The sequence below is a fragment of the Mytilus galloprovincialis genome, chromosome 1 (genome assembly GCF_965363235.1).
Source record: "Mytilus galloprovincialis chromosome 1, xbMytGall1.hap1.1, whole genome shotgun sequence".
Classification (NCBI taxonomy): domain Eukaryota; kingdom Metazoa; phylum Mollusca; class Bivalvia; order Mytilida; family Mytilidae; genus Mytilus; species Mytilus galloprovincialis.
In genome coordinates this window covers 1,722,941-1,795,029 of record NC_134838.1, presented here as the reverse complement: position 1 = coordinate 1,795,029, position 72,089 = coordinate 1,722,941, and the positions used below count along the sequence as shown (strand labels likewise).

Here is a 72,089-nt window from a genome sequence, read left to right as displayed (position 1 = left end):
AGTAAATATGTAAATATTAGGCGTATTGACATGAATAAGTGCACACATATGGGTACATTTCCTTGTTTTCAATAATTAGAAGACATATATAAAATGACACTAAAGGGAACAACCAAAACCCGAAACTCGAAGAAATACAACACCGTCACCAAAAACAAAAAGTCTGAAAGAACTGAAAGAATCAACAAAACACTACACAGAAAATCAAAGACTAAGCAACACAAATCAAAAACCGACCGGAGATGTCTGGTGCTCGGAATGGCAAACATTTAAAATGGTGATATTATGTAATAAAAGAGAGGTACCAAAGGGATACTCAAAGTCATAAGTCAAAATCAATCTTAAAATTGTCCATTTGCCAATTACTGATTTGATTCTGTCATTACACACTTTTTAAACAAATTACTTCCCTTTGTCAATCGTCGACTGGTTCCATACCGGACACAATTGGTTGTTGCAAAGCATGATGAATTGAAATTCACATATAATCCGGCTGTCCACGTTATTACCGGTGACCTCAACATTGTTAATAACACTTCTCTACGAAATGTGTTATCGAAAGGTCCCAAATATCGTGAGCCTAAATTTTGAGGGATTCAGTCGAGGATTATGCCAGCATGGATTAAGGCAGTGAGGTCGTTGATACAAATGAGAATTAAGTAACTGAATGGGTCTATCAATGCCCATGCTACGTCAAGACCCAAATGTTACACTTATCCTACCTCCATGACAAATATGTTGTTGTCCCCGCAGATAAAGCCCCAAACAACATCGTTTTTGTGTGTAAAACTCATTACATTAACTGCTTGATAACGAATTAGGTATTGATAATTCACTTGGAAACTCAAAATATACCCTCACAACACTTACCAAAGAGGAAATTCGGGAAAATCATAGGTCTGTTCTATGTTCCTTTGGAATTTCAACCAAAGATGAAGAACTGGATCTTCCATCACTGTATTGGATACCTAAACTACATACGTGTCCTTACAAACAACGGTATATTGCTGGGTCTTCCAAATGCTCCACGAAACCTCTTTCTTACCAATTAACATCTATTTTATCTAAGACAAGCTTCCAAGTTATTGTGAAACTGTCTATTCTAGAGGTGGCGTGAATCAGATCTAGATACTTAAAAATTCCAAAGATCTTTTAGAGTACATACAATCTAACTCTCTGCCATCTTGTAACAGTATTAAAACATTTGACTTTTCTACTCTTTACACAAGTATTGCACATTCCAAACTAAAAGCCAAATTGAAAGAGTTGGTATTGCTTTGTTTCAACAGACTGTCGGCATTCCAATGGGAACAAATTGTGCCCCTCTACTTGCCTACTTGTTTCTTTATTATTATGAGGCTGAGTTTATGCAGGAACTTCTTAGGAAGAAAGATAAGAAGTTAGAAGATGTCCTTTAACTCTACTTTCCGCTATATAGATGATGTTCTTTCACTAAATAATTCAAAATTTGGTGACTATGTGGAACGCATCTATTCCATCGAAATAAAGATAAAGGATACTATAGATACAGTTAAGTCGGCCTCATATCTCGACTTACATCAAGAAATTGACAATGAGGGTCGGTTGAAAACAAAACTTTACGACAAAAGAAATGACTTCTGTTTTCCAATTGTGAACTTTCCATTTCTAAGTAGCAACATTCCAGCAGCACCTGCATACAGGGTATATATCTCCCAATTGATACGTTATCCACGTGCTTGCATTTCCTATCATGATTTTCTTGATAGAAGGCTGCTGCTCACAAGGAAGCCATTAAACCAAGAGTTCCAAATGGTGATGTTGGAATCATCCCTTCGTAAATTTTACTGACGCCATCACGAGTTGGTTGAACGTTATGGAATAACCGTTTCACAAATGATATCGGATATGTTCCTTACGTCGTAACTACAATCCCTTTCCCTTTCATGAATGTGACCTACCGAATTAGACTATTTACCGGATTTGTTATCACATAAGCAACACGAAGGGTGCCACATGTAGAGCAAGATCTGCTTACCCTTCAGGAGCACCTGATATCACCCCTAGGTTTTGGTGGGGTTCGTGTTGTTTATTCTTTAGTTTTGTATATTGTGTCATGTGTACTGTTGTTCGTCTGTTTGTCTTTTTCATTTTTAGCCATGGCGTTGTCAGTTTATTTTCGATTCATTAGTTTGATTGTCCATTTGGTATCTTGAAAGTGATGTATCATCGGTTTGACTAATTTTTCATTAAAAATAATTTCTGATGTCAAAAGTATTTAGCTGAACAACAAATTAATGTAATTGCAATATTTAAAGACCTTAAAGATTACGTACATTACGCACAGGTTAATAAAAGAAATAATTAAATTTCTCGAAACACTAAGGATTTTCTTATCCCAGACATAGATTACCTTAGCCGTTTTTGGCGCAATTTTTTTGAATTTTGGATCCTCAATGCTCTTCAACTTTGTACTTGTTTGGCTTTAGAAATATTTTGATATGAGCGTCACTGATGAGTCTTACGTAGACGAAACGCGCGTCTGGCGTACTAAATTATAATCTTGGTACCTTTGATAACTATTGCTCTTTCTGCTAGGTCTCTTTTGTAAATAAAAATTAATATCACCCATAAGGGAGACAACTAAAAAAACGGATCTCTAATTACAGGGTCAATTACGAGAATTGGCAACTAGCCTATTCTGTGGGGGGGGGGGGGGGGAGAAAAAAACGACAAAAATACAAACGACAGCAGCAGCACACACAACAGGGAGAACTGAAGAACAATACGAACCCAACCAAAAACCGGGAATGCTTATGTGCCTCAGAAAGGGCAAGTAGATCCTGCTCAACTTAACTCTGTTTCCATAGTTTTACTGTAATTTACCAGTATGTTTCTACAGTAAGTGTCCTTGCAGATTAGGTCGTACAAGGAAGTATTACATTTAATCGAAGATACGGATTGTGCTCAGTATTTCCAATGTTTAGTGGAAACTTCAACAGATTAACGAATATAACACCGAATAATTTGTAATTTGACTATTTTATCAAAGATGGAACTTTCTATGACGATCTTGTTAATAGTTTTACTTAATCTGTGGTACTAAAAATTTGATTTCAATCTGCATCGATACTTAATTATAACTTGAGATATCAACTGTAATGACCCATAACTAATGCATAGCTATACATTTACAGTAAAACTAATGACGCATGCCCAGTGTCGAGATCGTAACAATTATAAATCACTTATCGTGTACTCTTAACGCATCTTCAAAATTACTGATTTTACATTCAAAAATTTGAGGAGTTCTCTAAGACTAAAAATTATTTCTAATGAATTTTATTTTTGCTTCCTCTTAGCAAAACTATTTAAGGGCTAGACAATTAACTCAAAATCAGAAATGCGTCGTCATTGAAATAAACTTTAAATAATTCCTATATAAGTATAGCTACATTTTATAGTTAAAAGTATTTGCTGCTTCAGTTTTTATTAATTGACTTCATAGTATAAAGAGTGAATTTCATAACTTAGTTCCAACAGAAATTTATTATTTGAAGTGTTTTTTAATCTCTGCTTTAATCACTGATTGAGGATTTAAAAAACGTGCTATTGTATAAGGTTGTATTACATATCAATTTATAAATAAGGAGATGTGGTATGATTGCCAATGAGACAAATATCCATCTAAGTTCAAATAAAGTGGGTGTAAATACTTATACTACGGCATCATGTTATCAGTTCAACAAGTCTAATTCTCACGTTTTATGAAACCATACACATTTATATCATCGGCCTTTAAGTCTCTAGTAGATATAGTTTTCTCTTTTAGCTCGGCAATCATCTCCTTATTTTCAAATATTAAAAGCAGAAATTACTCAAGGATTTCTTTTTACCACTGAAAATAGAAAACTGCTCTGATCTTTTAAAATGTAGTCAAAAATATTTGAAAATTTTAATATAAAATCATTTAATATTCCCTCTTTAACTGAAGCAATAGAAATGTTGTAATCTACGTGTACTTTTTACTTTTCTTTGTTCAAAAGATTATTTTAAACGCGATGTTTTATGTGGAAAGATGGAATGTAAATGCAAAAGAGACAACAACCCGACCAAAGAACAGAAAACATCCTAAGGTTACCAATGGAGCGTCAACATAGTGAGAGACAGGTTTAACTGGCACCTTAACAAAACATATGTTCAGTGAAAATGAAGGTCACACTAAATGCACATTTGAATTACATATGGTTAAGCAATGACTGTAATATATTTTCTGTCTATGAAGAAATAAATTTTAAAATAAGATTACACTAAATAAACGGCGTAGCGTCATGTTATATTAAAGTGTGCACCTTATTCATTATGTTATTTCGAATTGACAGAAAAAATATTACAGTCATTCCTTATCCTTATCTTTTAATTCCATTTTAAGCCGTAGTAAATCGTTAAAAAAACGTTGATAACGTCACGGTCATATTATAACATTCTGTCTATGAGCTGATAAACAAAATACTGTCAGCCCATCAGAAAACGTGTAATATCAAAATTGAATGATTGTAAAATTTAGATGTATGTAATAACTGATAGACTGATCAGCTTGTGGGTGATATGTATTCAATTATATACTAGTAGTTTTTTTACGCTTTACTTGACGGAATCATACACGTGGTCATCTTACTTTCTGCCATGATTTCTCTTTGCCAACCATTCGCAAAGTTCAAATTAAGTTTAATATATCTAACTTAATCGAATATCTATTTTCTGATGTCTCGGTTTAACTAACTTTAAGCCTGATAAATTTCAATTTACATTCAATCTAGAATATTAATATTATTGGTGAGAACATTGATGTTAGGTCATAAAATATTGTAAAATAGTAAAAGCCAGTTGTTGCTAATCATGGGATAATCGTAAAACCTTCAGATGTTCACCTTCATAAAACAATATTAGTGGATTAATATCTCATTGAATATTTCACGACAAAATTTATAAATTTATAAAATTATAAACTTTACTTTCCTATGATCTGTCTACACGATATCAATCTTGTAAAACAAAACCTTAATATATATATATATATATATATATATATATATATATATATATATATATATATATATATATATAACATAAATTCATCTTCCTATTTCTTTTGATATTATGAACCTTTATCATGTTAACTTTAGAATATATAAATTAACAAAGAACTACTAGCAGTTCACATGCTAGCTCCAGACCTCAATTAAACTCATTGAAAGATTGTGTCTACATCATATCAAGTACAATCGTTAGGAGTTTAGCATTATATCAAGTACAATCGTTAGGAGTTTAGCATTATATCAAGATCATAGAATATATAAGAGAAACATAATCCACATCATAAATAAAAACAACCTTCTTAAGAATAAATGCGTTTATTTCCGACGCAAAGACCCTATGTGTTAATCAATATTGATACCAAAATATACATGTTAACTTCAGAAAATGGCAGAATGGTATTTTCCTCTGAACACTTGTATGTCTTACCAAAACGTCAGATCATTTTTTAACCATAACGAATTTCGTACGCCATTTAACCGTTACCCTGCAGAGACCGTTTAGAAGTACTGAAGGTGAATCATGATGTAAGAATAGACTTGATTGTTTTGTCAGGAGAGATCAATCTTATTAGCACAGGCTTTAAAAGAATTGTTTGCGTCTTCTTGTATATTTATTCGTTCACTGCATTTGTTAACGTCTATGATTAGTTTTATGATAAGTTCTATACTTTGTAATTCGCCATGAATGATACAATGTTGAGACAGTTAAATACCTAAATAACTTATTTAACCACCCCACAGTTTTACCAAGTGTTATCTCGCCATATGCTATTCGATTAACCTTGAATTTTATTAGTTCGGTTGTCTCTATCAAATTAATAAATTACTCTTCTAGACTTCAGGCTTTTAAGGGAATAAGTTTAAAGAAATTGTGAACGACAGTATCGGTAAATCAAAGAAATACAGACAATACCGCTGCAAAAGATATCTGGAAAATCATTATGCAGAAAACAAAAGCAGAATCATCTGTAGTCTGAAAAATAGGATTGAATTTGTCTACCCCGGAAATCTAAGTAGTTCCTGATTCATATGTGACATCCATTGTGTTACTATGGTAAAACAGAGAAAACCAGATGCGGAAGAAGACAACTTTCAATTTAAACTTGTAAAGAATGATTTTCAGATTTCAATGGAAATTAATCTGTGTCACATATAAAACTTAAATTCAGCACTTTCGAATTCTACAGTCGTCATAACACATTGTCTAATCGTTAAATAGTTACAACTTACTATCATGTCGTAACTGTGAATCCTTCCGGAGCACCGGAGAGCAATCCTGGATTTGGGTGGAGTTTGTGCTGCCCAATCTTTAGTAGTATGTAGTTTTTTGTATAATTGTTTGTCCTCACATGTCGTTTTTATTTCTTGCCATGGCGTTGTCAGTTTCTGATCAACTTATCAGTTTTGAACATCCCCTTGGAACCGTTAGTTCTCTTTCTCTATTTTTCAATAGACTATTTGATATCGATCGTATTGTAATTTATTTTTAATAGGATATACTTTCCACCATTTTCTACAAATTTTGTCATAAAAAAATCTACATTATTAATAATCATATCTCTTTTGATCCTCTAAAGTTTTAAGATCACTTCTGGGAATTTGTTTTCGCGTGATAAAAATGTTGATTTGTTTTATATCTTTTTTTTTGTTTGTTTGAACAAAATCTATAGTCTGATAAGTTGTAGCATGTGATGTGTTTTTCTTTGAAATGTAAATGTTCTTCAATCATTATACAGTGCTTAGAAATGAAACTATATCTTGGTTGTACAATAAAATTATTAGTCCATTACATAAAATTACTTCACACACATGGAGAAATTAAAACAAAAGAAAATAGCTTTCATTGCTGTTATAATAAGAAGATGTGGTATGCTTGTCAATGAGGGATCAAATGACAAAGTTTTTTTGTTTGTTTATCCAAAGATATTATAATAACTTAGGTTTCAACATTGACCAAAATGTTTCCCCTAACCTAAAGTTCAAAACAGCCGTGGTGAAAAGACTTCCTGTTAAACCCGGTATGACTGAATAATCAAAATATACAGCTGCTTATGGGGCTCAAATAAAAGTCTTGACAATTATAAATTAAATTTTGCAAAGGCATATGTGATTTTCAACGAGATTTTAAAACTTGTGGAAGTTTCTAGTCGTAAATGGCATATTTTCTTATTACATACTGAAAAAGAACCCGTATCAAGTTATTATATACAACATTTGTTGAAATAGTAGAATTAAAGAGTTTTCTTCCTTTATATATCTAGGAAAATTCAACGTTTACAAATGACGTATCTAAATGAAACAAGGTTAAAAATCAACAATGTTTAACCAACAAAAAATATATACTTCGATAACGTTAACGTGCTAAAAAGAAATTGAATTGCAATTATGATTCTACTACACTTCACCTGTTTGTTGTTGAAAACAAATAAGGAGGTGTGGTATGCCTTCCGATGAGACAATTATACACCAGTTGGGATAGATAGACCAAAGCGGTGCTGGTCCTTTGCCAAAGATATTTTACCACTGATACCTTATTCGGATTGTTGTCTCTTTCTTTATTGCTATTTTGAAATTTAATTGAGATACATAATGAGGAAAATATATAGATAGATGATGTTATCGGTTGCTTGTGTGAAAGTGAAAATTTCAGCCTGTCCAAAGACCACAATCAATTACCATATTTTTTATATGTTTGATATATTATGGAACTTATACTGCATATTACACTTACAAATACATGTGACCTTCAAAAAGATGTGATTTCGTTTTTAAATATGACTCAACCTTAGTATGAAGTTATAGAAAAATCAATTGGGGTCAATGGTCGTCGTTCTTTATAGAAGCTATGCTTGAAAAGTTATTGTTCTTCGAAGAAGAGTTACAAAACACGGGATACCAACTTTACGACTGGCGGCCAGCTAAAGCACGCCTTTAGGTGCGGGATTTTTCACTGTGTTAAGTACCCTTTGGGGAACTTCAGCGTTTTTTACTCTTTGGTTTGGTTGTTGTCTCTTTGGCGGATTCCCCATTTCTATTCTCAATTTTACTGTTCATTCAACGCTTTAAAAGTGTATCTTACCAAAAGACAGACCTATCGTTACAATATCTGTGATGTCTGATGAACTAAACATCGATCCATTGTTGCCTTCAATTGTTTTTATATTATCAGTTGTGTAGTTCATTCAGGTACATGTAGTACATTGTGAAAATTAATATTGTATATGGTGCTAAACGTTACGTTTTTATTTGAAATGAAAGGTAATTCTTCCTTGAAAGAAATTCTTTACATTGAAATTTGTTCCTACGAACAAAGCTTAGCATTTTTCTGAATAAATCAGAAAATTTATCCGAGTGTTAAAAGTACAATGATTGTCTCAAAAGTGAAATGATTGTGTCAAAAATGCAATGACAAATACTATACAGTTATTAGTAAGATATATATTGTATGCACATGTGAATCATGACTTGTTTTCAAGCTGATTTTATGTATAAAAAGGGGTAATAAAAAGATTTTTATTTTCCAGACCAAACATCGATCTTTGGAACAATCCTAAAATCACATTGATAAGACGAAACAATAATTTTCCTAATACGATATTTTATACTATAAATTTATACAACGGATACATATATTCACTTTTATTTCAGTAATGAATCTTTATTGTTAATATAATTGGTCTATAGAATTAATTATTTTCAATCATAAACATATAAAACTTAAAAGCAACAATATTAATCTTACATCATTTCCATTCTCAATTTTATCAATTGTCCATCCTCTTAACCATCACGTGTCAGACACGTGTCAGACAAGAATAGATTTTCTATGACTTTTGTGATGATGGACTATCTTGGACATTTGTACTCTACTCTATGATCTCTTTCTTATTTATTTTTGTGGAAGAAATAATAAAACATTCTTTCTGTTTCTTATCACAGATGATCAAATAAAGCGGATGTGAAGTTGTTATGTTCAGATGCTAATATAAGTTTATGATGCATTATCTGCAAACCTGCATCAAATCTTGATATAATTTTTTTTTTCAAATTTTTTTTTTCAAAATTTGTGTGTGGGAAAAGTGGCCGAGGTATGCAACACTCAATAATAAAACTAAATAAAGTCAATCTAGCAATATGTTTTTCCAAAGTCTGAAGCCTCTAACTCAGATGTTGTTATTGGTTGCTGTCCGTCATATTTGTTTTTCGATACTAGTAGTTGATAGCGTTTTTTTATCCATTGAATTACACTTTTTCATGTCTGTGTCAACTTCTATAAGGGGACGACCATTTGATATTCTGGGGGGAGGGGGGGGGGGGGGGGGGGCAGGAGGATTTGTTTTTGATCGGTTATTTATTTTTGCAAACTAAGAGGACAGATTATTCATTTTCTGCACTATTGAAGCAAGATTTTTCATTTTCATTAAAGCAAGGGACTGATTATTCATTTTCACAACTATATTTTTGATATTCGAAAACATACAATTTTTTAAATGTTTTGTTTATAAATAATAAATATAGTATAGTCAAGTCATTATGTAACATTTAATTAGATTAACCATCCCCCTCTACAGAAATGAATCTTTTAAATTCCCAACTGCATATACACATACTATTAAGTTTAGTTATAACTAGGCACTTTTAAATGTTTTGGCAAACCTACTACGCCGAGCGGAGCGAGGCAAACATTTTTTTGAAGGGTTTTGGAGCCACTGAAGGCCCAAGAAGCTATAGAACAAATGATGCAAAATCATGCTTTCTGGGTGTTCGGAAGACCCTTTCATAATCTGAAAATGAAGTTTTGTTTTAATAATTTTTTGACAATATTTTGGTCTCAAAGCAAAATGTATAAATTCAGTGTAAGACTGAAGTTTCTAGGGAAAACATCAAAAGACCAATGTGCATGATAAAGCAAAAATGGAATTCACATAGTTAAGCCTGTGGCTGCTGTTTTTTTTTTTTTAAACTCATGATCAAGTTCATAACAAAATTACTAGATTACAAAAGGAATGCAACACTAACAGAATACAGAAGGGCAATCAATGAACAAAAGACAAATAAATAAGAAACATTGATCCCGAAAAATCAGGGCTGTAAGTCTGAGGGAAAACAGAACTTTCTTCTTGCAAGGCCGTGAACACAATTTGATATGGAGACAAGCGTTTGGTTTTGAAATTTCCTACATGGAGTTACGGCCCTGTTAAAATAAAGGTGAGGTAAGGTTTCCTGAGACAATTTATTTCAAGTTAAATGAAACCAATTTTCAGACATTTCAACTATATTTAAATAATATTTATACTTTTGTTATTAAAAAATTTGGGAAGTGTTTCCCGATTTTTTTTGGGGAAAAAAGATGAATTTATGAAGAATCTGGTGCCATCTCATACTTTCGATTAGACCTGCTGAGTTATTTATTTTCTATGCATTGCAAGTCAGGTAATTTATTTTCAAACTACCACAGAACAAACCATTTATTTTTGTGATTATCAAGGCTGAGTTATCTATTTTCAAAATCCTCCTGCCACCCCCCCCCCCCCCCCCCAGAATATCAAATGGTCGTCCCCTAATAGCTTGCTTTACAATAAGGTTATTGAAGGCCGTACATTGACATATACTCGTCCCTGGATATATAATATCCTCATAAATGCGGTTGATTCTTGTCACATTGGATATCGAACCACATCTTTTATTCTTCATTCTTACAATTGATAGTTTAATTACTGTTCCAAGACAAAGAATCATATTACTCTTAGATGTATTGCTTAACCAACTTTTAAATAATTATTGGTTCATATGAAACTAAGACAAAAACAGAAAAAATATACTTATAAAAATGTCATGTAATACAACACAAAAACAAACCGAGTGAAACGAACTTACTATTATATAATTGACAAAAGACAAAGGTTGTTTATTGAAAATTGAGATTGAAATTGAAATTGATAGCTATATTTTTATATTGACCATAGCAATCAGATGAATAGATACGAAATAGTAAACAAAAACAATCCTTTTAACTTTTAATGTTATAATTTATAAAATGTCGCACACTAATTCTGATAGAAATAAATTCAAAAAGACTGACGAAGAAAGAGTTATAAAAAATGTAAAAGAGGATTATTTAATTTGCAGTATTTGTATAGATCAGTTTGTCGACCCACGTGTTTTACCGTGTGGACATAGTTTTTGCCTCTCGTGTTTAACAGAATATATTGATAAGTCTGCGAACGAGGATGAATTCGCCTGTCCCATCGATCGACAAAGCATGCTAAAACCTTTCGGAGTGAAAAACTCAAAGCGCTGGGCACAGTTCTACCCACCAGCAACTTTTTTACGAACACTTGTTAAAGCTGTTGAAATCCACGAAGGAACGGTACCAACTTGCAGACGACATCACGGGAGGCCACGTGAGTTTTACTGTGCAACTGATGACGTATTAGTATGTTCCGAATGTGCAGTAAATGAACATCGATCAGAAAACTGTGACTGCTCTACGCTTAATGATATCTACAATAGAAGAAAAGATGATATTCAAATACTTCATCGTGCACTCAGTGGTCAGGAATCCTGCGTCCATCAGTTAATAACCGATCAGTATAGATTACGGGAACTGTTCATGGAAAGTAAATCGAATGTCAAGTGTGAACTAGATATGGTCAGAGATCGACTGTCTGTGTTTTATGAAAGCACGTCAAGGGCATTAGATGAATTGTCCGAAGAAATTGACCAATCGGAATTTACTAGATACAATTTAGAAGCTCAGCTGGATTCGTTCTTTAAAGAAATTTCAGAAATGAAAGATGAACTAAAGGACCTTAAACCGAGTTTTGATTTTCTGGACATTTTACAGAGAATAGAATCAAAAGTAGATTATTATGGATCTGAACTTGACGATATTTCATCTTTCCTTAAGGAATGTGAGGAGTCAAAAAGTGTGCGTATAGAGTTTGTACCGAATACTTCATTCTTGGACTTGTTAGATGAATATTCTGTTGGGTCTATTGTCAACCATAGCGATAAGTAATGTTAGCACATCTCCCTTGTTTGTTATTTTCTCTCTGTTTACGATAATTCTGGGTACATGAATTTAATATCTTCATATTAAAGAAGGTTATTATATATCTGTACTTTATTATGTTGCACTGATAATTCATGTATAAATTGTGGCTACTCGTAAACATAAAAACACTACCCAAAACAGATCATACATGTTTACAATAAATTACAAATGTTACAAAGTGATACCAATCAAGCACAACGTAGTAGACTTGAAGGAATATACATTTATACGAGAACTATTTAAATAATTGAAAACAGGCACTGCGTAAAATTAAATGAATTCTGCTCAACTTAACAAAATGGAAAAAAGAACAATTCTATTGAAACTTTAAACCAACGTAATAACCTTAATACAATTGCAAAGTACTGAATATTAATATCTTTATAAATTATTGTTTTCGACCCACTTGTTATTCTGTTATGATCATGTCTATATTCATGTTCGCTGAACTAGTACATATTTTTGTTTAGGGGCAGGTCGAAGCCGCTTCCGGGTGCTGGATTTCCTCGCTGTTTTTAAAACTCATATTTGGTGGCCTTTGGCTGTTTTTTGCACTTTAGTCGGGTTGATGTCTCTTTGACACATTCTCCATGTCTAATCTCTATTTTATTTAGAGATTTAAAATTGATACCTTTATATTAAGCTTTTACATTCGGTCATGTTTAAATAGTTGATTGCTTATTCGATAAATGAGGTATGGTCCGATAAGAGTTCACAAAATAGCTACATTATGGTGTCTTAGTATCAACTGTGATTTAACACGGACAATTTAATGAGTGTCATAGTGGATCACGTGTCGTCACCTTTTGGTGTTGAATATGTTCCTGCTCAACCATCTTCAGCTTTCTATATTATACTGATGTATTGTTTTTTTTCTCTCTCTCAACCCATTCATTTTCTGACAACTTTGTTGTCTCTTTTTTCATACTAAGGTGTTTTTATTTCTGTATATAATGGAGAATATGCAATTACGCTTTCGATAGAAAATCATAGATATTATTTTCAATTTTAAGGAATAAAATATGTTTAAGGCTTATTTTTCACTATCAAAGTTTTCTTGGTCAAAGTTGTTGATAGATTTTTGATAGTGACAACCGTCAAAGTAAACTGTAGGAAATCTCATCCGACAGTCCAGTTGTTTTTTTCCTTGACCGAGTTTGTTTTTAATTGAAAACGTTGATATTGAAAACAGATGACTTGGATCAAAAACAACAAGTCAGGAATATAACATTTGTTATCTATTCGTTTGGTGTGGTTTGACCCCTGATTTTTCCATTTTCCCATTTTTCTTGGAGTTAAGTATTCCCTTTAGATTTTTTTGTCTTAGTTTACTTTGTGCTTTGTTTTCAGTTAAAATAAAAATTACAAAATAAGTTAACTGTGTGCCACCAAATGATAAATATATCAATGGAAACTAAATGATAAATATATCAATGGAAACTAATTTTCTTATTATTTACTACTATTTATCGTCTATGTCTAAATTTAAAAAAAAAAACAAACACTGGCAGGCACCTGGATGTTAAATCTAGATATTTCAATCGACATATTCTTTAAATAACTGGGTTTTTTTTCTAAGCATACTAATCATCTTTCTTTACCGGAAGATCAACGTTAAAGCGTCCGTTCTCCTTGATATTTGAAATAGTTACAGTAATCTTTCTGACAAACTGGACGACATTTCCTTTCAAATAGTAACTTCGTTTTCTGAATCGTGATGTTTAAACAGAAATTTTATAACGGTTGTCTTTATCATTATTTTTAAATTGGCAGCGCGGTCAGAAGCAGCGATGATAGTGTTTTTCTGTTCGTTAAACATAATGTCTATGATATACAGCCTCAACATAATAAGTCGAAGATTATTGAACCGTGACACAAAACAAACACTTTAAATGGAGTATGATTTTGAATATTTGTCTTAAGAGAATTATTATAAGGAATTAGTTCGTGGTCACAGCTAATCAGTAAAACATTCTAAACTGTTAAGGATAAAAAGTCGAATCGTAAATCCCAAATCGCATCTCAGCTTATCAAAATATCTCTAAATTAATCTCATATAATATATTGTTATGTTTAAATGAATAAATGTTTAAGAAAATAGTAGCTGATCGACTGTATATTATGTCGTATAAAAAAGAACAACTATTGTTTTCAGGCTTTTTAAGCATTTATTTCGTCATTTAATATTAAAATACATCTTTGGAGTGCGTTCTTATTCTTGTTAATTATTTAGTTGGATTTTGTTTGTTAGTTTTTTTGTGACGAAGCTTAATCACGAAAAGAACTCTTGTCCGGTATATTTTCTTATCTTACCTCCTATACATTTCTAGGAATATGATTGGTTAAAAGCGTCCTTGTGAAGACCATGTATATTTCATATTAGGTTAGTAGGGAGGCGGGGCTTATTTCATACACGGTTAGTAGTGGTTTTACGTCCCTTTATATTCCATATTAGGTAAGAAGGGAGGCGGGGTTAGTAGTGGTGCTACTTCCCTTTATAAAAACAAAACGGTACTGAGAAAAAAATCTTTAAGGTTTCAACAGATGAAAAAATTGATGATTGAGATGGAAATATCTTCATAAAACACATTTAAATCTAAAAAGTTGCTATTGTTTTTGCATCTGTTTTTGTAGGAACAATGGAAGTAGCTAGTTTCTTAAAGCCAACAGTATTAAAGACTTGCTCATTTTGATGGGTCACTAGTCTAAATTTCACACGTTTAGATAGTCGGTAAGATAAATTCGTTACATGGTGTGCTCCGCTTTCACCCCATACGGAATTTACTGACCCCATATATACCATAGTAGGTCACTAACACACTATGTAACTAATAATATTATTATCTGTATATCTAATAAAGAAAATGTTCATAAATAATTTAGGAAAAATATCGAACTTTAATTGAAATTCAAAAAGTTTGTATATTTCTTCACACATTGATATCGAGGTATTTTAAATGTTAATATTTTCTCAGTAGTTTGTATGTTTATTCATATAAACTAAACCTACACAAAAAAAAATAATTATATCTCATTTAATTCGTATTCTAAAGCAAGATGTCTGATAATAAAAAATTCTAAATGTCATAATGTGGAATCTTAAATCTAATGGGTCTTTTGTGTGTTTTAGAAAAGCTATTTGATCCGTAATCGATGATTTACGGGTAAAAATGGGCACGTGGGTTGCCAATACGTAATTGAAAGTACTTTTAGTAAAATAACATTTTTTTTCCTTGTGTAACTACACTTATTTTAGACGGATAATTGGAAATTAATATGTATCTTCCCGGAAAGAAAGAAAATTAGAGCAATAATCTTCGTTACGTACCATTAAATGTAGATATGATACAAAAAGAATTGTAAAAAATAACCAACGAGTGTATATAATTTCTCTCATGCACGATACTACTGCCACACATACGTTGCGACAAACGATCGCTTGGTAAACATGAATCATACTTATTACGTGTTTTTCAACTACCAATCGAACAACACATGGAAACTAATTGTGCTCCTCTTCTTTCAGAGTTGTTCCTTAATTTATATGAGGCTGACTTTATATAGGAACTTCTCAAATGGGAGAAGAAAAGAGGTTAGAAGTATCCTAATACTTTATTTTACGTTATACAGATGATGTCCCCTCATTATACAAATCAAACAGTCTGTTACTATGTTCAGCGCCTCTTTCCAATTGAACGTCTTGAGGTTAAATATGAAACCGTTACATTTAAATCTAGCTCAAATTTTGACTTCCATCTAGTAATTGACAAAGATGGTCTTTCCATATCACCACTAGTTTTTGATTGGGTTTTTGTTGTTCAGTCTTTCTATGCTGTGTATGGTATACTGTTGTTTGTCTGTTGGTCTTTCTATGCTGTGTATGGTATACTGTTGTTTGTCTGTTGGTCTTTCTAAGCTGTGTATGGTATACTGTTGTTTGTCTGTTGGTCTTTCTATGATGTGTATGGTATACTGTTGTTTGTCTGTTGGTCTTTCTATGCTGTGTATGGTATACTGTTGTTTGTCTGTTGGTCTTTCTATGCTGTGTATGGTATACTGTTGTTTGTCTGTTGGTCTTTCTATGCTGTGTATGGTATACTGTTGTTTGTCTGTTGGTCTTTCTATGATGTGTATGGTATACTGTTGTTTGTCTGTTGGTCTTTCTATGATGTGTATGGTATACTGTTGTTTGTCTGTTGGTCTTTCTATGATGTGTATGGTATACTGTTGTTTGTCTGTTGGTCTTTCTATGCTGTGTATGGTATACTGTTGTTTGTCTGTTGGTCTTTCTATGATGTGTATGGTATACTGTTGTTTGTCTGTTGGTCTTTCTATGATGTGTATGGTATACTGTTGTTTGTCTGTTGGTCTTTCTATGCTGTGTATGGTATACTGTTGTTTGTCTGTTGGTCTTTCTATGCTGTGTATGGTATACTGTTGTTTGTCTGTTGGTCTTTGTATGCTGTGTATGGTATACTGTTGTTTGTCTGTTGGTCTTTCTATGCTGTGTATGGTATACTGTTGTTTGTCTGTTGGTCTTTCTATGATGTGTATGGTATACTGTTGTTTGTCTGTTGGTCTTTCTATGATGTGTATGGTATACTGTTGTTTGTCTGTTGGTCTTTCTATGCTGTGTATGGTATACTGTTGTTTGTCTGTTGGTCTTTCTATGCTGTGTATGGTATAGTGGTATACTGTTGTTTGTCTGTTGGTCTTTCTAAGCTGTGTATGGTATACTGTTGTTTGTCTGTTGGTCTTTCTATGATGTGTATGGTATACTGTTGTTTGTCTGTTGGTCTTTCTATGATGTGTATGGTATACTGTTGTTTGTCTGTTGGTCTTTCTATGATGTGTATGGTATACTGTTGTTTGTCTGTTGGTCTTTCTATGATGTGTATGGTATACTGTTGTTTGTCTGTTGGTCTTTCTATGATGTGTATGGTATACTGTTGTTTGTCTGTTGGTCTTTCTATGATGTGTATGGTATACTGTTGTTTGTCTGTTGGTCTTTCTATGCTGTGTATGGTATACTGTTGTTTGTCTGTTGGTCTTTCTATGATGTGTATGGTATACTGTTGTTTGTCTGTTGGTCTTTCTATGATGTGTATGGTATACTGTTGTTTGTCTGTTGGTCTTTCTATGCTGTGTATGGTATACTGTTGTTTGTCTGTAGGTCTTACTATGCTGTGTATGGTATACTGTTGTTTGTCTGTTGGTCTTTTTATGCTGTGTATGGTATACTGTTGTTTGTCTGTTGGTCTTTCTATGCTGTGTATGGTATACTGTTGTTTGTCTGTTGGTCTTTCTATGCTGTGTATGGTATACTGTTGTTTGTTGGTCTTTCTATGATGTGTATGGTATACTGTTGTTTGTCTGTTGGTCTTTCTAAGCTGTGTATGGTATACTGTTGTTTGTCTGTTGGTCTTTCTATGATGTGTATGGTATACTGTTGTTTGTCTGTTGGTCTTTCTATGATGTGTATGGTATACTGTTGTTTGTTGGTCTTTCTATGCTGTGTATGGTATACTGTTGTTTGTCTGTTGGTCTTTCTATGATGTGTATGGTATACTGTTGTTTGTCTGTTGGTCTTTCTATGATGTGTATGGTATACTGTTGTTTGTCTGTTGGTCTTTCTATGCTGTGTATGGTATACTGTTGTTTGTCTGTTGGTCTTTTTCATATTTCAGCCATGGCGTTGTCAATTTGTTTTCGACTTATAAGTTTGAAAATACCTTTGATATGTTCGTCTCTCTCTTATAATAAAGAAGCTGTTTACCAAACGTTTACTTTTCTAAATACTAAAGATTGTGTACCCCAGAAATACATTACCGTAGCTGTTTTTAGCCAAACCTTTAGTGATTTTTGTGTACTTAGTGCTTTTCAACTTAGTACTTTATTTGGCCTTTTTAACTTTTCCAATTAAAGAGTTACTGACTCTTTTGACGACAAAACGCGCGTCTGGTGTGAAACTTGATAATCTTAATTCTGGTATTTTTTATCAGTTTATTGTTTTTTTATAAGAATACAATAATGTACCCATAAAAATGTCTTCCTGTTTGAAAAATAGAATTTAATTATCTGCTATATTTATTTATGTTTTCACTAGAGACTGCGGTTTAAGTATAACATACAACAAAGTGAGAAGATTTACGGAAGAAGCTCCAGAAAAGAAGTACTTTTGAAAATAATGTTTCAACGTTTAAAAAACACGACCAAACTCACCCGGTTTTATGTTTTTCGATCGATCTAAAATCAATTATCATCACTATTGATAAAATTTATGTCTATGGATTGATGCTTGTCATCCAGAATTTTATACATAACCCTCAAACTATTATTTAAGTACTTTCGTGACGTAATATCTAACTAAACGTGATTGACAAATCAAAGTACCGATAAAGTTTTAATTACTGTGTAATGTCATAGAAATATGTATGTGCTTTTCATCCGGAATTCTATACATATCCTTCAAATTATTACCAAATAGTTTCGTGATGTAATATCTCACTAAATGATAACTATTATCAGATGAATACTTACTGTAATGGCAAATCAAAGTATCAATAGACTTTTAATTGCTATGTAATGTCATAGAAATATTAATTTCATGAATGTCCAATATTTCTGAATGATTTTAACTAGTATCATTTTATTGTTACACGAAATAAGGAATAATTTATAACATTTTATATTTGTGATTAAATTTATTGTGAGAGGAATCTATTTTTTTATGCATGGTATTTTACGATATAAATAAGATAATTGGGAGTACAGAACTCTTTTTGCATAACAATAAACCAAATTGAACATTAAAAAAAAGTAAAATCACAAAAATACCGAACTCCGAGGAAAATCAAATCGGAATGTCCCTAATCACATGGCAACATCAAATGACAAAACACATCAAAAACACATGCTTATTTTTAAAAAAATGTCTGAAATACTAATGTTTTTTACCACCCAAAGAATAGATTACATATCTGTATTTGGCTATATCCTTTGATACTTCTGGACCTTAATGCTATTCATACTTTATTTAGCCTTTTTTACTTCTTTTATTTGAGCGTCACTGATGAGTCGATTTTATACTTAAAATTATCAATTAGCCTGGTTAGGTATCTTATGTCAGTATTAACATACTGCTTCACCGCGAACCTTTTCTTGTTAATACAGATGGAAACTAATTTTTGTACTTGTTTATTTTTAATCATATATTGCATAGTATGGATGATCTATTTGAATTTTATAAATCTGTAGTCGTGTAGAACTAAATTAGGGAAGTTTAAAAATATTTTGACAATCTGCGTATGCGTATGTCTGTGTATAACCTGGGGATGGGTATTTTACGAAATATTTTGTTTAGTTTCCTGCATCCAAATGCTAACTCAAACTGTTTCATGTGAAAATAAATGTAAAACAAGAGATATGCTGTTAATTGTCATCTTTGTGTTAACTACTATACTGTCATTTTAGAGGTTATTCTAAAATAGGGAGGTGTGACCATGACCTTTGAATGCAACTAAGATAACTACGTCTCTACTCAACACTTCAGGACGGGAGGTGAACAGTTGAAGGTTGTCGTAAGGTCTTCAACTAAGAATGAAGTAATCGATATTTAAAATTGTTACGGTAATCTTTCCGACAAACTGGGTAACATTTCCTTTCAAATAGCTGCTTCGTTTCTCTAATGCTGATGTTTTCATAGAATCTTCATAATGGTTGTCTCAACTTATTTATTGCTTTAATTGCCGTCGCGATTAGGAAGCAGCAGGGATAATGATTTTTTGTTTGTTGAAAACAATGTCTAAGATCTATATTCTCAACAATCATAAGTCAAAGATTATTGAACCTTGATAAAAAATAAACACTTAACATGGAGTGTGATGTGAACAATTAAATGCACCATCAGGCATTCAGCTTAGAATAAACCAAAACCATTTTGTTTGAAGTTTGTAATATTTATCGTTCTGACAAACTGATAAAAAAATTGCGGCGCTAGTAGTTAATCGATTTTCAAATCTCATAACTCGACGAAGAAAACAATATAGCAAATAAAATCTTGAGAAATGAATATTAAAAAAATGGTTTAATCTATTTCTGTTTTACATGGCAATTCGTTTTGTTTTGCTAAAGGTTGAAATTGCTTTGGTAAAGCTGCAGCTTTTTTTAAAAGTCAAACAATTTCTTATTCGTATGACCTACAATACCAACAAGTTTACATTGATTTCTGTTGTGATTTACAAAGTTTTTACGAGTAAAGATCCGCTTGATGTAGAAATTTTAGAAACTACTATTATAAGAAAGGACAGACAGGAGGCAATTATGTCAACTGATGGTTATTAACAGTAGTTGGTAGCTTTCCTAACACAGATCAGTGATTCTCTTTTAGAGCTCCGGCTTCCTTCATCAATATAACTAGGCATAACACTTCACACGAAAATCTATGATAAACGGGACGATTTCAACTTCCCAATGATCTATTTCTAATTTTCTCAGAAGTAACATACCATCTGCCCCTTCGTATGGTGTTTACATAACTCAATTAATACGTTATTCACACTATACGGACTTCATTACAGTAGTGTGCTCCTAACGGAGAAACTGCTCCAACAAAGTTATGAGGAGGACAGTTTAAAAATGACACTCCGTAAATTTTACGGACACCATCACGAATTGGTTGATACATACGATGTATCTTTGTCTGAACTATGGACATTTTTACCACGTGTTAGATTGTGGTTTGTCATTACGTCGTCTGATATTTTTATTACAGAACTCGACTTATTCCCGAATGTGACTGTTCTGCAGAGTGTGAATTCGTATTGCTTTAAGACGTGGCATGGTATTTATCCATCCCAAATTAGTTTGTTGGGTGTTGTGTTTGTTGTTGTCATCGGATTTTGTCAAATGTCTTAACGTTTGTAGTTTTTGTCGAGCCTGCAACTTTTGTTGCAGAAAGCTCGACATAGGGATAGTGATCCGGCGGCGGCGGCTACGGCGGCGGCGGCGGCGGCGGCGGCGGTGTTAGCTCACTTCTTAAAAGCAATATATTTAAGAATGTGGAAGACCTGGATGCTTCATATTTTGTATATGGATGCTTCATGTTACGAAGTTTCCGTCAGTCACATGTCCATTGTCCTTGACCTCATTTTCATGGTTCAGTGACCACTTGAAAAAAAAGTTCAGATTTTTTGTAATGTTAAATTCTCTCTTACTGTAAGTAATAGGATAACTATATTTCGTATGTGTGTACTTTGCAAGGTCCTCATGCCCGTCAGACAGTTTTCACTTGACCTCGACCTCATTTCATGGATCAGTGAACAAGGTTAAGTTTTGGTGGTCAAGTCCATATCTCAGATACTATAAGCAATATGTCTAGCATATTCGGTGTATGGAAGGACTGTAAGGTGTACATGTCCAACTGGCAGGTGTCATCTGACCTTGACCTCATTTTCATGGTTCAGTGGTTATTGTTAAGTTTTTGTGTTTTGGTCTGTTTTTCTCATACTTTATGCAATAGGTTTACTATATTTGTTGCATGGAATGATTGTAAGGTGTACATGTCTAGCGGGCAGATGTCATCTGACCTTGACCTCATTTTCATGGTTCAGTGGTTATAGTTAAGTTTTTGTGTTTTGGTCTGTTTTTCTCATACTTTATGCAATAGGTTTACTATATTTGTTGTATAGAATTATTGTAAGGTGTACATGTCTAGCGGGCAGATGTCATCTGACCTTGACCTCATTTTCATGGTTCAGTGGTCAAAGTTAAGTTTTTGAGTTTTGGTCTTTTTATCTAATACTATATGTCATAGGTCAACTATATTTGGTGTATGGAAATATTTTATGATCTATATGTCAATCGTGCAGGTTTTATTTGACCTTGACCTGGTTTTCACGGTTCATTGCTCAGTGTTAAATTTTTGTGTTTTGGTCTATTTTCTTAAACTATAAGCAATAGGCTCAACTATATTTGTCATGTTTGTTGTATGGAAGCATTGTTAGCTGTACATGTCTGCCTGGCATATGGTTCAACTGACCTTGACCTCATTTTCATGATTCATGTTAAGTTTATGTGACAGTCGTAATAAAGCTTTATATTTAGGAGTATCAACATAATATCAATGATTAGTAAAGAAGGCGAGACATTTCAGTGTGTGCACTCTTGTTCTGTTGTATTCGTGTGTTGTGTTGTGGATAACTACTAGTCCATTTGGTAGATTTAATTTAGGATCAACGATATATTAGGTTTGCAGTTTGATCAGAATAAACACTTACTAATCTAGATAATACAATTGATTATCTAATTACTACTACTATTAAATGTTAATTAGTATTATAATTTTCACCGTTATTCATATAAGTTAGATAAATCATACAAATATAATCTTGAATTTCATCCAAATTCTTTCTTTATTTTCGGAACACGTTTTAGAAATTTAAATGTGACGTCACTTTGGGCGTTGCATTGACTATGGCTAACGGGACAGTGATTTTATAATGAATTCGTTTTTATTCTATATCTATATAATCACCACTTCAGTTTAATCATGTATATTTATTATATAGTCATTTTATAAAATTTACTATTTGCAAAACTATGTATTATTCTTGATAATAATGCTGTTTTTGTAACAGGCGGATAACACTGGCCTCACAACTTTTTCGAAACTTTTGGTCCTCGGCGATCTTCAACTTTGTAGTTGTTATGGCTTTCAAACTTTTTACATCTGTGCATAGTTTTGTGTGGACGTAGCGTAAGTCAATATACAAATATTGTTTAACCTGTTTCCTTTCGATGGCTATTATTCGTTTGTTTCTCTGTCCTATATTTTCTGCCATTTATCTGTTTACTTATTGTAACCCTGTCGTGTAATGTTGTCATGTTAATGTTATATTTAACACTGCCAATTCAGCAGGAGCTTTGGCATGCCACAAAACCAGGTTCAATCCACAATTTTTCATAAGTCAGGAAAATGGCCATTGTTCCATTATAGTTCGTTTCTGTGTGTGTTACATTTCGGTGTTGTGTCTCTGTTGTGTCGTAGTTCTCTTATATTCGATACGTTTCGCACAGTTTTAGTTTGTAACCCCGATTTTGTTGGGTTTTTTTCTATCGATTTATGAATTTTGAACAGCGGTATACTACTGTTGCCCTTATTGAAAGTGGCGTTTAACACCAATAAATCAATCTAACTAATCGACGTGTAAACATTTATAATGAATTAATCAAACAGATTGTAATTTGTAGGTTCAGCCTAAATAAAGGCAACAGTAGTATACCGATGTTCAAACCTCATAAATCGATAGACGAAAACAAATCCAGGTCATAAACCAAAAACCGAGGGAAACGCATTAAATACAAGAAAATGACGACACAACATTAAAATGTAACGCGTATGTACCGTTTTCACACCAACTTCCTATTCTTTAGTTTTCTATGTTGCGTCATGTTTGTCTATTTGTCTTTTTCATTTTTGTCGTGGCGTTGTCAGTTTATTTTCGATTTATGATTTTGACTGTCCCTCTCGTATCTTTCGTCCCTCTTTTAATAACATACTTATAACGGTGGTATCTGATAGTTCAACGTGCTACATCTTATTTATTGGGAAAGAATTTATTTGCCAATTAAAGATTTAATTCTGTTATTACACACTTTTAAAAAGAATTACTTCCCTTTGTAAATCGTAAACTGGTTCCATACCGGACAAAATTGGTTTTTGCCAATACAAAGCATAGCAATTTGAAAGTGGTGTATCGGCGGTTCAACTAATTTTTCATGAAAAAAAAATTCTGATGTCCAAAAGTATTTAGCTTAACAACAAATTATAGCAATTAAAAGAATTGAAAACTTTAAAGATATCTTATATTACAAACAGGTAAATTTGCTCTTTCTGCTAAAAATTAATGTCCCTCATAAGGGAGACAACTGAAAAGGGATCTCTAATAACAGGTTCAATTGACGGGAATTGGCAAATTTTGACAACTAAGAAAGTTAAGGGCCATTTCGGTATTTATACAGCGATGTATTTCATATATTTAGCTTTCACATATATTTATTTGCGAATAAACAGTGCAGATAAATGCATAAAAGAGAAATTTATGTATTACTGAAAAATTATTACACCAGGGTTTTCGATATCACAAACTGGTCAAAACATTTACTAAATTTTATCACCGGTATAAGGAAATAATTCGTAAATATAACTCAACATGCAGACATCTTATACGTTCAGGTATTTCACATCCAAAATTTTATGGAAATATTCTTTATAAAGCACAAAAATGTCAGTATTCTCCTCAGAAACTAACAAAACCTTTAAATAGACTTATTAAAAGGGGATATAGTTACGATACTGTTGTCAGGTCATTAAAGATTGCATATTTTGGCTTTAACATTGATTCACTGATAGGGTCTTTGCATCGGAACTAAACACATTTATTTCTAAAAAAAAAAAAAAAAAAAAAAAAAAAAAACAGTTGTTGGCATGACACGGGTTATGTTCTTCTCATATATTTTATGATAGTATGATACTAAACCCCTAACGGGAGGGATTGTACCTGATATTCATATGATGAAGACATAATCTTTCAATCAGTTTAATTGAGGTCTGGAGCTGGCATGTCAGTTAACTGCTAGTAGTCTGTTGTAATTTATGTATTATTGTCATTTTATTTATTTTCTTTTGTTACATCTTTTGACATCGGACTTGGACTTCTCTTGAACTGAATTTTAATGTGCGTATTGTTATTCTTTTACTTTTCTACATTGGCTAGAGGTATAGGGGGAGGGTTGAGATCTCATAAACATGTTTAACCCCGCCGCAATTTTGCGCCTGTCCCAAGTCAGGAGCCTCTGGCCTTTGTTAGTCTTGTATGATTTTAAATTTTAGTTTCTTGTGTATAATTCGGAGTTTAGTATGACGTCCATTATCACTGTACTATTATGCATATTTTAGGGGCCAGCTGAAGGACACCTACGGGTGCGGGAATTCTCGCTACATTGAAGACCCATTGGTTGCCTTCGGCTGTTGTTTGCTCTATGGTCGGGTGGTTGTCGCTTTGACATATTCACCATTTCCTTTCTCAATTTTATAAACGCTTTTTGTGGAAATATTGAAATCTTAATTCGAACACTATTGGTTATTTGCACATTATTTTTTGCTGCTGTCGCCTTATATGTTACTATGTATTATCCAGTTTAGTGAAATTTATTAACGTAAGCAAGTAGACCACATACAATGAGAAATATTTGCTCAATGGCCCTGGAGATGATAAGATACGAAAGAAACTCATTTATATAAAATATGCATGACAATTAAAATTGCTACCAGCAAATCAAAATTAGGTATACTGTATACATTGATGAGGAAATTATTGTTTAATCTAACGTTAACAATGTTACATGTAGTAAACATACATATGTGATTGCTGATGGGGTATTGTCTTATAGACGCAATATTTTGTCACTAATGTGACAGTTCTTTTACATAAGGGTACAAAAAATGTTGTCTTTGACATAACCCGCAGCAAGTCTAATGATCTTTTAAATCCTTAGCCCTTATAGAGATGAATACAACTCATGTTTCATCTATGTTTACTTCATCAACCTGTGAGTTCATTTTTTTCTAAATGTAAGTAATTTGATTGTAAATTATCATCCTTGAGGATATGATGAAAGCCTCTGTTTTAGTAAATAGAACTAAAAGATAAGAAGATACCAAGGGGGTAATTAATAATCATAATTTGAAAAAGAAAAGTTATCAGGTAACAACGACGAATTGTTATAAAAGAGTTGTTACTTTATTTATAGGTTTGACTAATGGGTGTAGGGTTTTCGTGTCCTGAAATTATACTACAACACATTCTGTAGTTGTATACATTAAGGAAAAAAGAAAACGGACTAAACAACACGAACCCAACAACCTTGGGATGAACTGGTGTATTTTGGAAGGATTAATAGTTCCTACTTTTGAAGGAACATCGGTGGTATTGCATATGACAAGGATCACGTGACTAGTTTTCCGATAAGCTGCACTCTGTGTTATACATGTAAAAAGACGAGATTTTGACTGCGACAATTTACACTTCACATGTGACTCTCAGAACCCATTTCTTTGGAACAGCAAAATACACCATTTGGAAATTGAAGTCATGTGTTTTAGTTTCAATCCAATCCTCTTAGTCAACCTCTAGGTGTAAGTCAATATGAACAATCCTCACTGTATTTGACAAGTTGCATCGGTATGAAATAAGGAAATGCGATAGCTCGGTGATGACAAAAATGAAAAATATTATTGACAATCTGTGATACATAAATTTCACATAGTCTATTATGCTTTAATTGCACCGATTACCCTTTCGAAGTTACATTTAGAATTTTACAATATAAATCATTGATACAGTAGCTTACTGATAAAAACAAACCACTATATATGACGTTTTGATGGGGGGGGGGGAAATTCTTTAATATTTCATCAAAAAGGACATATATACTCTTCATGTTGCTACATTGAAATGGAAATTTCACTTTTGGCAATCATCTCTTCTGTCGTAAAGTTTGGTTTTCAACTGACCTTCATTGTCAATTCTAGATGTAAATCAAGGTAAGAGGCAGACTTCACTGTTTCTGTTGTATCCTTTATCTCTAGTTTGTTGGGATATATACCTTTCATATATTCGCCATATCAAGTACACGAATGACGTACATTACGCAATTTATACTCGTCTTTATCTGGAGTTCAAAACAAAATTATCTTTATTTTTAACCGGATTACTGTAGATATCGTAGAGTTTTTTCTGCATAGGATGGAAATGACTTAATTTCAAAAATTCCAATCAAACACATTGTCACGTAATGGATTCTGAAAGCGTTTGTAAAATTAATTAAATAAGTTTGATGTATAAATAATGATGTTGATAACATCATGATGTCAACACTAACGAGTTAGATACCAGGTTGTCAATAGAATAAAGCATACTCAAAATGCCGTTAGTTTTAAAACTTAAACAAAACGACAATTAATTACTGTTACCTAACAATTAAAGTCTATAAATTGTGGTGAATGCGATTATCTAGTGTATATTGTACTTTACTTTCATATCGTTGACATGATAAAAGGTCAATGGGACTGAAATGACGATTAATGTTTTTCTCACTTTAGTATGACAAAACACATATAAGTACAAAACAATATAGACTATAGTCGAAGATATACATGTAAATAATAAAAGTTAGAGACATTCAACTCATTATTATTAATGTTTTTTTTTTTTTTTTTTTTTTTTCATTGGAATCACTGTTTGTTCTTGATTGATACTTACAGATAGTTAGGAATACAACACTATAAAATGTCGTCTGTTTTTGTTCACTTCAGTGGGTTTATTATTTGTTTTGTTGTTTTCATCTAATAGTTGATGTGTTTCCATCGGTTTTTGTTTGTAACCTGAATTTGTTTTTGTCTCAATCGATTTATGACTTTCCAACAGCGGTATACTTCTGTTGCCTTTACTTAGTCATGAAGGCATATGCATTGATCGTACTTTAGTTAATATATATTCAAGAACCTCCATGGATAATTTGATTAGTTTTCCTCTGTCAACTACATACCTGTACGAGACACGTGTGTTGTTCTAAAATGGTTCATATTGATTAATATCAGTCTTTCTTAATGTACTTGCTGCTTTATGATTTGTTGTGTATGTTCTTCTGCTAACAATCTATCTATTATTTGGATTCAGATAATTCGTTTATGAAGTTGGTCACACTTTTACTATTGACATTTACCGTTCTTTTATTGTGTGATTTCTGATCATTGGATGTGATTCATCGGTGCTTTGCATCTTGAGAAACACGACAGATGCCAAGGTGTCACCAGGTGCTGCTATTCTTGTAAAGCTAGTACGTTCAACCCGGAAGCCATGCCCACTCATAAAAGGAATGTAAATGATAATGCCTTGCGATGAGATAGTGTGATGCACGTTAATAAACCTTGCAACAACTTTATATAAGAAGTCCATAGGTATTGACTTTGAAGAAGTCTTATCCATTTTTTTATAATCTTCATTCTTTTTTTATATCTTCATTCTTTGTAAAAATAGAATTGGGCAATTGAACATTTGTTATTGTACTGAAACTAAAAGCAATAGTGTGTTGCGATGGCTTCGTGTGTGCACACGTAAGGAAAACTGATATTAATTTTTGTTTAACTCGTTTATTTTTAGATGAAATTTTCAGCCTGCAGATATTAACGAAGCATGGTGTTTTTTTTCAATAATGTATGTAGGTGAGGTTCTTTTTCGGTATTTGTTCACTTTTTATTAGTTACGTTTGTTTCGCTCCAGTGTTTTTGTTTATAAACAATATGTGGTATAATTGCCAATGAGACAGTTCTCCATAAGAAACCAAATAAAACAGAAATTAACAACTATAGGTCATCATACGGCCTTCAATAATGAGCAAGGACCATACCGCATAGCTATACAAGGCTCGAAATGACAAATGTAAAAGAATTCAAACGAGAAAACTACTGGCCTAATTCATGTACACAAAATGAGCGAAACACGAATATGTAACAAATCAACATACGACAACCTCTAAATTAAAGGCTTCAAAAAGACACTCAGTACATAACTGAGAGTACTTGTAGTGACTGACAGCTAGTCCAAAGCCATTAACAACTAATACAATAAATGTGAGTTTTTTTAGTGTTCAGTGTGGGAAGGGTATTTTAGTAAAAAAAAACAAATTCTTTAAGTATCTTTTTCATACATTCGAAATAATATCTCTGTTAATTGATTGTTAATTTCATTTCAATAATATCTCTGTTAATTGATTGTTGGTGTCATGTGTGTGTGTTACATTTCAATGTTGTGTCGTTGTTCTCCTCTTATATTTAATGCGTTTTCCTCAGTTTTAGTTTGTTACCCCGATTTTGTTTTTTTATCCATGGATTTATGAGTTTTGAACAGCGGTATACTACTGTTGCCTTTATTTACCAGCTCGCATTTTGAGATACATCTATGATTTGACGTAGTTATATGTGATTTGTTTGACGATTTTTCTATGACACGTCTTAATTTACGTAGTACATAAGGGGTGTTTAAAGATTACCAATTTGTCTCTTTAAAATTCGACATTTTTTTTTTTGGACAGATAGAAGACCTGGTCCTGTCTTAGGAGTTTTACAACGAATAATTTAAAAAGATATATCATCAAATATATTGTCAATTAATACTTTCCAAAGCTGCATATGATTTTAAGTAATATAATAAAAGAAAAAATTAATAAACCAAATGCAAAAATATATAAAATATGTCTCCACTTTGGGAATGCGTTTCCCAGCCTGATGTTGTAAGAAATGGTATAACTAGAATGTGTAAGCGTTTTAAAAATATACAATATTTATTTCATTTTTACATTACAGTCAAAATAAAAATTGAATAAGAGTTCATCGCTTTACTTGGTCGGAACCAGAGTCAAAACATTTAGATGCACATAAATCATGTTCCACTTTACACATGTCATAGATATCGTCTGACTCTCTGGAACAGGCTACAAAGTCAGGCACACAGTATTGGGAATAACATTCTGAAAAAATCAAATAATAATGATAAATATTAGAATAAGCTACAAAGGCTGGCACACTGTATTGGAAATAATATTCTGCAAAATGCAGTAATATTTATATATAAAACAATTCTTTTCATCAAACATGGAGTATAGTCAAGATGTTTCGTCAATGAGATTTAAAAACGCATGATATACAATGTATGTATAAACCATCTTGGGCTTACATAATAGTACGTACTGTACATGAAATATATTATTTGATAAATATTTTGCCGTCTTTTCTTTTAAAACATATTTGAAAAAGATTTTCCCTTTATATTGTGTTTGTTAAGCTATTACATTCTTTTATCCGCTATTGAAAAGAGGTCAATGGTTTAGCAAAGGCTTTATCCTTTTATAAGGTGTGGGCTCAAAAACGATTATTTGCAGCTCCATCACGAGGTTTGACCTTGAATGGGTTGCTTATTTTTACACCCCTTTTGAGATCTATTATTCCCTATGTATTTACATCTTTTAGCCTGTCGAATCTGTCAATGTGTTTTTAAAAATATGTAAAATGTTTAAATCTGTGTGATGGTATAAAAGGAATTTGTGTTTACTACTCCCGATTTGTATATAAAAATTATGTTTAAAGAGATATTGTACTTGATTTTTCAATTGAGCATGAGGAAAGAAAAAATAGATTATATAAATAAATTTGAGTGCTGATAATTCTACAATAAAGTGAATATTCTGATTGAACACTTTAGTGTAGATCTTCAGAATTTGATTGAGACCACTGGTTGCATATATATCAACACAAGGCCATATATTATATGCAATGTTTATGTATTTGTTTCTCAATAGAATATTAAAATTGTGTTTTACTGTAAAACGAATGATAAGAACTATATTTGAAACATGCGTAACTAGACGGTCTAGCTATATATCCTATCAATAAGGATATAAAAGAATTTAATGATGTTAGCGTATCACTATAAAGACGGGGTAATTTCATTTTCATTTTTTACTAATAACAATTGACAGAAAAAAAAGGTTTGTAATGTTTTAAAAGCTCCTCTTTCTTTCTGTTGCTTGGTAATGTTTAATTTTGTCAGTTTTTATGGAATTTTACTCTTTAAATCTACTTTGGAGTTAGTATTTTTATTTACTTTTTTTATCTAGCAGTATAGTAACATTTCTTCGAATTCGTTTTTAAATCAAAACTTACTGAATACATCAATTACCGCTTCACATCCTATGTCAGTGTCTTGCAAAGATAAACCTGCAATAAAAAAAATATAATATCACATTGCAAAATCAACCTGAGAGATTCATTTTTTTTGGCGGGTACAAACTTTCATTGATTGAGGAAATTTTATTTTTGTGGATATTTGATTTCGTGGTTTAGCCAAAGTTTGCATGCATTTCTATATATAACATTTGTAATTCGTTTGACATTGAAACGTGGTTCCCAGGTAATCATGAAATCGACGAAAATTGGTATCCAACGAATAATAATAAACCCACAGTACAGAGATAAAAGCTTTACACATGTAGACCCCTATTTAGAGAAACCTTCAATGAAGACGTTAGCCTTATTATTGTAAACCCTATTTAAAGACAAAACATATTACCTCTCTCAAATTATAACAGTATGTATTAATGTTATAAGATATTATACCATGTGGGTGTTTGTATTGTATACACCATTTAACACGTGGTACCTTATCACATTTGATATCGTATGAAAACCGGAAACCTTTGCAGAATGTTCCACTATCTAATTACCTATCCCACACAGGTAACTCTGATGTATCGAAATCAACAGTATTGATTTTTGTTTTAGCAATATTATCTAAGTTATTCAAATATTTTTTCTTCGGAAATGTAAAAGTTAAGTACATTTTGGAATCTTTTAGCAATAGAACAGCAGGCGGCATAGTACATTTCTGAAAAGACGAACTTTTTGTGAAAGAAAAAAATAATTGTTTCTTCAATACAATTAGCCTCAAAAACTACAAAATAAGCCTTTGACTTATTCATGTTATACAACTAAAGATTATGTAGTGACAATTGTCATTTCAAAGAATTAAAAATAAGACCATAGTCTCTATAAAAACTAAATGTACTTAGTTTCTCTTCTTGAAAAACAGAACTGACACGCTGTTCCATAAAAACGACAATAACCACCAGTACTCTAAAACTCAAATGCCTTATTGTTCAATCAAAAACAAAAATCTATATTACACTAAAACTCATCGTCACTATTCAAACTAAAGTTCTGCACAATGTCGATACAACACCAAAATAACTATGTTCTTATGAATCAGACATTTTTTAACAAATACAAAATGTTAAATCATTATAAGAACATCTAGATTCAACATCGAACTGGATTCAAAAGCAATAACATTGGAGTCAGTTTAAAGTGGAAATTGAGTGCTTATGCCACTTTTTTTTATTTCATTTGTGTACTTTTAAATATTAAAAGAATGTTTTATTTTTCATTGTTTTAATGTTTCTCATTGTCGGAAGTAAGAAATACAAATAACGTAAATCAGCTCATAAATCCATATTAACAACGATTTGATGAAATCCAGATGGTATATGTGACATGTGTTTTTATCCTTAAACCTTCATATTAAGTATTCATCTGTGTACCATTCAAATGGGTTTAGAACTATAGCATGAAAAGTATTGCCATGAATAAAATGAAATATATAAATATAAGTAGGTTCTATATATAAGGCTCTCACGCGAATAAATGTAAATCAATTCCTAGAAAAAATAAACGTCTCAGTATATGCAAAATTTGGGTAACAGTAGTTTACCGATGTTTAAACAGGGTCAACTGATTGAGGAAATACAAATCAAGCTAACAACAAAACCTGTAAAAATTGCAAGACATACAAAAAAGGACAAACATCAACAGCGTCAGACTCCCAAGTTATGAATAATCAACCCTCACTTCAAAATATTACAATTGAAAATAAGACATTATCGATAAAATTATGAATTATTCTGGAATTCAAAGATTTGAAACTGTCAAAACATGTGATTTGAGAGATAAACATTTCATCTCGTCAAATCCGTTTCATAATGAATCTATATAGCGTCGGTTTAGATCGCCTCTCTCATAACAAAAACAAATAAACAAATTTAAAAATACATAACACTCAGTGTCGAGAGAAGAGTACTCGTAATAAGATATTTCAATGTCAATTTTAACTAATACTGTATACAAATAATAGTTACAGTTTGAATGCAGAATTAGAGTCAAACATATAGCATTCAACAATGAGAAAATACCTATACAATATAGTTGGTTATAAAATGCTGTACATACATCATCTTTCACAAGATTAAAAATAAATAAGTACAGTATTGGAAAGTAGAATACTTGTGTAAAATAAATATAAGCTGATTTAAACAATACAATTCACAAGTATCGGGTACTAGCATCATTTAGTCATGCTAAATTACCGTCTAGAATGGGAGTGGTAGCATTTACGTTCATTTTTAATATTGTAAGTTTTACTTGCTGATCATACATCACATATGTAATGATTGAGGCTAAACACAGATGTGCCCACTTCCATTTTTGACAAAAAACATCTGCAGAAAGACATATTATGGCATATTTGATAGATTATTAATAGGCAAGCTTGAATTTGAGCATTTTTATTACTTAAATCAGTTCAAATATTTCACATAGTTTAATAGAATCCATGGAAGTAAACATGTAAATGATTAAAAGAGTCCAAAATCTTTCATCAGTTGAACCTTAATTTGAAACCAAAATCGGACCTACTCCTTTTGTGTTGATTCATCAAAACCACAGAAAACACAAAAAGACAAAACTCACGGTTATTTATAATTGTTCAACTCCACTTCAATTGAACTTCGGTGAATAGTGTTCTAATTGTCAATCATATCACTTCTCCTTATTTTTATATTAAGAGACACCAAGCACGGTAGTACAGTCGGATTTAATTTACTACAAAGATTGATGAAAACCATGTTACAAATGATTCAGTATTGCGTGTAATAAACAATTAGTACGACAATATTTGTACATTATCAGTAAAATAATTGAAAAAGTATTAAAATGCAAATAAATATTTGTTCTTTATTGAAATAAAACCGATAAAATATGTTGCTTTACGACGTATAACATGTAATTACGATAAATAACACATTACTGACAAAAAGAACTTAATGGGAATGATCAAAGGTTATGAAGGAATAACATCGTTAATTGACAACGTTATCATTGTTTATATCACAACATATACCATTCAAACTCATTGATTTTATTATAATATATCTTCTATTTATTTACCGCATTCTTTTGATTAACTTCTTGAAATAGTTCTGAACATTATTGGACAATTTTTGTAGACATCATTTTAAAAATTTAACCTCAAACAACTGTTGTCTGAGCTTGATTACTGTAGGAATAAAATAGAAAAAAACTAAACACAGCGCTAATTTGTATCTGATTGGTCGAAGTAATATTTGAAGAGCATTGTAAAAACATATTAATAAGATGATCAGATAACTAAAAGCATAAGGTATAGAAATTGTTAAGGTTGACCACTTTGTCTCTGAAATAATTTTCAATTGATATTTGAAAATGCAGTTGACAACCAGCGTTGAACATGAATTCAGGCGAAGTTCTTAGTTCACTCCATCTTTAAACACATTACTTAACACCAAATAAATTTGACTAGTCTTATAACTATGTTGCTATACTTCAATTGGTTTAAATGGGTTACGAAATTGAACACTCGTCATGAAGAGGAGATGAAATTTTAAACTGAGAATAAAAATCCGGATTGAATTAAATAACATTATCGGAAAAGCAAGACCAAACCGATGAATATATTATCACGTAATCTGCGATTTGTACTTTAGCTAACGATGATGTAGAGAGATCAATTGACTTATATTAATAACGTATATATAGTAAACTTTCTCTATAATTGACAGTTTCGTGTGTCAGTCTAAACAAGGAACTGCAAACATTACTTTCATGGGTGATTTGACATTAGTTTGCTATTTTATGTCAGATTTTACTTTTGCAGTCCTTTTACACACAGAGTCGAAGATATTCTCTGTCCGGTTACACTTGATATCACGTCACTATTAATAATATCATTTAAACCAAAATTAACAAAACTACGTATATACTTTTGCAAAAAATAAAATCTTGGATATTACAAATCCTTATTAACAAGTCTGACGTAAATAAATCATGATGAGAAGTACTCCATTTTTTTGAAAGGATAAACTCGCACACACACTTCTTTAAAAATTCTCAAGTGGTCGTAAACTGCAAAATTTAAATGGAACTTATGATGGTTTGCTAAATTCTGTCATTGTGTAGTTGGTGACATTACTGTAATTCTAAAATATATTATTTATTGCTTACCGTTTTGGTAATTTGGGACGTTTTCTAAAGATTTTTTACTCCACCATGCTGTAAAATAAATAATTTTGTTACTTTAACAAATAAAAATGCTATTTTTTTTACAATAAAATCGATATGTATGTAAACTCTAGTTATAGTATAAAATGGTTTATATATAAAAGTACTGAAGTTTTGGTATTGTTTTGTTTTTTTTTTTTGTTTTTGTTTGTTTGAGTTTTTGTATACTTTTGCGGACTTTTTGTATTCAATGAAAACATACAATATCCGAAAAACTGCAGTGTACTTTGCCACATACAATTTTTACTCATTATATTGTGTATGATTGTATTCAATGTTGTCTATCTGCTACGCTCAAACATCTACTCAACAATTAAAGCGACAGAAGGTTCTTTTGATGGTAGTAAGCAAAATCTCAAAATACAAATCTTGTAGGAGGGATAAATCGTATTATAAATCTTGTAGAACAGATACATTTCTTATTATAAACCATGTAGGATGAATACATTCTTATCATAAACCACTTTGTTTTAAAATTAGATTGGTCTTAGACAAAAATTGTTGTTAGTATATTGAACTTTTAAAATGAAACTGTATTTAAAGAATTAGTTTGTGTATGAATTTGTTTGAAGCAGACTTACTTCAAGGGCTAGTATAACAAAAAGCAATGATGCTGACATAATAGGTTAACTTCCGCTTCAAAGATGATCTAGTCTCTAAATAATCATTGATCAAGAAATTATCCCGATCTTTATTTTCTTCATCAAAGAGTTAAGGATTCTATAAATACAGTCAATATTGCTTCAAATTCGAACAAATAACTAATTGTAACATTAAAATATAGTTCACCGGACAACAGTACAAATAACGTTGTATTCTCAGTCTAAATAGTAAAGTTTTATTTTACAAAAGCGATGGGCTAAAGATACTAGAGGGATATTCAAGCTCATAACACTACAAACCATTAAAGTCTGAAATGGCCTATATCTGTACTCGACTGTACTGATTTTTACTCGACCAGTCTGAATTGGTCTGACTTTTACTTGACATTACTCGACCCCAGTCTGAACCATACTTGACTGTACTGAATCGTACTTGATCCTTATTTTTTCTGTTGAAAATAGTCTGAACTATTACTCGACCAGTCTGAAACAGTCTTAACCCATTCTTGACATGTACTCGACCTATTTTTCCAGTCTAAACCATACTTAACCAAAGGTCTGAACAATACTCGACCAGTCTGAACCATACTAGACCAAAAACCCTCTACTTTTTTTAACTGTTTAAATAAATTTAACTGACATATATAACAACAGCCAACAAAATTTATAAAAGATTTTAACCTTATATAAGAAATATATCTCTGATTATATTTAGGATAAAAAAAATATATTATATATAACTTATATAAAAAAAAGGGATAAAATTAAATAAATGAATAAAATTATTTTTCTGATTAGTGGTGAAATATAAAGTATAACCTCTGCTTGGGGCAAACTCATAAATAAGATCACAACTGGTCAGAGGTATTAAATTCTAAATAACATTGATTCAAAATTGCAACATCCTGTTTAAATTAAATAACAAGGCCTTTCAAATATACATGTATGTACTAGATAAGTAATACACGAATTTAAGAAAATAGGGCTTTCTTTTTACCTGTAAAACACACATGTACTGAGTTAATTAGAACATATTAAAGTGCTTTATGTATGCCATGTTAATTTGACAAAAAAATACTTAAATTAATTTAAAATTTTTTTTACTGTTACTTTGGAATACATTTCCTTTTTTAAAAAGGTTATCAAGGATTGCTAGGGAAATTCTATTATAATGATTATATTAAATTCTTGGTTTAATAAAACAAAACAATTAAGCTCTCATTTTTTTTAAATTCATTAAGTTGTTTTATATACTATTATACATATCTTAATAAAAAAAACATTCACTGCATTAAGTCAACTGACAACATAAATCTATACTAGGCTTAAGTTAATGGTGAAAATAGTCCAATTACCATAACATACTTCCGAAATATTCATAAAATTAGAATAATATTGAAAATATTAGTCACAATTCATTTTTTTAGATTATTTGATCAGCTTGTTTTATTTATATTTTAAAAGTTGATATATATTATTATGTAAGTGTTGACTAATATTGAGTTGAAGTTATATTATGATTGATTATAGTGGAATTTTAATTTCAAAACTGTATTGAATACATTTTTAATTTCAAGTTGTTGTTTAAATTTCATTTTTATTAAAAAAAAAATCCTAAATTGATAAAATTCAGTTAATAGATACAAAGAATAGGTCTAGTTTGGTTAAGACTTGGTCGACTATGGTTCAGACTCGGTCGAGTATGGTTGAGACTAGGTCGAGTACGGTTCAGACTTGGTCGAGTACAGTTCAGACTCGTATAAAACGGTTAAGTACTGGTCAAGTACACATTCATACTGTTAAGTATGGTTCAGACTACAGTCGAGTATTATCAAGTAAATCTCAGACGAATTCAGACTGGTCGAGTAAAAATCAGTACAGTCGAGTACAGATATAGGCCATTTCAGACTTTTAATGGTTTGTAGTGTAAATCGAAACAACGCTAGAGCTAAAAAAGAAAAGGACAAACCCAGAAACAATAGTACACAAGACACAACATAGAAAACTAAAGACTAAGCAAAACCAACCCAAACAACAACTTGGGTTAATCTCAAGTTCTCGGAAATTGTAAGCAATTCCTGCTACACATGTGGCACCAGTCGTTACAACTGTGTTTTGATATTTTACAAATACTAGTCATTTATTTCAAATTGAAATATTTACGCACTAATATGAGTTTCTTTCCAAAAATGTACTCGAGTTAGTTTTGAACAGTAATTATCCCAAAAATCTGACATCTGACATGTTTTTTTTTGTAATTTATTTTTATTTCATCTGACATGTTGTTGTTAAATTGAAACTTGATTGGGTTAGTTTGGATAAGTATTTAGTTTTCTATGTAATTTTTTGGTACTGTTGTCTATCTTTTGATTGTATTTCAATTTTTGACATAGAATGGCAGTTTGTTTTCGACTTATGAATTGAATATCCTTTTGTTATATGTTGTCTCTTTAAAAATATAAAGTTGCCTTATCTATTTTGGATAACCTTACTTCCCCTTAAGTTTTTCAGAAGCTATTATCGTCTAAGTTTCAGGTTTTTTCGAAAGGTGAGATGAAACAAATTCCTCGTTTTGGTTTGAAAAATGTATTATACTTTTAAGTCTTTATATAATTACAAAATATTCTCGATATTTTTGTGTTTATCTTTAAACATATATTTAACTACAATAATATAGCAATATGATACCGATTATTCTATGCAGAAAATGTTTGATCATCGTGTCGTCAATTGTCATTGCTTGTCAATAAATTTACCTTAACAAAACATTCGAGAGTAAAATTAACGTTAGACTTTCATTGAACAGCATTTTAGAGTTGGTTTAAGCATTTGGAATGTATAGAACAAAACAGGATTTAGATATTACTTTCGAACAAAAAACACAAAACCATCTAGAACACCAGACGATTATGCAATTCTATGTTTTGCCATTTATTCTCATAGGTTTGGTCATAATTACAAAGTTTTCATCATACTAAGGACTGTTTTACCCAAAACATATATAAAGTTTGCTGTATTTGGCAAAACCTTTTTTGCAATTTTTGAATCATCCTCAACGTCGTACTTAATTTGGACTTTTTATGTTTCAACGTCATTGAGTCTTTTGTAGGCAAAACGCGCGTTTGGTGTACAACATGTTAAGTCTGGTATATGTGTAGAGTTTTTATATGTAGCTGCGATAGAAATAATTCAGTATTACCAAAGTAATTTTTCAAGAAGTCAAGTAAATGCTACTTACAATACTTAAGCGGTTAATAGTTCCTTAGATGTTTTGAATTACTGCTTTTATCCCATGAAGACATTAACAATTTGGTAATCAGATGGGTTTAGTTCGTGCGTTCGTTTAAAATGAACTTTATGGGTTTATTGAATTCAGTCTCGTTTTTACTGACTTCCTGATTTCATTGAATGCCATACTTTTTCTGCAGAGAAAATTTACAGACTTATTTCGTCTGGCTTTATTAAGAAATAAAGATTGAAAGTTGTTAGTCAACTCAGCAATAAATGTGGTTCCTATTGATGACACTTATTTTACCCAAAACATTGTTTTGTAGACGTAACATGACATAACAAATAAACTCATCAAAGATACCAGGACTAAATTTTGTGTATACGCCAGGCGCACGTTTCGTCTACAAAAGACTCATCAGTGACGCTCGAATCCAAAAAAGTTAAAAAGGCCAAATTTTATTTATTAGATAATATCAAAATGTCTGTTTCAGACCCAAAATCACTGTCTGATGCTCTGTACTAATTCTGCCTCGTACCAATGAATGAACAAAAGAACATAAAAAAGAGAGAGAAAATGACATCTTAGATATATGGTGGACAAGAACTGGGTCAATATCCCTAATTCTCCTCGAAATGAGGAACTCTAAAGTTGTCTGTAAACAAATAATCTCTGTGTAGTGATATTTGGCATGTTTCTATTATTTACAAATGACCTAGCTTACCATTTGTGGTGATTAGGAAAGAAAAGGAACATAGAATAAATGTATAAATAAAAACTATGGAGCTATTAAATGTGTTCAAAGTATTAAATTTTCAAAACACTTCTTGTCTCAAAAAAGGTTGTTTTTTTACCACGAGAAGCCGCATCACGAAAGGATGTTCGGGGTATGCTAATTTATGGCAAAAGTAATCTCTCTTTGTATCCCGAAAATTTAACCACATATGTGAAAATGTCACAGTTTCGAAACACGCTATGCATCAAAACGACGCGTGAAACAATACGTATATCCTGGAATTTTCTACTTCATTAAATTTAAAATAAAGGTTTTTAAGCAATATATATTCTCATATTAATAAATTATCACTTAGTTTCTGTCACAAGTAGAATAATTTAATAAATTATTGTATATGAAAAGGTTTTAAAAAAATATATGTTAAAAGTACTGTTAAAAATGACAAAGAAAGTTAAATGGAAGCAGGGCCTATTTCTACAAATTGGAAACAAAAATTAATTCAGTAATATATCTTCATATTTAGCCATGGCGTTGTCAGTTTGTTTTAGATTTATGAGTTTGACTGTCCCTTTGGTATCTTTCGTCCCTCTTTTATGAGAATGCGATAAACTTTGTGATAGTGGTAGAAAGTTCATTCTTCATATTTCTCCAAATAAGTTTCGTAGGTATTTTTCATCTATTTTGACTTTACAGATACAAATTGTTTTGTAAAATCATACAAAAAGAAAAACGTTTATGTTTTTAAAATTTATAAACATTTCCTCCGGGGTTTTTATTATCAGATGAAAATACAAATTGTGTCTAAGTATCATAATAGATTGTGTAAAAACAGCCTCATATTTGTGTTCAATGCCGTTTAGATTGGAAGTGTTAATTAAATTATTGACAAATACACAATAGATTCAATTAACACTTTGAACGAAATTGACCTTTTACTTAAAGTATAACAGAATCAATTGAAAACATTCATACATATGTTCATATTAATACTATCTGAACCAATGTAATGGCATCAGATATAGCGTAAGTTTTAAATAATACAGGTAAAGGCTAAAGGAACAGTTCAATTATAGAGAGCAATATTTCTAACTTATTTGAATTTTGATTGTTTTTTCTTTAAGCTTAACGCTTTGTATATTGTTTCAGAGATCAAAAATAGGAAATGATATCACGAAATACTAAAAACTGAAATAACGTTGCAATGCAACGTTCTCATGTCTGTCCGCATCATTTTTTCAATGAGATTGAAACAAAGTCGTTCATACAATTCCTCATCAAACAATTACCCTTATGTTTTATACAGTGAAAAAAGATAGGGCGAAAGATGTTAAAGAAATATCAAATTAGTTAAGTCCAATATAACCCGACACCTCCGTTACATTAGAAGAAAAGAATAAAAGACAAAACACAAAGTTCACTGTTATGTTGTATTTTATATTATACCACAAAAAATATGTTCTAAAGACAAATTACCAATGAAAAGTATATTGGATATTAATTTTTTTATACTGACTTCTTCAACGTGAAGATCAGCTTTTGCAAAAGAGTCTGCTAACTATAATGGCTAATCTAGTCAGTACCGTAAACAAAAAACGTAAAAGTAGGAAACACTATATATGGTTAATATTCTACTCGCTCCGACTAAAATAGTCCTCACTACATCAGAAGCGGACCGTTTTTGGTTTAAAACTTATGAGTGTTGGGAAAAAAAAGAATCTTATCTATAAACAATTTACGTCACAACTATGTCAGGTATGATTCACATAAAAAAAAACTAAACTTTTGAAGCAACAAATAGTAAATAAGCATATGTATCACCAACAACAATAAATACACAAAAAAGCAACTCTGCAACAATAGAGACAATAAACCCATTGAGGATCTACTTACAATTTCTTTTTTCTAGAGACATAGGAAAATATTCTTCGTCTGATATACTGCGCGCTTCTGTAACACCTAAAATATAGAACAAAAAACATAAGTAATAAGACAAGTGTTTAAACATTTAGAGAACTATTGTTTGCTTTGGGTTGTTTTCTTATAACCAAGGTGCTGTCGCCCTTTCTTCAACTTGTTTTTTTCAAATTTTCTACTTAATATCAATTCAACATTTTCAATGCATTCAATTAATATTGTATTTACCTAATTCCAAACACACTTCTCAATTTTATGCTGCTCAAGATCACTTGTTTTTGAATATGTAGTTTTATTCTTGATCTTGGAATGACAAAGCTACGTAAATGTTATGTGAGGGTTAATGTAATCTTTGTATTTGTACCGAATTTTAAACATTTGGAATCTTTGATGATGCAAAATCTTCCCACACCTCTCGTTCAGCTCTCTTATGAAACTCTTGAGAGTAATATTTTACAAATTTTCTCCATTCTTTTTATCACGAAAATCCTATAAGATGTTTTTCCTTTCAGCTTAAATCTCTTTTGATATAGATTTGTTAATGGTTTTCCACGGTTTTCTCATAAAGTGATTGTTTTACTAGTTCATGCCGGTGCTTCGTGGAGCTGGGATTACTTTAATTTGTTTATGAAGTTAGAAATTAAGAGGCTTAACAGTTAATTAAATGTAGGATGTAATTAAGAATTTTCAGCATGTTTGCTAGTGCGGGTGAATATGGTGTTTAAGCCAATTTGGCATCATATGATTATGACAAAAGTATGACTGAGAGGATCGTGCCGTTGCAGAATAATTTAATGGGAAGTCTTTGGATTGATCTTAATAGATTATGTACTGTTAATGGAGAGAGTATAATACATTGATTTGTTAGCAATGTAAAGATGAGAATAAATCAGGATCTTTAAGACAGAAAAGTCTAAGATGATCTCTACATAATGTGTAATTATTATAGTTAAGATAGGCTTACTTGACTAGATCTTGTCTTTTTCTTGTTTTACAGGGTTGCATAATTATTAATATGAAGATTTATAATAACGTTAAATCTTTATATTATTATAGGTTGGCAAATGTCTTCAAAAAGGGAAAATTATTAGGCATCCATATAAAAACATGAATGTTTTGATCGAATTGGATAACATGTGCAACATGTTTAAAAATATTACTATAGTTCAATAAATTAAGCATACACTAATGTATTGGTTGCTGTACAACCAGGTATATAAGAGACTTAACGATCGATACATTTGTTAATAAAAAAAGACAACTGATAAAATTGAGCCTTAAAACAAAAGATTGAATTGAAATTTTACACGGTCAATTATAAAGCTTTAATCAAATAAAAGAAAAAGCAAATGTCTAATATATATACATGGAAAAAAGTATTGCAACACCAAATCGAAATTCAAATTAAAAAAAAACCTTTTAATATTTTGTGATATAATTTGTTGAAATAGAACTAGTTAAACATTATTTATATATCACCTGAGTTTAATCAATAAATATCGACTCGATAAATTCTTATCTGCACATGCAACTACTGTACTCGTAAACAATAAAACATATGTTTTTATCCTCATTGTTTTCAACACTTTAAATAACCAAGTTTATTTTGTTTTGTGATTGACACCTTGTAATTGGTCACCCACAACTCATAACTTCATCAAGATAGCAGATACTAAGCATGAGAGAAGCAGGTATGTCGCTGTGACAATTGCACCTTTGTTGGTCATCACCATTCCACTGTAAGTTGTTTGGAGAATAAAAATCAGGCAACAAACGATGTAAAAGACCTTCCTAGATCAGGAAGACCCACTATAACATCTGTTAGGGAAAATCAAGCACAATGAAGGTTGGTCAGAAGGAAACCAATTGCAAACAATACAATCCAAAAAAAGAGAGTGATGACCATACAAGAGCCTTTAAACAAGAACTGTTCAAGATCGGCTCATCGCTACTGTTTATCGTGCGATAAGACCATTTTGGGAACCTTTGTCTACGAACAGAGACACTGTTGCCAGTTTCCAATGTAGTGCAGAGCCCGCCATAGTTGGAAATTAGCATCGTGGAGGAAGATCCATTGTTCCAATGGAATTCAGATAATCCTCCTTGACCCTGTCGTATCCCGGACTTGAACCATATCGAGCATATATGGAGCACTATTGGGCGTAAAGTGCTCGGAGGGACACCCCAAATCAAACACGTCTTGAAATAAACAATACCCTTAATCAGGAATGGTTGCTGCTACCTTAGCAACAAATTAGTCGACTTATGGCAGGAATCAGAAGACGTAAAGAGGCCGTTATCCGTTTGAATGGAGGCTACGCACAGAGTACTATTTTTTTTTCGTATAACGAGCAACCATGATGTGAACAATCATTTAAATTTTGAAATGTCAGACATGGTAAAGTTCAACTAAAGTAAAAGTTGTAAAATGCATTTTTGTTGTACAAAAAACACTTCATTTTGTTATAAAAATTTTGGTTCGATAAAACATTTTTTTTTCATACATTTTTTGTTCGTTTAAATGCCGATGTTATCATTAATTAGATTTCAATATTATTTTACAAATATTTTATCATACTTTATTCAAAATAAGTAATCAAGGTGTTGCAATACATTTTTCCAGGTGTATATATCAAGTACATAGATACCTAAAATCATCATACATCCGAAACAAATATGTAGAGAACAACCAACGGAAACATTTGAGATGATTTTATTTTACTTTTTGTTGATATGAACTGCGAAGGATAGTAATATGTCTCAACGACCTGTTTATGCGATAACACATATACCCTTTTTCCGGGGAATTCAAATATACTCAATAATCTTAAAAATGGGTTTGGACGAAAGAGAATAATGATCATAATATATTTTTATATTAGATCAAAATATAAGTTTTTCCAGTGTGGTATTTTTGTAACTGTAGAACTATCAGGATATACGATTATTGATTCCTGTTGGTATAATTGATAGTAATATGATAAGGATGGAGATTCATATTAACATAAAAACAAATGACATTGATTTCAGTTAAAAGGACACGTGTTTGGGCAATCTTTATTAAATACGTCCAAAATCAAACACGTGTGTATCCAAACATGATACTGATTCCTGCCTTCAGCTTTTCAAACTTAAACGTGAAATCATTAGTTCTGTGCCAAAAAGATGTTAAGCAAATCCCAAAAGCAGTTTTGTAGGTCTAGGGTTCAAAGTTTCACTGGTGAGTTTTTTTGTAGACAAAAAAGGAGTAAGGCGTACGCAATTTTGAGTTTAGTATCAATGATGAGCTATTTATGTCAGACAATTGTTTTCCGCCAAAAACAAATGGCCAACGGTTAAAAGAATTAAGTATATTTCATGGTTGCATGATTAAAAATGAGATAAACACAAGATTACACATTTGGGTATTTTTTCTATTATTCATGTTTTCACAACTTGTCTAGCCACTATGGAATTAAAAACTTAGTTCTAATATTAGCAAGTCGCTTGCAATCGAATTTCTCATGAATATCTAAAAATGAAAAATATCATACACATCAATACCTTAGCCGTATTTGGCACAACTTTTTGGAATTTTAGATCCTCTGCAACCTTGTACTTGTTTGGCTTTATAACTATTTTGATCTGAGCGTCACTGATGAATCATATGTACACGAAATGCGCGTCTGGCGTATTAAATTATAATACTAGAACCTTTGATAAACTTTTATCAACATAGGGAAGTAATATTTAAGTAATGTTTGTGTTTTTATTTCATTTCTTAGGTTTCATGATTTGTTCATGTTTTGTTTTTTTGTGATTTACAAAATGTCAATATGTGTTTTTTACTGCATGGTAATAAACATAAAACCTAATTAATATTTAAAAAATGTCAAAGTAGATCAACTTCTGTTGCTTTTTATATATTATACGTTTATATTTTACTGAATGTCATGACACTGACTGGAATCATTCACTTTGTACTTTAATTTTATTAGGAAATATCAAGACATGGTAATATATTTGAATATAGTTAAATATTTTTTTCAATTTTCTTAATTTGAAATCAATATTTGCTCTGAAATCTTTTTCAATATCTTTAAAAGGCGTTTAATTTTCATCATTTGTAGTTTGTTCTTCTTTTCCAAACTTTTAATTCCTGATGTATTCTATCGTATTTTAGTTAGCACTTCTTTGAACTATAATTACATAAACAGATCAACTGAATACGAAGACAGGGGTTGAGTTTGTAGAAGGTTTATCGAATGTTGTTCTCCTTCATATGTTTCCTATGCAGTTAATATAAAAAGAAGATGTGGTATGGTTGTCAATGCGACAACACTCCATAATAAACTTAATGACACAGAAATTAACGACTATAAGTCACCATACGACATTCAACAATGTGCACAGCTCAAACCGTATAAAAATGGTTATGATAGTTCAACCATTGATTTATCCTGCTGCATTTTATTGTGACTTCGCTGTGTAAATGTGTTGTTTGAAAAGCATTTCATGAAGCAAGAACTATTGTGTTACTCTCAATTAACTTAATTATATGATGTCTTTTTTGGACAACAGTACATTTCTGCTTCCTTATTTAACATTTTTCAAAGTATATGCTATATGCCATCTTATGCAACATGTTTATAAAACAAACAATATATTTCTCGCTGTGTTAAAGACCCATTGGTGGCTTTATGTTTTTTTCTGCTTTTTGGTCGGGTTGTTGTCACATAAACACCTCCCTCATTTCAATTGTCAGTTTTACCAAAACACTTGTTATTTCTTTCATTTGATTTTGTTTCCTCGGAGTTCAGTTTTTTTTTGTGATTTTACTTTTACACCTGTCATTGTAGTTACAGTTAGCTTGCCTCTGGTGTTTGATGTCGGTTTGGCATATTTCTTCCTCAGTTTTTGTGTCTGTTACCTTGAGAAATTTGATCATTAGATAACTATTTAGCCTAAAATTCTCAATTTTTTTATATTGAAAAATGAGCCTAGAAAAAAACTTATTTATAAGGTATTGATTAAATGAAATTAAGACATATGTTATGAGCTAAAACAGAAACCAATGAGAATGATAAGATGAGAATGAGTAATACTGTCATAATAATGCGTTTACCCTAGATTCCTTGGTTTTCTAAATGTCTTAGTGTGGCAGTCTCATTGACCATCTCTCAATATCTACTTTCAAAGACATCTGAACTAGCTTATGAATGAATCAATTATCGATACTCTAAAAACAAAACTGAAGCATACTAAATTCCCATTGATCTAATTAATTTTCTAGAATTTACCTTTTTGGAATGCTAAAATCAAGAATTTGAAAAAAAAGGGAATGATATAGATAAAATGTAAAAAGCATTTCATTTGCTTTTGACAGATAAGCATGTCGTGCTCCACAAAGCACAAATTCGATGATGTCAACGTCGAGGAGATTTGTGGTTAGATAGATGTTTAACTGTGTACAATGAGGACTCAAAACTTAAACTTGGATAGACAATACCCTACAACGAAACAGAAAAAGTTCGTAAAGTTTATAAGGTAGGAGATGCATAAAGAGGGATAGCAATTTGTACTTTAGTCGACAAAATTCTTTATGGAAATCAAAAGTATCTGCAATTTATAAAATAGTAGATATATAAATGTACAAAATGGGCCAATATTCGAACTTGTGTATACGTTACTCTTTTAAAGAGTCGAAAGATACCGTACGGTTTTAAAACCCAGTAATCGACAACAAAATGAAAATGTCATTGCAAAATGCAAAAACAATCAAAAGGGACTGAGCAACTCGAACCCACTGAACACTTTTGGTTGATCTCATGTACCCCGGAAGGGTAAGCAAATTTTACCCTGCATGTGACAATCGTCTTGTTTCACATGATAGGTATAATTCTAGAGTACGTTCGAGGTGAAAAGGACGAGATGGTGGTAACGACAATTGAAACATATCCGTCGTCATCTGTGAAACAGATTTTCCGTAACGTTCATGAAATTTCGAAGGGATTTTCGTCAAGTTTGTTCTCAGCCAACCTTCATTGTCAATTTCTAGATGGAAGTCAAGATATGATTTAGACTCTATCCGTTGTGTATTCTTTTTAAAGTTTAATTGTTTCCACTTTTTTTGTAATTTATTGTATCACCTTTTTACAGGAAAATGGATATAAAAGAGGATGAGCACATTTGGTGTACATGGGAATGCCGATAAGTCGAAAAATACGTCATCCAAACGTTACTTATATGGTCATAAAAAAGGCATATAAAAATTTTCTATATGATAATGACCTGTGTAGAAAGGTTAATTCACATTTGTACATGAGCAGATAATACTCTAACGATATAAATTAAATGGTTTTCTTTATTTGGTTCATATGGTATATCACACCATATAACTCTGCAGAAATAGGGATCCAAATCCTACTTCAGATGACATTTCTCTAGCAAGCCAATCAAAAAAGGTCTAGGCTCCGTGTTGAAGACCGTACCTTGACCTATAATGACTTACTTTTATAAATTGTGACTGGATGGAGAGTTGTCTCATTCCACATCTTCCTATATCTAATTAATCTTTACGGTAAGATATACGTAATATGGAGGTTCGTTTTACAATATAATCAAACTTTTCTAATAATTATGAGCTATGAAATTCGCCACCAAATGAGCAGAAGAGATATTAACTATGGTTCTTTATTTCAAATCAAGTTTTAGTTTGATATTCTGGTTTTTTTCCCCCGCTTTATCGATTTTTTACTATTGCACAGCGGTATACTATTGTTGCCTTTATTACGTTGACTATGCTGATTTGTGACAACCGAAAAGTTTAAATAACTATGAGATAGTAGATACTGAACTGTATGAAAAGAGGCATAAACAATCGTACTTAATTGGACAATCCTCTAACATGAGAAATCAAAAGTTCCAATTGTTTATAATTTGATCAATATGGTACCAATTCTTATATATATATATACCACACTGTGTTATAAGTTGGATCCAATAGTCCACTTTTGTAAAACACGCTTTACATTATGACGTACAGTAATAAATAAACTCATCATAGATAAATGTATATATGACATGGCGAACTTTGTTTGAAATATGCAAATTTTAAAATATGTTTATTTATCATATTTTTATGAAGTTTAGAGATGTTAGCTGTTGAAAACTGAAAACTGAGGTACATGTATCAGAAATAAGTCAAAAGACAAAAATACAGAACACTAAATTTTAAACGGAAAGTTCATTAGCAAAGGGAAAGTCAAAAGTTCAAACACATAAAACTAATGTATAACAACGGTCCTCTTAACATCCCCACTTAGTGTCTTAAAACAATTTCAGTAAATATTCATCACACAGATAGATGGATGTCTTAGTAGTCGTAGTCGGGGTTTTATATGAATGGATCGTCGAATCCTGTTCTCTTTTTTAATAATCCAGAGATATAGAAAACAGAATTGATGTTTTCAACCATTGCATGCCAAATTAAATTTCAATTAAATTGTCTTTAATTATTGAATGATCAGATTCTGTCTTGCAGATCTAGATTTGTAAAAATGATATTGAAATTATTATATAACTAAAATATGATTTAACAAGTAAACATATTAATATAGATCAAGGTTACTTCTGTTCACACTTGTCTTGGAATCAGTATATTATCTTTAATATTTGTAAAAACGAATCTTACAAAAACAAATATACTTTTCTTTTTCCTTGTTTTTATTAAATGTTACAATATAATTAAACTGAAATGCACAAAAAGGGAAGTATCTACTAGCATTGGTAAATAAGATATACTTATTTGTTGGATTCAAAATTCTTTTTCAATGTAATATGTATCTAATTTATAAAAAAAACTATTTGTGAGTGAACTGTTTAAAATAATTAAGATATATAAAGAAATCATATACTTTACCTCAAAAGGTTTACTTACCAATCGGACAGACCAGTAACATCCATATTAGAAAACAACATGAAAAGTAGACCATTTGTAAGTAAAGTTCTGATTTTGTCCGCATATTTTAGTCAGTGTCACTGCTATGAATATCACCTTTTTATGATCTTCTTTTTGTTAAATAGTTTAAAATATTCACAAAAAATTGATGAGTGAAATCCAATAATACGTCTATAAGATTTTGATTCTAGAATTCATCAGCATGTTTTTGATGGTAGATTATGTTGACAGTACAAAGTCGTTTTCCTTGCTACGTCTTTTTATTCATACGTTTGTGTGTGCGTGTCAGTTGTTTTTACCACGCGGCTTTAAAAGTATTCAGAGGATATGATTCGTTGTTCAATCACTTTAAGGTGTCATAAAATAGGTGTCAGAAAGGCGTAAACACACTGGTGATAAAAAAAGGACGATGAATACCTGCAATTAAGGGCACTGGTTAGAAATAAGAATCTATAATGACAAAAGGAAATCAATTATTTATACATCTCATAACTTGCTATATTTGTGATTTAATGTCATTTTCATTAGCTTATAAGAATAATAACATTCGGAGCGTTACAGTAACGTATATTTCTGCTTCGATCAGTAATTAATACATAGCATTTTGAGCACATGTTTTAAGAGGAATAAATTGTACTAATCTGTTAATCCAAATGCAAACTTTCAGAGAATATACAAAATACATGACAAAGACTTCAAAGTTATGCTCTTTTTTATATATTTTTTTTTTTTACTGATTTCAGTTCAATTGACATAATTATCACTGATGAAATTTTTGATGTAATGTAAAAAGTTTAAGTTGAAAGTATACTCTTTAGTAATTGTAACCAATTGCAAAGATTCACTCATCCAAAAGTTCAGAATTACTAAGTCATATCTATGTTTACTGAAGGGATCTCTCGTTATAAAAAGTAAAATAACAACAATACCGAACTCCGAAGAAAATTCAAAACGAAAAGTCCGTTATCAAATGTCAAAATCAAACTCTCAAACGAATGGATAACATCTGTCATTCCTAGGTTGGTACAGACGTTTCTTATGTAGAAAATTTTTTGTATTTATATAACATCCCATTTGAGTGATTTAATTTTAGAGTACATTACGACACCATTTGCCATTTCTCGAAAACCAATTCAAATTGAAATTTTGGTATCTAAATAATTAACTCTTCTTCTGTGACGAGTTTCGTTAAGTCATCACAAAGTTAAAATTACATTTTTCTTTTTCCTTTTAGTCATTAAGCTTCTCATGTGTTCCTGTATTTATTTATCCTTGACTTGTTATAATTTTTATTGAGCTTTCCTGACAATGTTAAATCTAGACAAGCGTTTCTTCTGGTTGAATTCAATAATTCAAAGTTGGGTTTAATGCATGTATATTGATCTTATTTTCCCTTTGTTGTGCCACTCATGCTCAGCATATGAAAATCGGAAATGAATTAAAATTAGTGGAAGTTTAACGTTAAATTGTACATAATATTGATAAGAGATTTTTGTGCAATAGATAAAGACATTTCTTTTACTACGATAAATCAGAGGAACCCCACCGAAAATAAAATTGAGAATGGAAATGTGCAATGTGTCAAAGAGACAAAAGACTGGATCCACATGAGAACAGGGAAAACACTTATAAAGTACAGTAAATGTTCCGACCATTGAGGAATATATAGAAAATCGTTATATCAAAAATTCATTATCAAATTAAAAGTTGCACGACTCAATATTATGCAATAAAACAGGGTCGTCAATGAGAATAAACTAATGGCTTCGAATTAATACGAAAATATAAAACTCGACATATGCATTCATTGTATCAATTTATTTTAGAATATCTGACTCCAAATAGATTAAAAGTTATTAATAGAAATTGTCGAAGTCGACTGTTCCAACCTATTTCGTTTTCAATTTAAGTGGAAAAACAAAATAACTTTATGTGTAAAAGAGGGACGAAAGATACCAAAGGGACAGTCAAACTCATAAATCTAAAACAAACTGACAACGCCATGGCTAAAAATAAAAAAGACAAACAAATAACAGCACACATGACACAACATTGAAAACTAAAGAATAAACAACACGAACCCCACCAAAAAACTAGGGGTGATCTCAGATGCTCCGGAAGGGTAAGCAGATCCTGTTCCACATGTGGCATCCGTCGTGTTGCTTAGGTGATAACAAATCCGGTAAATAGTCTAATTCGGTAGGTCACATTCATGAAAGGGAAGGGGATTGTAGTTACGACGTAAGGAACATATCCGATATCATTTGTGAAACGGTTATTCCATAATTTGAGAAATATAAGACAGAGTTCAGTATGTATGGGATTTTAAATTTTTATGATAAGCACGTTTTCTTCATACTTTACATAATCTTAGCCTAACATTTATATCTCCAATTGATAAATATTAATTTTCTTTTGTAACTGCAACATTTGATGTTTTGATTTGTAACACAATTAATATATATATATTTCCCAAAAATACTGAACTCTGGAGAAAATCAAAACGGAAAGTCCCTAATCAAATGGCGAAATCCAATAATATCCATATCAATCGAATGGACAATAACTGTCATATTCCTTACTTGGTACAGGCATTTTCAAATACATGTATAGAACATGGTACTTTATTGAAACAAATTGAATTGGATTTGGCAACAGGCAGAGCCTATGATAAGTCGTCTCCACAAAGCAAGGTACAATAAATTACATTCAAACAAAGCAACACACACACACACATAATGACAACACAAAATTAATTTTCCAAAAAATATCTTTTTGCTGACTGGAATGATGCTTCAAATAGTTTACACGGACTGACTTGGTACACGACATTGTAAGGACATTAAGGTTGAACCTGATTTAATGACTAACCAAACCTCCCTCTTTGTGACAAAGTAGAAAATGTTATGACTTAAAATGAGAGACAATCAAAAGAACAACAAGTTAAAGATAAGCCAGTTTTTGAATTTATTTCAGCTACAACGTTCAAACCAAACAGGCCAAATCTGTTTAACGAAATTTAAAATAAAGTAAAGGCCAAAACGTTTTCAAATATAAGCCGGTAGTTGAAAAACCTTTGTGTTTAGAACACTTTTACAGTTTTGTAAACAAGAAATGGTTAGGGAATGTCCTATTCAAAACAAAACTTCAAACAGCACAAAGTTTACTGACTCTTTTAGTATGTTACCAAACTGTTTGAGCGAAAAGATGTTCAGTGCAGCAATAGTGATACAGTTTAGAAAACTACTGAAACACGACAGCATGAGTTATTTTCGAATAAAAACAAAATTTATCGTTAATGTTGCTTTTGACTCCTTTAGATACACGTTAATTTATTTTCGTTGCGTTAGTCCATCAAATAATTTCTAATACTAAGATAAATGGCATTTTAACTGTTTTTATTCGAATGTTATTTGTAGACGAAATGCGTATCTGGCGTACAATAATAGAAGCCTGTTAATATATGTGACGAGTTTTCTGTCCAGTTTACACTACCTGTTAAATTATGTGATGAATTAAAGATTATTATTAAGAATCAAAGTGCTGGATTTTTTAGTCCTTTGTTTTATTTATATAACATCTCATTTGAAAGATTTACAACACAGGGTGAATTTATCATTTCTCTAAACCAATTCAAATTGAACTTTTAGTATGTTAATAACTAACTCTTAGTAATATGACAAATTTCGTTAAGTGACCACAAAGTTAAAATTTCATTTACTCTTTCCTTTGAATTATATAGCTTCTCATGGGTTCCTGTATTTATTCATCCTTGACTTGTAATCATAATTTTATTGAGCGTTCCTGACAATGGTAAATCTAAACAAGCGCTTCTTCTGATGGATTTCAATAAGTGTAATACAAGTTGGGTTTAATGTATGTATATTGAACCTATTTTCCCCTTGTTGTGCCACTCATGATCAACATATGATAATCGATAATGAACTAAAACTAGTGGAAGTTTAATGTTAAAGTGTAAATAATATTTATTACAGATTTTTGTGCAATAGATTAGAGATATATCTTTTACTATGCGAAATTGGAGGAAACTCTACAAAAAAACTGGATCCACATGATAACAGGAAAAATACTAATAAAAGTAAAGTTAATGTTCCGACCATTGGAAATTTTATGGAAAAAATCGTTAAATCGAAAATTCCTTATCAAATTAAAAGTTGCACGACTCAATATTATGTAATAAAACGGGCCATCAATGAGAATAAACTAATGGCTGCGAATTAATACGATTACATGAAACTCCGCATATGCATTGTATCAATATATTTTAAAACATCTGACTCAAAATAGATTAAACGTTAATAAAAGAGGGACGAAAGATACCAAAGGGACAGTCAAACTTATAAATTTAAAACAAACTGACAACGTCATGGCTAAAATTGAAAAAGACAAACAAACAACAACAGCACACATGACACAACATAGAAAACTAAAGAATAAACAACACGAACCACACCAAAAAAATAGGGGTGAACTCAGGTACTCCGGAAGGGTAAGCAGATCCTGCTATACATGTGGCATCCGTCGTGTTGCTTATATGATAACAAATCCGGGGAAGGGGATTGTAATAATAGAAGTTGTCGAAGTCATTTGTTCCAACATATTTCTTTTTCAATTTAAATTAAAAAAGACGGAATAATTTTATGTGTAATTTGAGAACTATATAAGATAGAGTTCAGTATGTTTGGGATTTTACATTTTTATGATAAGCACATTTTCGTCATACTTGACAAACATTGCACCATTATGATCCTATATGTCAATTGTATTTTAAAAGACAAATGTATCAACTAGCTAATGAGCATCAGTTAATGATCTTGTCTGCATTGATTCAACTTAAAACTATTGTCTGATCGGTTGTCAGGTGGAATTTTCGAAAATTCATAAACATTTAAATAAATTCTAATTAAATATTTCGTGGAAGGGCAGACTAGATTGTTTTAGTGGTTGAAGACTATAAACCCTAGTTTTCACTCACATAAAAAATATTATTTTTCGAAGATATGCATTTTTAATCATCCAACTTGAAAGACTGTCGTCAAGTACTTTCAGTAAAAAAATAGCTATTCGAACACACCTACTCTGTTTTTGTGATTCATTAGATAGGTATTTTTCCTGACCCATATATTTCCTCTTTTAGTACTGTTATGTTATAAAATCAACCTGTAGCTTTGATATATAAAAATGATAGAATCTGAAGCGAGACGATGTCACAGTGTAGATACTATTCTGTACGCTATCCGGAAGTCGCGATTTTCGAAGCGAGCACTTTTTGGATCACATTTTAAATTTGATGGGTATACTTAATTAAACGGTAAGTTGATCATCTGTACATTGCTTAATGATTAATTCAGCCGACATCGATATTCTCAAATGGTTTAGAATTAAATTCCGCACATTCAATATTCGTGTCTTTGCCTTAATCAAGAGATTTTCAAGTGCATCACTAAGAAAAATCAGTCGGCGAACCTAAAAACAATCTTTTTGCCCTCTTAGTGTACAAATTAACGTAAAAACCATACTTAATTAACTCAATGAAGTATATTTCAAGTGGTGGTAAAAGTTTCAACCAGATCTTTGAAGCCAGAAATAAGAAAATTACACTTGTTTGAATTTCTCACTGTACGATCAGTCTCGCTTGTTTATTTTAAAACTGTATGATCAGTCTTTATGTCACTGTATTCTAGTTGTGATTTCAAAGTTATTTACGATACATTAGAAGGTGGCATTTTTCTAAATAACACAAATATATGTCAATACATTCACATCCTGAACACTTATGAAACATGTTTTAGCTTGATAGGGTGTACTTGACTTACTACATTAAGTATAAGGATGTTTAAATGTTGCTAAAATAAGAGGAAGGTTTGATGTATACTAGTATATAAGTTTCAGAAATGTCCTCCGTTATACTTAAAATTGTACAAACACACAGATTTAGTTGTTATATAAAAATGCATGTATTTACACACATTCGAGGCCGTACTGTAGCCTATAATTGATCACAGTTCCTTAACTTTGTTTAAGATGTAGAGCTATATAAAAAAGATGTGGTATGATTGCCAATGAGACAACTATCCACAAAAGACCAAAATGACACAGACATTAACAACTATAGGTCATCGTACGGCCTTCAACAATGAGCAAATCCCATACCGCATAGTGAGTTATAAAAGGCCCCGATAAGACAATGTAAAACAATTCAAACGAGAAAACTGTCTTTTTGACACTCAATTGTACACCACTTTGTCAAGTGGGGGGTTATAGTGATAAAGAAGTCCGCCTTTCCGTTCGTCCGTTGGACCGGTACAATATGTTTCGCCGGTTTTGTAAGCGCATCTCCTCATAAACCACTTAATATACATTGGGGGTTCCGGCCATTTTTAAATGGAGAGGGGTCCAATCCAGGAGAAAAGGGGATTCCAAATATATGTTCCCATACAAATGAATTGATAGTTAAAAAAGGGTTTCAAACTGCCGGATACCCTTTTTTTGAATCCGTCACTGATATAACTATTAATTAATCTTATTCGGATTCCTTATCACAAATGATAATGATTGTATTGCGTACCGTCTATTTCGAATTTTAGTAAAAATCTTTTATGAGGTTACTTTATATAAGATACGGACTTGAACATTACATTATATGGGGGCACCAATCAGGTATTTCCAACACCTCCTAAACCAATCATTAAAGTTTTCTGAAATTGCTCCATTTTTACTCGATTAATGCATTATGGACCTTCTATTTCTGTAAACTTACCAAACTTATATCACATGAATTATCCCCATACGCAAAGCTGTCTTTATCCATTTTTTGTTATTTTAAAAGACAAGCTTGATTTATGTTATCATCAATTGGTCAACGGCGGACGGTGTAAATAATCTAAAAATGTAATAGCTAAACAGATAACTGTAACGATACACTATTACAAAGTCCACAAGCGAATCATGTATTACTTTTTAGGCATTTGATTTTAAATAAGACTGATGGAACAAAAATACAATTATTTTTTTATGGGAAATACGAATATTCTACTTAAATACGAAAAGAATATTGAAACAGTATATATTTAACTGTAAACTGATGCAAATATTTGCAATAAAAGATTATTTGCTTTGTACTACGAGAGCAAAATTGTCCATCGATTTCACTTTTTTCTACCAAGTTGATGTGATGCACACGTATATTTTATATTCTAATGCATGTTTTTGTTACAGTTACTCATATTTATGATGCTATATATACCTTGAAGATGTTCAAAGCACTTTGTAGATATAGGAGTAAACAAATGATGAGAAAAGTTACCGTAGGCAAAACCGTCCTGTTAGCCAGTTGGAAATCATCGCTTCGAAAATCGCGACTTCCGTATAGCGTACAGAATAGTATCTACACTGTGGATGTATGAAATATTCTTGCTTTGTACGATATCAAGACAAAATATTCAACTCAAACACGCCCTTACATAAAAAGGTGCACTCGATTTTCTCTTTTCGATACAATTGTAACCAATTTTTTGGATTTTTTTCTTGAGTCACATGATTGAAGGGCAGACACGAAAATTACTGAACTAATAGATTGATATGTTTTCCCGGTCCGTGGTAATTTTTTTAGAAAAAAATCTGAGGTTTTGCATTTTCTACATCCAACTTGAAAGATACCCATGTCGTCGACTTGATATCTAATTGTTCTGCTCAACTATGAACAAAATAAATTGAAAACTTATGCAAATGGTGTTTTTAAAATAAAACACTTCGTAATTGAGAAGAAAATTGTAATTTTGTTTGTTTCTATTAACTTTTAAAATTTTTGTTACTATAGTAAACATTACAGTAAGCATTTATCGCCTTCTCTAACAAAGAGCTTCGATTCTTTTGTTTTATTTCAAACGGGTTTCCGACTGTAATTTGTTAGTAACAATAATTTATATGTTCAAATCGTAATTATCATCTGAGACGTAAACAAAAAATGTTGATATCAACCGACATAAATATAAATAGATAGTTTACCAAAATACATATCATCCAATACTCAATCCGAAAACGTAAACAATGATTATTATAGCATTATAATAAATTGCACCTTTCAATAAGGTAAATATGTTGATCATTTTCTCGATGTAATGATTTAACTGTACCATAGTATTTCTAGCTAAGCTTATTGTTGAGGTTTGAAACAAGCAAAATTTGAAGAACAGATATATAAAGGCAACATTAGTATACCCCGTTCGAAATTCATGAATCGATTGAGAAAAAAAAACAAATCTGGGTTACAAACAAAAACTTAAGGGAAACACATCAAATATAAGAGGAGAACTACGACACAACAGATACAAAACATTAAAATGTAACACACACAGACACGAACTATACTATAACAATGGCCATTTGCCTGACTTGGTACAGGGTATTTTAAGAAAAAAAATGATGGATTGAACCTGGTTGTGTGCCATGCCAAACCTCATGCTTTAATGGCAATGTTAATTATAACATTTAAATGTCACACACACAGAAACGAACTATAATACAATAATGACCATTTTCCTGACTTGAAACAGGACATTTTAAGTACAAAATGGTGGGTTGAACATGGTTTTGTGGCATGTCAAACCTCCCGCTTTTATGACAATGTTAAATATAACATTTAAATGACAACATTACATGACAGGACTACAATACAAATAAATGGGAGAACATATAGGACAGAGAAACACACGAATAATAGCTAACAGAAGGTACCAGGTTGAAATTTAATACGCCAGACGCGCGTTTTATATACACCAGACTAGCTCAAAAGTTCTTAAACCAATATAATTGGTTATTAAAATAATAAATAACAATATTATCAACATCGCAAAAGATCATTCATTACAACATTCAAATTAAATGACTCGATTTTAAAACATTCAATGGTTAGTAATAAAGCCGTCAATGATAATAATATTTTCCCGGGTTTCGATCAGTATAGCGGGAAAATGTTGTATTCTCGATATGGATATCGTCAATTTTCGGTAGGCCGATAAAAATATATCTAATCAGAAGACTGTTAGTTGTGGTCATATATAATGCATGTTTTCTGTGGTAGCTTAACTTCTAGCCGTCGTATTGACCGTGTAAACTAATGGACGCCTAATTACAGCAAGCTATCCAGACATAGGTACAGAATGCCGTTCAATCCACACAGGACCAGATGTTGAACAGTATGTTAACGTTACTGGATTCACGTTTAGAAGGGTTCCAAAAAAGGATACAGGACAACCAGAAAGTGCTGGATCCAGGTCTGATGTACGACCCGGTAGATGTTTTTATTGTAATGAGTACAGGCATTGGATTAGAAATTATCCAAAGTCCGCTGCAGAGCAAAAACATAAGGGATTATATTAGACAACACAGTGAAGGACACCGTCCAGGATAGTTGTATAGAAGTTGATAGTTATATGTACGAGCTTTGTCCGAAGTTGTGTGAACTGTTGATAAAATCTAAAAGTGACAATACCGTTAAATCATATTTTAATTCTTACAAACGATGGGAACGTTTCATTACTTCACAAGGACACAAATCTTTGCCAGCTCATCCAGTTCGCGTTGCACTGTATTTAACATATTTATTGAACATCAATTCAACTTGTCCCCAGTTTCAAACGCAGTGTATGGTATAAAATGGGAACATGAGATAAATGGTATGGGCTTTGCTCATTGTTGAAGGCCGTACAGTGACCTATAGTTGTTAATGTCTGTGTCATTTTGGTCTCTTGTATACAGTTGTCTCATTGGAAATCATACCACATCTTCTTTTTTATATTAACGATCCTACATCAAAAACTTTCGTAACATCGATTCATGAAGCATCTAAAAGAGTAGCACCAAACAAAGACAGAAAAAATGTTTAAAGATTCTTTAGATTTACTTGTTATAAGGGATTTGGAAACGATGATTTTGAGTTTTTTAGGATTTTTTTTTTGAGGTCAGTTCGTTACGTTTTTGCATGGAAGTATTATATTGACAGGAACTACAACGATTTATTAGCACTAATTTATAACCCGGGGAGCTCTGTAGAAAAGATATGGAAACTGACTAATTAGTATCTTATCGTTAATAGCCCTTTGTGACCATGTGCGATGCCGCCGTCCTAAACTGACCAGACATACTTCTTATCATCACGTGGTTTTTATTGCGAAAGGTTATCTCTAATACCTGTCGGAAAACCCCTTTGTTAATTTCAATCTCGTCTGTGGTCTTTTAGAATTATTCAATTTTTCAAAACAAAACGACTGATGCACAAAACAAGAAAATCGGACGAGAACTTTGAATACTACAACGTTTTGAAGTGGTGAGTGACAATATTTCATTAGTTTGTGTGTTAAGTTTAAATCGTAATTAAGGTGTGTTCCGGTTACCGCCGGTTAAAAATAAATATATTTGATAAAAATAAATACTGTGAAGTTTCGAGTAATCTATATAGTTAAGGTACGGGATAATCCGGGAAAGTAGAAATTTCCAGTTTAAAATACGAAAATTAATCGAACAAGTACCAACATCAACAAAATACAGCAGAAGAAAACAGAGATCTCACTTCGTTGTGTAGCTATTTATATAAGTTGGTTAATATCTTTTTAATTGTGAATATAAAAACTTCATGTCTACCCGCAATTGAAAGACCTTGTCGATCATATAAAGCCATGGTCAGTATTTTATCATTTGAACATGTATGACTATGTCAATATATATACTAGCCAAGATTTAAAAAAAAGTCTAATGACCCGAGTATTCAATTTGTTTTCTCACAAGGACAAATCTTAAAGTTATCAACTTATACTTTATATATGCACTTAAAAAACAAGGTTTAATGTCTATATCAAAAACGTAAACTGAAACTGTTTTACAGTGCACTTAACATATACATGTCCATGAAATCAGAATTCAGTGATGTATATTTGGCAGTCAGGATATTTCATATATAATTATATACGTAAAGCCTTATTTAACATGGTGTTATACCGACCCTGGATTTGGAGTAAGTCTTATAATTGCTCTATAATCAAATTGTCTTTTTTTAAATCTTGATTAAATCGGCTCAATTTTCAATATGTACAGTCCCGAATATGAATGAAATACATGCCACTGGACGTAAGACAAACAACTTTCAATCACAACTTATGATGTGCTTTTTCTACCCTTCAACCCTTTAAAACAAATCCAATATAGTCTTTTTTTGTCAACAGATATGGTAAATAATGGACCCAGACTATAACTGTCGTTTATGTGGAACTACAGAAAAGAGAAATGCTAACCACCTACCATACGAAAAATCAAAATATGCTAGAGACATAAAACTCTCACTAAACATTGATATTCAAAATGATCCAAGTGATTTTCCAAAATTTATTTGTATTAGTTGTCAATCTAAGCTGTATTTATGGAGAAAAAAAATCAACAAAAGCAAGAAAGCTAACATAAATATACAGATAGCAGACTTCAGCCATTTGTGTCATCAAATCAGAACATGGGAAGATACTGAAAAGGTAGCTAGTACCTTAGGCTGGATATCTTCCAATGGAATTGAAAACAGAATATTTATGAAAATTCAGGACGATTATTCACACATTTCTATAAGTTTTTCAGAAAATAACATTATTTTAAAGGTTTCAGGAAGGGTTGTGCGGAATGATATCTTTCAGGAGTACACCAACAAGTATGACCCTGAGACTGTTGAAATGCTTATTCGAAAGTTAGAGATCATGAAAATTTGTCCTGGAAATACAGACTTTAATGATGTGTGTAGACACCGTCATCCAGAGAGACTTGCACAATTTGAGAACGTAGATGACAAAGTGATGGCCACTGAAGAGAGTTTTGGTGATGGGTCAACTGTTCGTACAACAAACTGTGCCATATTCTGCAATGCTGACACTGAAAGATGCTCGCAGTGCCAGCTTTTCAGATCAAATCTTCACATGAAAAGATCAAGAATGAAAAAAATGCCAACAGAGACTAAGGCTACGCATAGGCTAGACTACATGACAACCATTCAGCTGAAGGAACGCATAGTAAACTCAAAACATGAACGTCGTACACTGAAAAGAAAAATGGACGGATTTACAGAACAAATAGAAAAGTTGACATCAACTTCCGGGGTAATATTGGACGCTGGTGTTTCAAAGTCCTTTATTGAAATTATGAAAAACAATAATCAGACTGCGCTCTCGCAGTTTAAAGAAAACAGTCCACAGCATATTCTTTGGAAGCAACAATTTGAAGCAGCTACCAAGCCCAATTTAAAGCAAATGCGTTGGCATCCAACTTTGTTGAGGTGGTGTATAGCTTTACATGCGAAATCTCCTGCAGCTTACAGAATGATAAAAAACAGCAATGTTCTACTGCTGCCGCATGAGAATACACTTAGAGATTACACACATTTCACTAGCGCTGGCGCTGGTTGGAACCCTGATGTAATTCTAAGAGCCATGCAAGACTACAGTATTATAGATGATCCATTAAAAACGAACATTTCAATTCTTTTTGACGAAGTTAAAGTAAAATCTGGACTTGTATACTGCTCTGAGACTGGAAGGCTGATCGGATTTTGTGATTTGGGGTCAATAAACAATGCCATTTATAATTTTTGTATAAGCGAAACATCCGAGCCAGATATTGCCACACACATTTTGGCTATTATGATACGAGGCATATTTTCTCGGTTGGAATGTGTTGTTGCACATTACCCGTGCAAAGGATTCAATAGTCATCAGCTATATTGGTTGATCTGGGAAGGAATTGGGATCTTAGAATTATCCGGATTTAAAGTAAGAGCTCTAGTATGTGATGGTGCAACGCCAAACAGAAAATTTTACAGAATTCATAGTCTTAACCATGACGCATGCCACTGGACCAGGAATGTTTTTGCTTTGGATGATAGAGGCATTTATTTTATCTGTGATACACCACATCTTATGAAAACCACCAGGAACAATTTTGAGAACTCTGGCTGGAACAACAAAACTCGAAATCTCATGGTAAGCATGTAGAATCAGTTGTATTTTAAAAACTTTATTATTTGACTTTCCAGCAACACATTACTGATCATTACTGGTTATCTTTTCTCAACTTTAATAATGTCACCAAAAAAATACTTGTAATTAAAAAAAAGTGAAATTTATATAATCCTATACATGTATGAGCGAAGATTATGTGAGATAAATGAAACAGAAACCTAACAACACAAGCTGCAAATAACATGCTCATAATATTTCAACTTTGAGTGAAAGAAAATACATGTAATTATTGTATTTCAGTTTAATGGAAAGCCTATAAAATGGTCTCAGATTGTGTCAATAGTGGAGCAAGATGTACATGGAATGGGCTTACGTCTCTTGCCTAAGATTACCTATGAGCATCTTCACCTTACTCCCACATTGAGGATGAGGGTTAAATTAGCAGTCCAGGTAAACATCTAGATATTATTTATGTAAGAAAATATATATTTGGGACTGTACCCATCATACTTCACAGTAAAGATAAACTCTTCATGGAAAGCTGTTTCTTTTTTAACAATTAAAGTTAGTTTAGGTTCAATATTCATGAACCTTAATTCCAGTTTTGTACTTTTTTGTAGATTCTTAGCTCCCGTGTTGCCAACGCATTACAGATCAAAGGCAACCCAGATACAGAGTCAACCCAAACATTCCTCATAATGTTTGATAAGTTTTTTGACTGCCTGAACGTTTCAAACTTGACAAAAGGGACATATCAAAGAAAACCTGCATGCTTACCCTATGTGGATGTCAATGATTGGAGATTTAAGGTAAGTTCTTTTTAGTTGATGAGTGTGTGTTTGGTTGCTGTCTCATTGAAATACAAAATATCACATATCCATTTATGTTATAAATAAATATTGTGTATCTTACATATTAATTGATATGACACTTTTAATAAAAATGATATATACCCCCATGGTAGAAACCATTCTCATTTAATATATATAATTTTTTTTTAATCTGTCAACAGTGGCTTGAGGAAGATTTCCTTAATTTCCTGGATAGATGGGAGCAAGAAGGAAGAGACCAACCTAACCTTACTGCAAAGGAGAGAAAACAGTTGTGCCTTAGCCGGGAGACCTTGGAAGGGATAAGAATTACAGGTACATATAAATTTAGTACATATATCTAATCATTGTATATTAAAACTGCTATACACGTTCTCTTATTAAGAAATGATATGAAGTACCAAGCTAGTGTATGTTCCTCAATAAACGAAACAAGGAGATGTGGTATGATTGCCAATGATACTATCTACCAGAGTTCAAATGAAGTGTGTATACAATTACTTCCATTCACTTTCCATAGTACATGTAGGCAAGTTATGAGAGTTCCACTTGTGTACTAAATATATTTGGGATTCAATGTTTTCATATTACAAAAAAAATGTACTTGGATTGCTTTTAGTAGACATAAAGCACATTTTTTTATACTGAATATGCATGAAATATTTGCCACTGTACAACCCTTCATATCAGTGTAAATACATGTATAAGGAGATATACATAGCAGTGACAGTGTGACAACAATATTAACTGAAAGACATCTGGAGGTTAAATATTGAATATATCTAGTTTTATTTTTAATTTTGTTTCAGTGAAATCATTTGTGAACTTGGCCAAAGAACTTCTACGTTTACCAAATGTCAGATTTCTCCTAAGCGAAAGATTTAATCAGGACCCACTAGAGGAGTACTTTTCTAAACAAAGGGGTATGGGTGGGCGCTGTGATAACCCTACTGTTAGACAGTTTCAACATAATGCTTTAAAGCTGCAAGTAGCCGGAGCACCAGCTGTGATGGCCTCTACTAGAGGTAACTGTCAAGTGCGAAGAAATGAACCTGCAATTGCCACACCATTGCAAAGAAGAAAACACAGAAGCATGTAAAGTGAATGAACCAATTTATTAACTTTCACAAACTGTAATATAACTTTTCTGTTTGAAATCAAATAAAGCATTTTGGGATATATACAGTGCTGATGAACTCTGCCTCATTTGCATTTGTATTTTTTTTTAAATGTTCTCTATCATATGTCTGTCACATGTACATTTTAACTGGTTGATTTTAACAATAACTGATATTCTGAAACAATGCAATGTTACGGAGCTTATAATTATCTGTGTTCATGCAGATCCTTTTTAAATACATAGTACCTAACATTTCTTTGATCCATTAAAACAAAAAAGGGGGAGGATAACTTACATATATACATATACAGAGATGTAGAGTCAATATTTAAAAAATGACATCACTCAAGTAACACTATCGTCTTTATGGCATGGCCTGTATGGACATGTAACAAAGTAATGTAATTGTCATCAAAATATTTACAAATACAAATGTACATGTCAGTTTGTAATATTTCGTCCTGATTTTTTACTTATACATTTTCTTTGTTTAATTCTCGTCTCATGCTTTTCTGTGATTTACATGACAGATTTTTTTCCTGATTCTTTTTAATGTACATATACACATTTGAAAATGCCTTTAGTCTTAAATGTACCCAGCATTTTACAAGTCTATTCAAGAGAAAATAATTTGTGTTGTCATCATCAGTGTCATTTAATATTACCAAGTAGGCTTCATTCACAGCTTCACTGTCCATAATTTGTTGATGGAGGGTTTCCTTTGTTACCACCTGACTGTTGGTTGCTTTGTTCAAATTAGCTTTCACAATTTTTTCCATTTCTCTGAAGAAGATGTAAACATCATTACTGACTGAAAAAAGTCCTCCACGATTAACAATCTCTATCCATTCTTTTGTATATGCTAGAACATTCTCGGTATCACTTTGATTTTCAGAGACTTTAAATTTCTGAAGAAGCTCCCAGCAAAGTTTTGATACTGAATTGCTTTGGTATCGAACAAAATGCCTAGTCAGCTTCCTACATATATAGCCTGCTGTAAACCGCAAGGCCTGTTCTTCTGACTTCGACAAGTTATTCGAAGTAGATTTAATGTCTTCTTTCAAAAGCTTATTTTGTTTTTTCTTTAAAAGCTCCTGAAACAACTGCTCAAGAAGGAACTGCGATAAAAATGTTTGTATATTTAAGGGATAATGGGAGACTCTAAGAGATTCCATTAAACCTTTAAATGCGACGCGGACTTCATCTGATCCACGAATGCTGTGAAATGCTGAAGCTTTCTTCTCCAAACGTGCTGATATCAGTTGTTTACTGCTGTCTGCCTCTCCAACAGATGTCCATAGTAACTGGATCAGTTGTTTACAAGCATTTGTTGGCAAATCATTCCCTTCAATATTTGAAATAGCAGTGGACAGAACATCAGTGAAACTAGAATTCAGTCGACAAAAAGGCTTTGCTTTGAGTTGTTTCAGAACACTTGAAACTATGTCTTTTGCATTGTCAGTGGCAATCTCGAGTGTAAACCCTGGAAGGAAAGATAAAATCACTGAGAAAAAATTCTTTATATATATATATAAAATGTATAAATATGTTCATACATTTACATTCAGCAAGACGGGCCTCTATACATACTACACTTACAAGTTACATTCAAGTCATAAAACATCTTGAGTTCTACAGAATTTGTGAAAAAATCTTACAGACACAATCATAGACCTGCCATGGCCATCAACGCTTTTACATATACATGTACTGATGAGGTTCCTGACAAAATTAGTAATTATTTTGGAAATTAAACCAACAATGTAAATTGGACACTCTAAAGAGAAGACCACTCAATTCTATTATTTATTTTAGTTATTTATTTTAATTCTATTAGACAAAGACGTGGTATTTTTTTAAATTTAAAAAAGAATTATCATAAAAGCTACAAGTTAAGGGGAAAAAATCCGGCTTACCCTTCTCCACACTAGCAGCTGCAGATGGTCCATTCTTTGAGCTTTGTTTTGGTTACTGTCACCTGAAATACCAACAACTTCAATTATAAACAGGTTGAAAACAAATCGGATATATTAATAAAGATACTATCTCCTTTCACATGTTCAGTAATGTTAAGTATACATCTGATAAGTCCAAGCTTTTCAATTGATTTTTACCCGATTTTTTTGTTGCTCTTGTGTTGTTCTGACTTCTGACGTTAACGGTGGCTTGACATGCTGGATATATATTTAAACTAATTTTGTGTGTACATGTGTCTGTCTTTAATCAGGAGCCTTACATTCACTGGTTATCTTGGGTTGCTGTCTATTAAGAGTCTATCATCATGATCATATTCGTTTTAAGTTTATTGTTTTTGTGTATAATCAGGCCGTTGGTTTTCTTGTTTGAATTTGTTTTACATTTTTTCATTATTGTCCTTGTAAAGCTTATATTGTCAATAGAAGTTCCTTCATAATCTAAGTTCAAACTGAATAAACTTGGTATGTCTTCTTTAGAACAATGCAAATATTACACTATTTATTCTCGACAGGAAAACAAATATAGAATATTTATTCTTACAGCATTCAACAGGACCAGATATAGATGGCATTGATTATAACAAAATTCAGTGGAACATATGTTGATTGTTCGTAAGCAATAATTCCATATGCGTTTTACTCAAAATTTAAAAAAATTAAGAAGATCTGGTATGATTGCCAATGATACAACTTTCCGCATGAGACGAAATGATAGACATTTTGTGTAGTTTTGGTGCCCACAGAATCATGGATCCACATCTGCATACTTTCCAACTGATTTTTTTTTATAAGTTTAAGAGTCGATGTTATCATACATAGTATATGCTTATGAAGCCTAAGTCACGTAGGTGTATAGTCCAAATAGTTATGACGTCTGGCAAGGCTATTTAAAAAAAATAGCCTTACCAGACGTCATAATTATTTGGACTATACTAGTCTATAGTACATGTAGGTGTCTAAAATATGACCTATATTTCATGATTCATAAATACAATTTACAAGAAATATCATGTCCTTACAAACTACCTACTTGTCGACAGCTGTTGACTTCCTTTACCAAGACATTCACAGCATATCCAATCCAAGGGTCCATCGCTGCCAATTTGCAATCCAACACATTGTATGTGATAAAATTTTATTTTGCACTCTTTGCTTTTACATTCGATAAGATGTGACGAATCATCCGATTTACACGAACAATATATCTCACTTTCAAAATGTGAGGAAAAAAAATCATCGGGTATATTATCTGTCTCAAACTCATCCATTGTCAAAGTGTTTGTTTGGAATTAATGATTGTATGTCTCGTTCACATTCATATATACACGTGTGTATAAATTGTTTCCTTAGGATTTATGACAACATCCGCTTTCTTCGTGTATTTCCGTACCCCGGAAACAACCGACACATGACTTTATCGCAATGTGCCACACGCTGGTGTATTAATATAGTGCCATGTTTCAAGTTAATTAACATGTCATTAAATTGGGCGCGGCATCGCAGATGAACCGTTTGAAGTCGGGTCGTAGTAGTTCCTGTCAATATAATACTTCCATGGTTTTTGTGATGTAAAAGTACACGAGTCTCATTTAATTTTGTGTATAGAAAAAGTAAAACAGACCAATATAAGCAAAGTTCCGAAGTCTTGAATTTGTGTTTGAGTTTTATTCTTTTTACTGCCATGTGTACAAAGAAGGTGTTGTTGGTGTGCTGTCAATCAGACATGGGGTCAATTACATTTGAAAGTAATTAATTACATTCAATTACAATTACAAAATCTTCAATTAAATTACACATTACATTTGACTTTTTTTACCAATGTAATTAATTACATTCCAATTACTTGGCAAATGTAATTAATTACTTCAATTACATTTGAAAGGAAATTTAAGATAAAACATTGAAAACATGCATTTATTCTATGATATGTACATAAGTATTATACATTGCTCTATAGTTATAACAATTAGACAGTGTTCAACTAGTATATACATTTTTGTATTGTGTCATATAACTTATTTAAGCATTTTCCCATTACATTTGACCATCATCAGCTTTTCAAATGTTCCATCAGCCAGTCTGCACCTTTCCGGCCTAAATGTTTTTCCAGCAGTGCTAAATAAGCGTTCAACTCTCATGATCTACCTTAAAGTCATCAAAGCCAGGAATTGAAAATGCTTTGACCATATTACTAGCATTGTCACTGACTATTGCAGCAATTTTAAAACCTATTTCAAATGAAGTAACAACTTCTTCATATTCACTCCTGATGGATTCTGCTGTGTGTCTACCTTTGAATCGTTTACAGCATATCATGACAGACTTCATAGCCCAGTCCAAAATAAAGTGGCCTGTGATTCCCAAAAATCCTCTCATTTGTCTACTAGACCAGAGATCAATGGTTAAACACACACTTTCAGCTCTTTTAAGAGTATTTACAAGGTTATTTTTTATTTCAACCGATTTTTCATGTAGAAGTTTCGAAGATAAATGCTTTCTGCTAGGCACTTGATACTTAGTGTCAGCTTTTTCCATCAAGTTTTTAAATTCTTCACTTTCGACAATAGAGAGTGGTAAAAGATCCCCAGCTATGAACATTATAAGAGCATTTGTCATTTCTAACTGTTTTGGATCAGACGGTGAATATTTTACACTTTTTTTTATGCATTGTGTCAATGTTGGTTGAATTTCTTTAATCTCAGAATGCAGAATGTACAAATCTCTGTGTTTTCTCTGAAAATTACAAAAGGCCTTATTTAATATCTTGAAAATATTAAATTGTTTTAATTTACCTATTGAAATTTTACATTTATTTAAATTTATTTGATTGTAAATGATACAAAAAAAGAGCACTATTTTTTATTTTTTGAAATGATTTTCATTTTTATCCCAGCTTATTCAAATTATTTATCTTAAATAAGTGATTTAGAAATCTGACTTCTTAAAACAAAAATAAACTTTAGTTTTAATCACAACTAATTAATTTAATAAACAAAATATTTTCCAAATTTAAATGTAAGCTATTAGAGGATATAAGATAAATGAAATCTGATTAGAAATGAAAAAGAAGCATTATGAATTTATTAATTTTTAAAATTCTTATATAGTATTACCTTCATATGTGTAACAAAGTTGGATGTAACTTTATAACTTCCACTAATGAGGGTGCCACAATGCATACATTTTCCTTTGAAAGTATTTCCATTTTGGAAGTCATCAGGAACAGTAAAATGTTCCAGTACACTCTTGGAGCTCATTTTTAAATCTGATAAAATGTTTTCTTTCAACATTCATATATATAGTGAACAAATTTTGCAAGTGAGATTTTGTCATATGCATTATCCCTTCAAGAATTTAAACATGTACCTATAGGCCCTAGGGGTATATTTATCTCTCTCTAATTAGCCTTATATCTGTTTAACATAACTGTTATAAAAACAGTCATTATATAGTTTGTAATAAAACAAATAGCCAGAGGTTATATTTATTGGTTATTTAAGTCCTTGAATAAAGTTAATTATGTTAAATCAATGTCTTAAAATATCTATCTAAATCTACTAATTAAGGTCAAGACAGTGACTTCCTAGTGGTTTCTTTTAAAATTATGGCATGTGTCTACATTTTTTTTATCATTCAATACAAAATGAAGAATCTACCATGGTTGTGTTAATACAGAAAGTATACTGTGAAGGCTTTTCTTTGTCAGCTTACAACATTTGTTAAGATTATTGCTTTTAATAATTTTTTGAGAAAACACAAGATTTAATCTTTTGATCCAAAATTTCAAATGTAATTGACTTGTAATTGAGAAGTAATTGTCAATTACAGGCAATTTTGGCTATGTAATTAATTACATTCAATTACATGTAATTGAAAAAATGCTCAATTACACATTACATTCAATTACATGATAAATTGTAATTAATTACAGTCAATTACAATTACATATTTCAATTACCCCATGTCTGCTGTCAATGGTAGAAAAAGGGTGTCATTTGTGTGTCTGTCGTATGTAGTATAGAAAATACTAAACTATTGTCTTCGAATAACCAGAATACAAGAAACTTGATATAAAATGCAATGAATGCATACATTGAATTTATTAATTTCGTTTCATATCTAATGCATTAGCGATCACAATATAACATAAAGGCAACAATTGCATACCGGTGTTTCATAAGATCATTGATCGATTCAGAGCCAAAACAAAACAAGTTACAAACTAAAACCGAGGGAACACATCAACTGTAAGAGAACAATAAAGGAAGAACAGGAACAAATGCCAACATACATAGCAACGAACTATTTCATAACAACTGCCATGTTTCTGACTTGGTACAAATCATTGTAAGGAACACTGAGGGTTGAACCAAACCTCCTTCTTTGTGACAAAGTAAAATGTTTTGGCTTAAAACGAGAGACAATCGAAAGCCCAACAGCAGTAAATAAGAATAAAGACTGAGCAACACTAACCCAACAAAAACCGAGGGTAACTACAAGGGCTCCTACAAGGTTGGAAGATACTGCTCTACAGGTTTTGGAAGGTGTGTTGCTCTTGTAAGTTCAAACTTTTTTATAAAGTCATGATTGTTTTAAATAGCTAGATCAGCTTTAATATGTTTGGGTTATGGTTAAGTCTATGTCCGATAGGGAGAAATAAATTGATTAGTTTAAATATTGTTGATGACATTGACGTCTTTTAAGATGATGAAAAACAGTTTTGATGCTGAACTCTTGTTGTTTAAGTAACTTGCAAACTCAAAAACATGCAGAAGATAGCAGGAGCGTAGCCACACTTATAAGTCTAAAACAAATGTTGTGACTAGGATAGAGAGTAGTCTTTTTAGCACTTATACCACATCTTTTTATATCTATTGGCAACTCTTAGTAATATACACAAAAGCATGGGGAGACAACATGGTCAGGGAATGTCCTTTTCAAAAATAACTTCTAACAGCACAACGTAATGACTATCGAGCTTGAGATAAACACTCATCAAATAGTTGGGAATACTAGACGCGCGTTTTGTCGTTTTGTCTACTACAAAACACACACCAGTTGCACTCGAATCAAAACAGCTGCAAAGCGTATCATATATCACAAGGTTGAAATGCATGTGGCGTACTAAATTATGATCCTGGTACCTTTGATAACTATATACGCACAGAAAAACTCAGTTTAAAAGAAGTTCGAGTCAATGTAAATAAAATAAGTTCAACGCACAATATAAAACTCAGAGTAACACCAAAGAAAACCAGCGCAGATCCACGTGTAGACTAAAAACATCCATGACAAATTATGCAATATTTCCATACAAAATCAAATAGAACTTGTATATTTAAATTTCTCTGACATTTTTCTATAGCTTATTCTGTTCTGAAAGGATGGTGACCTATGCATCAATGTAAAAACATCACAGTTTAAGGTCAGCAACATAAGTGTTTGAACGCTTCCGAAATATCATGACTTTAACAGAAAAAAATCGCGTAAAGATATAAGTTGTCAATGTTTTGGCATAAGCATTTGCCAGTAACCTTTAGTTCTATATTGTGTC

At 31.7% G+C, this 72,089-nt stretch overlaps 2 protein-coding genes and 1 long non-coding RNA gene across 4 annotated transcripts; 1 reads left to right on the top strand and 2 right to left on the bottom strand.

Moving 5' to 3' along the window:
- Positions 1-29,385: 29,385 nt before the first annotated feature.
- LOC143062870 (uncharacterized) lies at positions 29,386-49,899 on the bottom strand. The gene is made up of 5 exons (XM_076234690.1): positions 49,579-49,899; positions 41,637-41,702; positions 35,123-35,170; positions 30,917-30,970; positions 29,386-29,724 (listed from the first exon to the last, which is right to left on the bottom strand). Exons 1-5 carry the CDS (start codon positions 49,661-49,663, stop codon positions 29,585-29,587), a joined length of 393 nt encoding a protein of 130 aa, XP_076090805.1. The 5' UTR covers positions 49,664-49,899; the 3' UTR covers positions 29,386-29,584.
- Positions 49,900-59,614: 9,715 nt separating this feature from the next.
- On the top strand, positions 59,615-64,618 carry LOC143062850 (uncharacterized). Of its 2 annotated transcripts, XM_076234664.1 has the most exons (6): positions 59,615-59,947; positions 60,840-62,630; positions 62,910-63,059; positions 63,230-63,418; positions 63,622-63,754; positions 64,249-64,618. In XM_076234664.1, the coding sequence occupies exons 2-6, from the start codon at positions 60,852-60,854 to the stop codon at positions 64,536-64,538; spliced, it is 2,541 nt and encodes an 846-aa protein (XP_076090779.1). In that variant the 5' UTR covers positions 59,615-59,947; positions 60,840-60,851; the 3' UTR covers positions 64,539-64,618. The 2 variants fall into 2 exon arrangements, with proteins under 2 accessions (XP_076090779.1, XP_076090788.1); XM_076234673.1 differs by lacking the exon at positions 59,615-59,947 and having other exon boundaries at positions 60,255-62,630.
- Positions 64,619-65,745: 1,127 nt separating this feature from the next.
- On the bottom strand, positions 65,746-68,091 carry LOC143062864 (uncharacterized). The gene is made up of 3 exons (XR_012974870.1): positions 67,566-68,091; positions 66,476-66,537; positions 65,746-66,042 (listed from the first exon to the last, which is right to left on the bottom strand). It is a non-coding gene; the product is annotated as an uncharacterized LOC143062864 (long non-coding RNA).
- Between the last annotated feature and the right edge of the window lie 3,998 nt (positions 68,092-72,089).

Bases quoted from the DNA above. Each gene is read 5' to 3' on its own strand.
- LOC143062870 (XM_076234690.1), bottom strand. From the start codon at position 49,663: ATGCGGACAAAATCAGAACTTTACTTACAAATGGTCTACTTTTCATGT. The intron at 41,703-49,578 runs GTAAGTAAACCT...TCTATATTTTAG, and splicing joins GTTACTGGTCTGTCCGATTG to GTGTTACAGAAGCGCGCAGT. The intron at 30,971-35,122 runs GTAAGCAATAAA...TTTTTATTGCAG, and splicing joins CGTCCCAAATTACCAAAACG to GTTTATCTTTGCAAGACACT.
- LOC143062850 (XM_076234664.1), top strand. From the start codon at position 60,852: ATGGACCCAGACTATAACTGTCGTTTATGTGGAACTACAGAAAAGAGA. The intron at 63,060-63,229 runs GTAAACATCTAG...ACTTTTTTGTAG, and splicing joins GGGTTAAATTAGCAGTCCAG to ATTCTTAGCTCCCGTGTTGC. The intron at 63,755-64,248 runs GTACATATAAAT...ATTTTGTTTCAG, and splicing joins GGAAGGGATAAGAATTACAG to TGAAATCATTTGTGAACTTG.